This window comes from Vombatus ursinus, unplaced genomic scaffold, assembly GCF_900497805.2.
Source record: "Vombatus ursinus unplaced genomic scaffold, bare-nosed wombat genome assembly UNPS02014794.1, whole genome shotgun sequence".
NCBI lineage: Eukaryota > Metazoa > Chordata > Mammalia > Diprotodontia > Vombatidae > Vombatus > Vombatus ursinus.
This window is the reverse complement of record NW_020954572.1, coordinates 10,339,072-10,411,160: the sequence shown is the minus strand read 5'-3', so window position 1 is coordinate 10,411,160 and position 72,089 is coordinate 10,339,072.

Below are 72,089 nucleotides of genomic sequence, written 5' to 3'. Positions count from 1 at the left end.
TCCCTTCTTATCCTAGATATATTAATTTTATTTGTGCAAAAACCTCCCCACTTCCTGTAATCAAAAATATCTACTTATCTTTTGCAATTACTTATATCCCTTGTCTGGTTAAGAATTCATGTCCTTCCCTAAGCTATTAAAGGTACAGTTCCTTCCACATCATGGGGGTTAGTGGCATGGCAGCTCTGTGATCTGGAAAATCTGTGTAAATTTTTTGACCCTCCATTCGTACCAGAGAAGAAGTCTGAATTATCATGGTATTAAAAAATAAAATATGTTGATATTATACCATACTATACATATATGTTAAGCATTTCTGAGTTTCTAAACTTTTTCTGTGTTGTCTGCGGCTTCTGCAAAACTCCCCAAACGTTCCTATTTAATTTCTTATACCAATCTACAACATACTGAAATCATGATAGGGAAAGTCATGATATGGAAGGGGTAACTGTATATGATCTGCATCTTTTCACATATAGCTAGTTGATGTTAAAGTTAAGACCAGAACACCAAATTAAAATTAGTATAGAATTTTTGCCTATTACACTATATTTATCTAAGGGAATTTGTAGAAGTAGTCTGACTCAATATAACTCAAGATGATATGGTAGTGATTTCAGGATAGGGTTTTTGATTCACTACGGTTCATGCAATTGCCTAGAAAACAGTGGCCAAAATTGGTAGGTACAGGTTTCCTGCTCCCAAGTTGCTCCTTGGTAAAATGGATACCGGAGAGGCTGATCTCATTCTGTAGAAGACTGGACTCGGAGTTAAAGCCTGATTTTGACAGCCATGGGCTAGACTTAGCAGCTTTGTGCCCCTGAATGACCTTATTGAGTCTCAGCTTCCTTATCTGTAAAGTGGATGATTAATGTAGAACTTCTCTCACGGAGTTGTTTTGAGGCTCAAATGAGATAATGCATTGAAAGCACTTGATGAATACTATATAAATGTCAATTACTATTATCAAAATTTGCACTTGAAGGCAATATTTAAATTTACTTTCATTATGGACTATTCTCTATAATGATCTATTTTACTTTAAATTAGAGTATCTTAACCTTTTTTTGTGTGGCAAGGACTCCTTTGGTAGTCTGGAGAAGCTTATAGACCCCTTCTCAAAATAAACCATATAGAATTATAAAGGAAACTACTTACAATTAAAAAAATTTTTTTATAAACCTCATGTTGAGAATCTGTACCTAATAACCTTTGACCCAGCAATACCACTACTAGATCTGTATCCCAAACAGATTTCTAAAAAAGGAAAAGTACCTATATGTACAAAAACTTTTATAATAGCTCTTTTTGTGGTAACAAAGAATTTGAAATTGAGAGGATACCCATCAATTGGTAAATGGTTGAACAAATTGTGGTATATAATTGTGGTGGAATACTATTGTGCTATAAGAAATGTTATCAGGATGCTTTGAGAAAAACCTGTAAAGACTAATATGAACTGATACAGAGAGAATTAAGCAGAAACAGGAGAACATTGTACACAGTAACAGCAAAATTATATGATGATCAACTGTGAATGACTTAGCTATTCTCAGCAATACAATGATCTTCTAAGACAATTCTGAAGGATTTATGATGAAAATGCTACCCACTTCTAGAGAGAACTGATGAAGTCTGAATGAAGATGAAAGTATACTTTTTTAACTTTATTTTTCTTGAGCTGGTTTTTTTGTCTGTGTTTTCTTTTACAATATGACTAATATGGAAATGTTTTACATGATGGTGCATGTGTATAACCTATATCAAATTGCTTGCCTTCTCAATGAGTGGGTAGGGGAGGGAAAGGAGGGAGTTTGGAACTCAAAATTTTATTTTATTTTGTTTTTTATTTTTTTTTTTTGGCAATTGGGGTTAAGTGACTTGCCCAGGGTCACACAGCTAGTGAGTGTCAAGTGTTTGGTCTGAGGCCGCATTTGAACTGAGGTCCCCCTGACTTCAGGGTGGATGCTCTATCCACTGCACTACCTAGCTGCCCTGGAACTCAAAATTTTAAAAGAAGAATATTAAAAATTGTTTTTATGTGCAATTGTAAAAAAAATATTAAAAGAATACCTGCCTAAAACTTGTCCAAACATAGTAGTTGAAGGGATCAGTTTTAAAAAGAAACAATTACAGGTTTTAATGAGTAATGAGGAGTACTATAGTGTAATAGGATTTTAAGCATGAAGACACCTCAGAGTTCGTTTAGTCTAAGACCTCGTTTAAAAGATGAAATCAAGTACTAAAGAGACTAAGGAACTTGCCCATGATCATACAGCCTCATAAGGGGGCCAAGATTGATTTCTCTTCTCCTTGACAAGGCTAACACCTCTATGCAACCTTGATCCCATTCTCAACTCTCTTCACCAACAGATTGACTCTAATATTATCCCCATCTTCTCTTTTATATTTAATCTATACTAATCTAACGGTTCCTTTCATTATGCCTTTAAACACTCATATCTAATTCTTAAGAAAAACCGACCATCACTGCTAGCTATTATCTGATATTTTTTCTACCCTTTGTGGCTAATCGTCTTGAGAAAGTTATCTACACTCATTGCCTCCACTTCTTCTCCTGTAGCTCTCTTCTAAAACTTTTGTAATCTGTCTTCAGACATCATTATTAAAGTGAATTTGTCCTATCCAAAGTTAATAATGACCTCTTAGCTTCCAAATCTAATGGTCTTTGACACTGTGAATCTGCTCCTACGTACTTCCCTCTCTCTCTCTCTCTCTCTCTCTCTCTCTCTCTCTCTTTCTCTCTCTCTCTCTTTCTCCCCCTCCCCCTCTCCCTCTGTCTCTCTTCCCCTCTCCCTCCTTCCCTCAACATTCTCTCCTGGTTCTCCTTCCATCTGTCCAACTTCTCCTTCATGGACTCCTTTGCTGGCTCTTCATTGATGTCAAGCAAGGGAGTCTCCAGGTGTGTGCTGATAAATGTTAATAAGCAGCTCACTAGTACACTGGACATACTTAAAAGTTTAATCTGTGTTATTAAATTTTTTCCACTACTTTCCTAAGCCTAGACAATAAACAAAACAATAAATCAAGCCCTCATTTATAGGGTAAAAGTGCTCACACTGAAAATTTAACTGTCAGCTTTCATGTGCCTATTTGACTTGGCTCCAGCACACTCCTGGCAGGGCCCTGTCTTGGACCCTTTTCTCTTTTCTTTTCATAATATCTCACTTGGTGATCTCATCAACTCCCATGGGTTTAATTATCATCTCTGTGCAGATCATTCCCGGGTCTCTCTGTCTACATAGCCCAAGTTTCTCTCCTAAGCAACAGTCTTCGGTCATCTCGAACTAGATCTCCTGTAGGCATCTCTTACTCAACATGAAAACACATTACCTCATTACCCTCTCCCAAACTTCTCTGTTACTACTGAGAGTACCACCAGCCTTCTAGTCACCCAGGCTTATGAACCACAGTGTCATCATTGATCTCTCACTCTCAATCACTCCACATATCTTCTTGTTGTTCAGTTGTTGTTCTGTTGTGTCCAACTCTTTGTGACCACATTTGGGGTTTTCTTGGCAAAAATACTGGAGTTATTTCCCATTTCCTTCACAAAAGTGACTTACTTAGGGTCAAACAGCTAGTAAATATCTGAGGGCACATTTGAACTCAGGTCTTCCTGACTGTAGGTCCAGTGCTCTATCCATTGCACCACCCAGTTCCCTTCCATAATTCTAGTCCATTGCCAAATCTAGTCATTTCTAACTTCTCAACAACTCTCATGTATTTCCCTCTCTCTCCATTCATGCAGCTATCAGCCTTGTTCAGGTCCTCATTATCTCTTAACTCAACTATTTCGATAGCATACCAATTAATTACTCGCTCTGCTTCAAGTCTCTTTGCATTCTAATCTATCCTCCATTCTGCTGACAAAGTAATTATTCTGAACTTTAGGACTGACCATGTCACCTCCCTGCTCAATGTCAACCCTGCTCTGGTCACTGACTTTTACTTCTATGATCAAATATAAACTCCTACTTTTGGCGTTTAAAGCTCTTTATAACCTGTTTTCCCCCTTCATACCTTTCCAGACTTCTTACTTTTTATTTTCCTTATGCTCTATGATTCATCTTTCTGCTTCTCAAATATGATACTCCTGTACTTTTGCATTGGCTATCCCCTATTCTTGGAACTCTGTCTCTTAAGTTTCCTTGGCTTTCCTCAGGATTTAGCTCAAATCCTTCCTTCTGCAAGAGGTGTTTCCCAGTCTTCCTCTGCCCCATCCACTAACACTGCCCTCCCCTCTTAGATTATGTTCCATATACTCTCTGCCTCTATTTTGTATGTATTTTAAAGTTAATTGTTAGTTAATCCAAATAAATATTAGAAATTTATAGAATTGAGGAATTAGAATAAAGTTACAAAAAGTATAAGCAAGTGAAAGAAAAAAATATTTTTTAGATCCAAATACATTAAGGACAGGCAAATTGTGTCTGAGAATCTGAGCATCCCATCCATCCCCAGGGTCAACATCCCTAGCTTCTTATTTCTTCCACCTCTGTAACCATGAGTTCTCAAAAAAACTTAAAGGTTTATGGATACTTAAGAGGGCTTCAGGTTTACCTGCAATATGGTAATGCAAACCTTTGCAAACTTTAAAGAGTTCTATATAAAGGATACCTATTAATATTATGGTTTATAGAAGTTGAACATGCTCACAAAAATGATATCATTTGTTTTCAGATAACTGTCAAGTTAAAATGTTATTTTTACAATGAGGTTGCAATTCTTGATACCTATCTTCCATGTTTCTTCTCAAGAGGCAAGGTATTGTGGCAAATAGAAAACCTTGGAGTCAGAAAGACTGATATTCAACTTATGAATCTGATGCATACTAACTAGCTAACCACAGAAAAAAAAATCCCTTAACTTTTTGGTTCCCTAGGTAACTCTCTAAGAATGTAAATCACAGACAAGTTACCCATTTACATCAGTAGAGAGAATTTACATACTTGGGGTCTCCTAAATCAATGAAATTATAGGTTTGTTAATCAAACTTGTCCATCACTTAATCTTATTGATCCATATTATTCATATTAAGACCATTAGGCAGAGTAAGGAGAAATCAGTCAGGGGATAAAAGCGAAGGAAATTGGGGAAATTAATTTAAAATGGAATTTAAAAGACTTTTGCTCTAGATTCTTTAGAATGGTCCACCCCAACAGTCTTTAAGAGGCCTTATTAATTTAGCATTTATTAAGCACTTAATATGTGCTAGACACTATACTAAGCACTAGGCAAAAACAGTGTCTGCCTTCGAGTAGCTCACATTCTAATAGACATGGAAAGAACTATATACACACAATTGCGAAGATAATGGGTTATCATTCATTAACTCCATGGTATGAATTAGTTTGAGCAAATTGTTCCTGATAATATTTTGATCAGTTACACTGATCTAGGAGAGTTTTCTGATGGGAAAAAGGAAATAAGTAATTTTGGATCATGAAGTATTTTCAGGGGAGAGATAAGTAGACAAGGTAGGGCAGGTTTATTCTCTGCTGTTATAGAGATTAATGGAATGGGTCATCAGAAGTTGAAAAAGACATGTCGCAAAGGAATGGATGAAGAATTTCTACTATTTAGAAATTTTATTTGGGGTCAAGACAAATTGAAAGAGCGATCCAATAAATGTTGAACCTTTAGGAAATTCATGGGAGGTACTAAATGTACACTTGCTATAATTATTAAAACTATAGATGAGAAAATCACTGTCAAAGTGTGGTTTGGATTGCCTGATTATCACATTCTGAAGTATCCTTTTCATATCCTGTGGTTTGTTTATGGAAAAGCTCAGCTTTTCACGCATAAAATGCCTTTTACAAGTATTTTGTATAGTAAATCTGCCTGAATAGATACTATGAGTGTATAGATGATAGTCAAACATGTTATCATTCTACATTTGGTTAGATTCCATTGTCATTTGGTAATAGGAATTTGTTTCTAGATGTCAGAAATCAGGCATTAATGCTGGTTTATGAAATATCTTGCAATTATTGTGTGGGCTGTCATGTACTTCTGGTATCAGAAAGTCTATGCTAAGTTAAGACCTAGTGTTTTCCTATTACTAGCCACTGCAATTGCTTCAAATTTTAGGTGAAATTTTCATGATTCCATCTGTTTTCTTGGGTTGGTGCCCTAAATATGGTCCTGAGAGTATTTGAATGATTTTCTACTATTGGATTTAATTGGGAACTCTTATATTTTTCATTCCTCATCACTGCTGGCTATATTCCAACTTGTATTTCTGCATTCTCCATTATCTCCATCTTCTAGTTCATTATCAGTTGGGTTGTCTTCATGTTGAATCATATTTGTCTTTTAAAAAAAATACCCCTGATAATAACAACTTGTTTTAGGATGCAATCTCAATCTCAATCTCTCTCTCTCTCTCTCTCTCTCTCTCTCTCTCTCTCTCTCTCTCTCTCTCTCTCTCTCTCTCTCTCTCTCTCTCTTTCTCTCTCTCCCTCTCCCTTTCTCTTTCTCTCTCTCCATACACACACACACATGTCTACCTTCCTTTTCTACCCTCTCTCTTCTTTTTTTCCTTCCTACCATCAACAAGGGATGTTTAGCTATAAAATTATGGTTTATTGCTGAACTACCTACTTGCATCTCAGTATCCCCTTGGACAGTAGGGCAATAACAGTATATCAGCTTTTGCTCATATCTATTATCCATGTAATGTGCTGTCCAGGCAATTCTGTTCCAGTAGTTATTTAAATTCCATCAGCTCAGATGCTCAGAGTGGTTATAGCTCATTGATGTAAGGTGCTTCTTAAATTCTCAAGGTCCTAAAAAAGAGCGATGCTTCACTCAACTTTTCCCACAATGTGAGTAAAAGGAGTATTAGTCACCACTGTGAAATTTTCTTGGTGCAGAAGAATTAAAAACTCCATGAAGACTTTAGATAGGAATACTAGCTGGTAATCCTCTTCTGACATATTCCAAACTGCTGATGTCTTGAGTAAACCTGCATTATTTTCTGTTAGACTGCAGGCTTCTTGAGGGTGGAGGATGTCTTTTGTCTTTCTTTGTATCCTTCGCACTTAGCATAGTACCTGTCACATGGTAGGGACTTGATAAATGTTTACCAATTAGCTGACTTTTTTTAAGATAGTTTTTTTTTAAACTCCTCAGGACAATGAGATTCCTCATACTATGAGACGATTCATCCTTATTAATTTCAGTAACTTATTTTGAGAATAGAAATCTCCCGACTGATACATATCTAGAATTACTACCTTTTGAATTGATACCAAAGAGTGGTAGAATGGTAGATATTCAGTTCTGCATTTTGAAAACTATAAAGCCACATATAAATGCTACTTTATTCTAATTATTGAGGTTCCCAACTATAAGATGTAAAGCCACCTAATTACTGAGATAACTTTTATGTTCCTCCATCTTCATATCTGTTTAAGGTTCTCTACTGAACCTCTGTTGTACACTTATTTATCTGTTCTGCAATAGATTGTTGATCCCAACACCTTAACCAACTTAACTCTTAATAGTCAAATAGCTATGTAGGAAAACTTTTTTTAAAATCTCATTGTAATATCTTGCTAATTTTAATAAGTCAAAAAGAAAGATAATCAGAATGTGTTGATCTATTGTTGTGTACCAATAAATTTTTAATTTTGAGTATAATTTTGAGTTTTTATTATTCTAATCTTGAAAAACGCTAACAGACAACATTTCTATACACAAAGAAGAGAAAAAGAAGATTGTATAAGAAACCACAAATATGTTTACATGCAGCTTGTTTTTAAATACATGATAAATTAAACATGTTAATTTCAAAACTGCCCTGTTTGTGTCTCCATTGGAATGTCCTTCTGTTCACTTCTATGCATTTAAAATGCTTAAAAGATATATATTTTTTATTTTCTTCTTCTTTTTTTTGGGCATCAGTACTACCATCCATTTCCTCCACTCTTATCCTCCTTCCAACATCAAAAACCTCTCTTCCAACTAAGCCTAGATAATAATAAAATAACCCTAACTAAGCATAGTCAAGGAAAACAAATAAACACATTATGCATATTTCAAATTGTATGCCCTGCATCTTCAATTTATCAGTTCCCTCTCAGGAGGTGAATAGCATGCTTTTTTATTAATCCTTTAGACTTATGGTTGGTCATTGCATGGATAACAGTTCTTAAGCCTTTCAAAGTTGTTTTGCTTTACATTGTTACAGTCACATAAGTTATTCTTCTGGTTTTGCTTACTTTATTCGTCATAAGTTCATATAAGTCTTCCTGTGTTTTGCTAAATGCATCACTTTTGTCATTCATTACAGAGTATTAATATTCTATTATCATCATAGTTTATAATTCTTTGCTGAAATACAAAGTGCTATTATGAATATTTTGTGCATATGGGTTTCCCCCCTCTTTCTTTTATCTCTTTAAGGGTATATGTCATATAATCGTATTGTTTGGGTCAAAAAAGCATGCACATTTTAGTGTTTCTTTGGGTTTAATTCCAAATTGCATTCCATAATGGTTAAACTATTTGAGTTTCACCAACTGTGTACTAGTGTACTTAGACTATCAGATTTTTCTTTTCATTTTGTAGATATTTTCAGTGAAATTTCTCTTTCTGTCTTTTCTTGCTAGATTTTGAAAAGCTAATAGTTTGGGGAGGTTCATTATATATCAGTTTATTTTCACAAAATTATTATATCAAAAATTTAAATTAATTCTCTTTATGGTATTCTCAGAAGTAGACCATCTATCATTTGTTACTTCTTTGCATATGCTTATTCCTGCAATTTCTTTTTCTTGCTTATTGCTATAGTTAGCATTTTTAGAAATGTTTTAAGAAATGATGGTAGCAACAGTGTTCATAATATATTTTACATCTGATCTTATTAGAAAGGCTTAATAGGACCTTGATATAGTATTAGGGATATTATTTCTCATCCAGATACGATAGAAATTGCAACATTTATAGGCCAATACAAGTCTACATACTGTCTAAAGAATTCAGACATCCTTTATTTAACTCTTACAGTAGGCAAATAACTTTTTCTCATGTTTTGTGTCCCCCAGATCCCCTAAATAAATAACCAGATCTGTTTAACCACAACCAAGGTGGATGCTGGTCAATGAAGTATGGCGAAGGCTACTTTGTTTTATGTTTTTTCTATTACACATTATGCTGGCTTTAGATAGATAATATTTACCATATGAAGGAAAGGTCCATTTATTCCTGCTGGAGTTAAGTAGAAATAGGTGCTGAATTTTGTCACAAGCTTTTTTTGTATATATTAATTTATAATAATTTTGTTGCCTTTGTTATTAATGTGGTCTGTTATGTTTATTCCTTATATTGAGCCAACCTTGTATTCCTGATATAAATTCAACCTGATCATAGTATATAATATTTTAGTATGTTGCTGTAGTCTCTTTACTAATATTTATTCAATATTTATTAGGTTTGTTGATTTATAACTTTCCTCCTTTTTTTGCTCTCCAAAATTAGGTATCTAAATCATATTTGTATCATAGAAGCAATTTTGCAAGATCCCTTATTTACTTACTTTTCCAAACCATTTGTGTAGTACTGGAATTGTTATTTAAATGTTTGATAGGATTTATTTTTTTAAATCCGTTTGTCCCTGGGTTGTTTTTTTGGGGGAGAACTCTTCTATTATTTTCCTTTTCATTACAGTCTTTAAAATGTCTATTGCATATTTAATAAATTCTCCATATTAAGCCTTTTCCTTTTTTACTCTTTGTATCTTCTGATCATTGCCTGATAACACTGCATCTCTGGCCACTCTTTTCAGTAATTATTGTACTCATACCCCTGGATTTACAGGTAGTGGTAGAATAGTCACAATATCCCTACCTTCCCAGTGCCACTTGCAGACTTTCCTAGCATGATCCTTCAGCAGTGTCTACTCCTTTGAGAGTCATTCAAATTTATCACCCAATCCAGACTCTGTTAGCTGTTATCCATGGACCCCCAGGATATTTTCTTTCATTGCTCATAGACTTTCTCTCCACCAAACTCCTGTGCTTCCTAGGAAACCTCAACATACATATTGACATATTTTCAACCACTCTGTCAATCTACTCATTTCTCATTACCTACTTTTCCACTACCCACAGAGTTGATCACACTCTTTATTATGCCATCACCCACAATTGTTCCACTTCTACATTCATGAACTCTGAAATTCTTTTATCTCATCATAGTTTTTTATCATTCCAATTTCTCTTTCATCCTTACTATGACCACAAATCCCTCCTTCCTTCTTTCCTAGTTATTTCCCAGATGCCCTGACTACATTTACCTCCTTTCCTTATCTTGATTCTTTGGTAAATGGGTTACAGTTTATGCTGCCTTTTACCATTGAGTCCTTTGCCCTCTTGTCCGGTCAATAATTTTGCCTTTCCAAATTCTAACCTTGGATTATTCTAAAAATCAGCTTCTGTTCTTTCTATTATATGCTGAATTAACTTGGAATAAAAGCATGAAGCCATGGTGATTGGAAACACTATAAGTTTATGCTACATAATCTCAACTGGGCCTTCATTGCAACAAGGCTATCCTTTTATACCTCAGTAATTGGTTGGCTATTACCCTTGCCATTTTTTTTCCTTTTCATGGCTAAGAAAGCTATCAATAATCAGTGTCTTCACTTCTCCTTTTACTTGATTCTAAACCTTCTCTAATCTGGCTTCATCATTCAACTGAAACTGCTCTTACCAAAGTTATGAGTGATTAGTTAGCCGCCAAATTTGATAAATTTTTAAAAATCCTCATCCTTCTCAACCTCTTTGAAATTCAGTCCCTTCTTTTTGATACTTTCTCCTTTCTAGGTTACCACGATACTACTCTCTCCTGGTTCTTTTTATTTTTTTAACCTGTTTGACCACTCCTTCATTGGATCTTCCTTGAGTTCACACTTACTAATAGTGTGGATGTCCCTCAAGAGTCTAAAATGGGCCGTCTTCTCTTCTTCCCTTATATTGTCTTACTTGGTGTTCTCATTAGCTCCCAGGGGTTCAAGTATTATCTCTTTATCCAGTCTTAATTTCTCTCCTAAGATCCACCTCCAGACTCTGTGACTTTTCAGTAACTGTACCCCATGCTTGGAATGCTTTCCATCCCCAGTTCTACCTTGTGGTTTCCTTGGCTTCCTATAAGACTCAACTCACATGCCATCATTTTTTACAGGCATCATCAGGTAGCACCAAAGCCAGTGCCTTCCCTCTAAGATGGCGTTCCATTTACATTGCACATGTTTTCAATTAATCAATCATTAAGAATTTACTAAGTATCAATCATGTGCCAGACACTATAATAGGTGCTAGAGATACAAGTAAAAAGAATGAAATGATCCCTATTCAAAATGAGTATATGTTGAAATTGAGGAGACACTGAGTGCTTATAAAATATACCTAGCAAAATTATGTTAACAAATTCATATAAACATACACATACAAAGCAAGTATAAATTATTTGTGAGGAAAGTTACTAATAATTAGAGGGATAAAGAAAGACTTCATGCAGAAGGTGGTGTTTTAATTGCCTGTTAAAGGAGGTGAGAGATTCTATGAAGTTGTGATAAAGAAAGAATACATTTCAAACATGGTGGACAGTCAATACAAAGGCACAGGGACAGGAGACAGAATGTAGTGAGTAATAGAGGAAGTAACAGAGAGAAAGCCAGTTTGACTAGATCCAGAATGTAGGAAGAGAAGTAATGCCCAATGAATCTGGAAAGATAAGTTGAGAATAGGCTGTATAGGGCATTAAAAGATAAAGAGTTTATATTTTAAACTAGAGGCAAATGGAATCCACTGTGAGTTGGTGGCTCACATGGTCAGATCTGTACGTAAGTGGCACCATATAGGATGGACTAGAGACATGAGGCAGAAAGAGCAATTATGAGGTTGTTTTACTAATGTGAATTCCTGGAGGCAAAGCTCATGCTTTTGCCTTTCTTTATATCTCCAACACACGGTATAGTGCCTGGCGCATAGTAAATTCTTAATAAATGTTTGTTGACTGACTTACTTTTTTGTTCATTACTCTGGGTATTATATTTTTGTAAATATTTATCCATTTTCATTTATCTTTGTTGGCATATAATTAGGTAAAGTACTTCCTTTCTTTTCTCTTTATTTGTTGTAACTTCTTTTTTACTTTAGCCATTAGAAATTTGGTTTTCCTCTCTTTTCAAAATTAGATTCTAGTTTTATATCAGTTCAATATCAGTTTTTTTAAATTTTAGTTTTGTTAACCTTTTAATGTCAAAATATCTATTATTTGTTTAGTTTTTTTAATGGCATGTCTAATTCATTGATGCATTTTCTCTTTTGTTGATGAATAATAAGATATAAATGTCCCTTAAGAATGACCTTGGTTGCATTTCAAAAGTTTAATTATACTTATCTCATTGTTATGATTTTTTTAAAAATAAAATTAGCCTCTGTTGCTGCTATTTGATTTTTGATCCAGTCATTTTTAGGATTAAATTATTTGATCTTCATTTAAGTTTGAATTCTTTCTTCAAAGACTTTTTTATTTATAACAATTTGTGTTGCATTTTGTCAGTAAATGATATGTGTAATGTTCCTGCTTTTTGTATTTATGATGTTAGTATGTCCTAGTGTAAGATCTTTATTTATAGAGGGCCATTCACAGCTGAGCAGTATGTATACTCCTTTCTATTCCCATTCAGTAATCCCAAGAGATCTATAATTTCTAAATTTTCAAATGTCCTAGTCATGTTCTTTTTTTTAATCTTTTTATTAGATTTGTTTAGGTCTGAAAGGGATACAATGAAGTCACAGACTTTATAATTTTGCTATTTATTTGTCTCTGTAATGGAATTATCTTTTCTTTTAAGTCCTTATACACAATGCTATTCAATGTATTGAGACTATCTCATTGTTATATTTTTAAGCATATTATTATCAAAGCATTTCCAGCCTGTATCTTGATTCAGAACAGTAAGATCACTGCAGGTTCCTGACTCTCTTGGAGTTTCTCTGTTTGAGCACTTCAGGCTTTGATATGAAGGTATATGTAATTAATCATAAGAATAATTGATATTTAGGCAGTGCTTAAACATTTACAGAGAGCTTTTTATATATTATCTCTTTTGAGATCATTTCATCACCCAGTATAATTCTCTGCACCGGATTAACACTAAACAGTGAATAATAAAAGTGATGTTTGGTTTTGACCTTTTCTTCTCATGTTATAAAGTTTAAAAAAAACCACATGTATTTCATAAATACATGTTTTGAAAAAATGATTTTATTGATATTCTTTGTTTTTATATCAAAGTTATTTCCCATCCACCTATTCTAGATTGAACCCTTCCTTGTGACAGAGGAAAAAAAGAACAAATAAAAACCTTCCATACAGATACATTGTCTGAGTATGTTTACAATATTCTGTTCTTTTAGTCTTCACCTTTCTGCCATGAGGGATGAGGCATATTTTATTATTTTCTTCCCCAGAAATTTGATGTGTTTGTGGTGGCAGAGTGGATAGAGTTCTGGACTTAGGAAGATCTGAGTACAAATTTGGCCTCAGACACTTATAGATGTTTGACCCTGGGCAGCCTCAATTTACTTAACTATAAAGTGAGTTTAATAATAGCACCTACCTCATAGGTTTATTTGAGGATCAAATGAGATAATATTTGTGAAGCTCTTAGTATGGTTCCTGGCACATAATAGATGCTTAATAAATGCTTGTTCCCTCCCTTGTCCTTTTTCCCTTCCCCATTACTCAGTTCATCTTCTTCTTTTACATTGCTATTGTCACTGTGTATGTTATTCTCTTGGTTCTGCAAATTTCACTTTGTATCACTTTATGCAGATGCACATTTTCTCTGAATTTCCTGTTTATTAATTTATTAAGCACTAAACCAATATTTCCTGGACCATCAGACTCTATTATGTGAACTTTATATCACGTTCAAATGGTGCCAGTAAAGAGTTTATTACCTAATAAATCTATTAACATATGGAAATGTTTTAAGTATGTCCTACTAAGTTGGATACTTTCTGGCATAGTAACTTAGAAATTTAGGCACATTGTTCAATTATTGGTACATTATCACAGATAAAATTAGGCAAAACCTTCATTCACAAATTGGCTTTAAAAAAAGGAAACTTCTGTTCTATGGGCAACTGTGTGAATTTCTCTCCACCTTGAGCTCCCACTACCCTCTCCCCCACCCAGTCCTTCCTTTTTACTTCCTTTTCCATTAAGAAGAGGGGATTAGCTGACTTCTGAGGGTTGGGGGGGTGGGGGTGGGGGAATGGCTGAGTGAAAATCATAGTTCTTAAATTAAAACCTTGCATATGCCAAGTTATAAACCACAACACATTTTCATAACTGAGTGAGGGGTGGGAGAAAGACATACAAAAACTTCAACTACTACCTGAAAGACCAGGCTGGTAATGGAAATGCTGACAAAACCAGCTCCAGCATACAAACGGAGGCCCTATTACCAGGCCCTTAGGGTGGACTAGTTGATATCATTTGCACTTTAAGCAGTTTTAGGTGTTAAATTGCAGGCAATTGCACAGTGTGATAAAACACCCTTCAAAGATAGGAAATAATCCCTCCTTTTCCCTACACTATTTTCTTACAGGAAATCTTAACTCATAAATGGTAGTATTGGGTAATGTGTTTCTAGTAAAATGCAGTATAATCCATTTAGTTACAATGCTTATCCCGTTACAGTGACAGAAAGTAACAGGTTTAGGCTCTGCTCAAAAGACACCAAGCTTAATTTCCACTGGAGAGAGCTGAAGATGTGGATTTTCATCTTCATTATTCTCTCCCTGACTTTTTTTAATGGCAATTTAAGCCTATTTGGCAAAAAGTATGAAAATCAAAAAGGTTCCAGGGTTGAGAATTTTCATGCAAGAATTTCTTGATAGTTCCTTTTTGGCCAGTAGGTGGGAATGTCAGTGGTGGGGCCAATCCATTCAATTCTATAGCATAGTATGGTTGATTTTCACTATTTTTACTTCATGCCATTAATGTTGTCTAATTCTGGGATAATAATAATAGGATAGTTAATCTGTAACTGGGTTCATATGTATGAATGCCTTGAGGTCTTGAATAAAGAGGCTATGAGAATTATTGCCTGAGTAACAGGAGTGCCTGTTGTGCTTTTATGGAGACTGATTACTCTTGAATAGGTCAAGTATAGAAGCTCTGATCCTGTGTTCTAATACCTCCAGTTAGTTGTAGGAACTTGGGGTGAAGGAAATTTGGTCTCTTTTTTTTTCTGACTCTTTTAGCTTATAAAATACTCATCCTATGGTCACTGATGGACAAGGTGAACCAATCTTATTTGGTTAAGATCTAAGGTAAATGACAGATTCAAAGAAATCAATCACATTTTACATTGATTCAATTAAAATAAATGGATAGAAATCTGTCACATTTTTATATCAGATCAGTTCAATAAGTATTTATTAAGGTCTATGATATGAAAGGTAGTCTCCAGATTAAAAAGACAAAAGCAAAACAGTCCCTGTTCTCAAGGAGCTTGCATTCCATTGGTATATCATCTTCCATTAACTGTCTTGGAGAATATGAGATAACTAATTGATAGTTCACTCCATCACTCTTAATGGGGTTAAGTCTATGGCATTATGTATATATATATATATATATATCTTTCACAAAAATAAGAAGAATCAGCACAATATTCATTCACTCACATGTACAAGGTCAAGTGCCAGTCACTTCCAGAAGAGCCCTATATGAAGTCAAAGGAAAGTCAAATCTTTAGAGATTTGAATATGACATGCCTCTGAATTCTATGACATCTCAAACACTGATAACAAAGCAGAAAAAAAATAAGTAGGTTAGGCAAAGACTAAACGTACACATAAGGTGAACATATACATACAAACATACACATGTTTTATAATATGTATGTATATTATTGGACATGACTAAAAAATTTGGCTGTTAACTATATTCTAGGTCTATGGCCATGTGAGCAGCAGGAACCCAGAAATAATGGTCCTTCTACCCCCTGGGCCATCTTAACAAGCCACAGGGAACCAGATTTACTGAAATTGCTGATTGCACCATATGGCCCAAATGTGGCATCAACATGTCATTGAATACTGTAACAAGACAAAGAGTGACAAGTAATGTATCACAGAGTCTGCTGCATTAACACTTCAGTTAACCAGCAAGTTTAAGAGAAGGTGGTGTTCTGTTAAATTAATTGTGCAGCTATTTTCTGGTTACCTGTTTAGGCATAGAAACTTAGAGAGAACAATATAATTCTGGATCTGATTGGAGTTGGAAAACCTGGCTTCAAATGCCAACTCTGCCTCTTGTTGTCCATGTGACCTTGGGGAAGTCATTTAACTTCCCTGGGTCTCAGGTTTCTTATCTGGACTAAGTGGATTCTGAGATGCCTTTTGGCTCCAAATCTGTGACTCTAAGGATATTCTTGCTACAGTTAAGGACTTGTGTGTTACTTGAACTTTTAAGATGCTTATGATTGTTTCTAGATCTCTAAATTATGTATTTTTAAAGAGCATACCTTACAACCATAACTCTCCAAAGTGGTATCTAAACCACCAACTGTAGCATCAACATATTTCAAGGCCCTGAAAAGAGTGCAAAGAAAAATGGTCTCTGAGATTTCCCTTTAGCAGAATAGGCTGGAGGGAAAAATAGTCCTATCTCCAAAATTCACACAGATGGACAGTAGAAAGCTGCAGAAATCCATAAGTAGGAATATTGTTTTAGAGCAAGATTCACTGAAGTGGAAACCACATTTGAGACTCAGACAGACAGAAAATGAATAGTAATACAGTTCAACAAATTCAATTCAATACATATTTTTAATTGCCTGCTGGGTTCAGAGCACTATGCTATCAGTAGGAAAGGGAGCTGATGAACATTGAGCTAAATTGTCTCAGAAGAGGCATTCATCCATTCTCCCAAAGGCTAACTCCTCTACTTGTGCCTTAGATTTAATTATTTTCAGACTCCTGACAGACCTTGTTTCTATGTTTATCTTCGTCAATCTCTCAATTTCTACTGACTCTTTTCTGTCCTACTTTGCTCCTACCCCAAATATACACAAGTTTCTCCATCTGGGAAAAGTAGAGAAGCTTAGTGGAAATGGAAAAAAGAGCTGGTTCTGGAGTCAGGAGTCCCAGGTTTGAACTTAGCCTCAGACACTTAATAGCTTTGTGATCATAGGCAACTTCACTTTGGAAAACCTAAGTTTGCTAATTTGTAAAGCAGTGCTTATGATGAAGCAGCTAGGTGGCCCAGTGGATAGAGCGCTGGGCCTGGAGTCAGGAACTCATCTTCCTGAGTTCAAATCCAGCCTCAGACACTTATTAGCTGTGTGACCCTAGGCAAATCATTTAACCCTGTCTGGCTCAGTTTCCTCATCTATAAAATGAGCTGGAGAAGGAAATGGCAAACCATTTCTATATCTTTGCTAAGAAAACTCCAAATGGGGTATGAAGAGTAGGACGTGACCGAAAATGACTTAACAACAACAGTGTTAATATATATGTATGTATGTATGTATGTACGTACATCTATATCTATAGATAGATACACATACATACACACACACAATATATATAGTAAGGAAAAACTGCAAATTTTAGAACACCTCCCCTACACAATTTGTTTATTATTTGGTGGGGGAAAGACTGTTAGACACAACTGTAGGTTTATGTGTCCCAACTATAGGATACTACCGATCTACCACTTACTTATTTTTCTTCTCCATCTTAAAAACTTTTTTTTGTTTGTTTTGTTAATGTCTTTTTAAATATATCAGTACTCATTTCCCACTATAATCCTTCAAATGAACCCTCAACAACCACACACACAACAACCCTTGTAACACAGAAAAAACAGTTTAGTGAAATCAGTGAGTACCAAAAATATGTCTTATAGTGTATATAACATTCCATAGCTGTTGCCCCTCTCTCCCTCCTTGTTTCATCTCTCTATCCAAAAGAAGGGAAGTATGTTTCATCATATATTCTTTGCGGCTAAGATTAGTCATTACTATTAATCAGAATTTGGCTGACTTTCAGTGTTATTTTCATTTACCTTATTGTAGTCTTTGTATATATTGCTCTTCTGGCTTTTCTCACTGTACTTTGGATCAATTCATAAAGGACTTCTCATGTTTCTCTGAATTCTACGTAGTTATTGATTTTATATAATAAATGATTATTTAAATTATAATGGAGTATTACATAAATATATCACAATTTGTTTTTGCTATTTTCCAATCAACAAACACTATATTTTCAATATTTCGCTGCCACAAATAATGCAACTATTGACATTTTGATATATATGGGACCTTCAGATCCTTCTTTCTGTTTTTGACCTAGAAGTATATGCCCAGTGATGGGGACTGTTGGGTAAAAGTATATGAACAGTTTAGTAGTTTTTTTCTGGAATAATTCTAAATTATCTTCCAGAATAGTTAGACTAATTTAGAGTGATACTAACAGCATATTAGTTTTCCTTCTTCTTACCTCTGCTCTAACAGATAATTTCCATATTTTACTATTTTTGCCAATTTTACTTACTACCAAATTTTTAGGTCAAGTATTACATACTTACTGTCTCCATTCCCTCTTTATACTCCCTATGATGTGATATCTATCCCTACTACACCACTTAAACAGATTCAGAGTACCAATCACATTTTTCTTGACAAATGAAGGACTTTTTTCTCATTTCTTTTTATCCTTCACACTTTCGTGGCACATGAGATTATTGTCTGCCCCTTCATTCTTTTTTTCTTCCTTTAGCCCCTATTACACTGTAATGTCCTGTTTCCCTTTCTGCATCTCTGATAGGTTCCTTTCCTTCTTCTTTTCTGGTCTAAATGTTTCCCAAGACTCAAGACTCAACCCTCTAAACTTTTCTCTTTACATTTTTACTTCAGAAAAGTCAGTCATTCTTGTGAATTTAACAGATTACTCTTTAATCTATATCATTATTTCTATACCTTTTGGGAAGGTATAGAGTTGGAGAAAGAAAGGGAATAAGCTTTTATATAGCACTTACCATGTGCCAGGTAAGTGCTAAGCACTTTAGAAGTATTGTCTCATTTTATTATTTACTTGACCTATTAATGTAGAGTCATGGCATCCCTTCAAAAGTCAACATAACAAAAATACAATTCCTAATTTCTCTAATTCCATCACGGTAATCACCTAGGTTTAAAACACTTAAGTCTCTTTAACTTATTCCTTTTTTTTCATTCTTTGTAGCCAATCAAAATCTTTCCTTAAATTTATCTCAAGCATTTGTTTTTCCTTTTTCATTTCTACCAGTGGTATAGTTTAGCTTCTCATTATCTCATGCCTGAATCCCTTTACGTCTGATCTCTTCCGCTTCCAACTTATCATGCAACCTATCCCATTGTTATGTTCTGAAAACAGCTTTTTTAAAAAGACTTATAAAATCCTTCAGATGTCTCATTCTACACAGGATAAATCCCCAGTTTCTCAGTGTGGCACTGAAGATCCCCCTTAATCTGACTTCAAAATACCTTTCCAATTTTATTCCCCAATACTCTTCAACCTAACTTTTTGCTCAAAACCATTTTCCTTACTGTCCCTAAGATACTTGACTTACTCTTAGATATATATATTTCACCCATGCTATACTCCCTATCTGGAAAAGTTCTTACTTGGTCCCCTTCCTAGGCAAATTTTACCAAATGTTCTTTGTACCAAAGAGCCAGCTCAATGATACATATCTGGATCCCAGATCCAACATTTATTAGCTGTGTAACCCTAGAAAAGTCATGTGGTGTTTCCATGCCTTCATTTCAAAAGCACAGTAAAATTTAAAGGACAATATTCACAGTACTAAGAGTTTAAATGAACCTCATTAATATAAGAGATGTGACTTTCTTTATGAAGGATTTTTCTGTCTTTTCTCCTTTTGAGAGGCTCAACCACAATCACAAATGATGACACCCATACAAATGATTCTGGTGAGGAAGAAAGAGAACAGTTTGTGTAAAGAGACAGAAATGTCTGCACATGAACCTTATCAAACAACTATAATTTTTTAAAGATCTGTAGGGAAGTATTTGCTTCATACTACCTGATTACTAAGGAGTTCACATCTGTATATTCATGAATATTTTAGAAAGTAGAGTTATAAGGCACTAGATACGATGAATAGTGAACAACATCATGGAAAAATGAAATTGACTATATCTTCACAAAAACAAAATTATTGGTTACTGATACAGGTGTAATTTCTTTTTTTTCCTTTTTAATAGTATTTTATTTTTTCCTCAATTATATATCAAGACAATTATTAGTATTTATTTTTACAAGATTTTGAGTTCCAAATTTTTCTCTCCCCCTGATCTCCCCTCTTGTGAAAATGTTAGGCAATTTGATATAGGTTATGTGTGTAAAACATATTTTCATATTAGTCACAGTTGTGAAAGAAGAAACATCGAAAGAAAAAAACACAAAAAAGAATAAAGTAAGTGAAAAAAGTATGCTTCCATTTACATTCAGAGCCCATTAGTTCTTTATCTGGATGTGGATAGCATTTTCCTTCTTGAGTCCTTTGTACTTGTTTTGGATCATTGTGTTGCTGGGAAGAGCTGAGTGAGTCATAGTTGGTCATCACACAGTGTTGCTGATACTATGTACAATGTTCTCCTGTTTCTGCTCATTTCACTTTGCATCAGTTTCTACAAGTCTTTCCAAGTTTTTTTCTGAAATCTACCTGTTCATCATTTTTTATTGTACAATAGTATTCCTTTACAGTTATATATCACAGCTTGTTCAGTCTTTCCCCAATTGATAGGCATCCCCTAAATTTCCAATGTTTTGCCACCATGAAAAGAGCTGCTATTAATATTTTTGTACATGTGGGTCCTTTTCCCTTTTTAATTTCTTTGGGATATAGATTTGGTAGTGGTATTGTTGGATCATAGGGTATGCATAGTTTGATTGCCCTTTGGCATAGTTCCAAACTGCTCTCCAGAATGGTTGGATCAGTTCACAACTCCACCAAGAGTGTATTAGTGTCCCAATTTTCCCACATCCTCTCCAACATGAATATTTTCCTTTTTTTTGTCATGTTAGCCAATCTGATAGACATGAAGTGGTATCCCAGTGTTGTTTTTATTTGCATTTCCCTAATCAAAAATGATTTAGAGCAATTCTTCATATGCCTATAGAAAGCTTTGATTTTTTCATCTGAAAACTGCCTTGTTCATGTTTTGTCTATTTATCAGTTGAAGAATGGCTTGTATTCTTATAAATTTGACTCAGTTCTTTATATATTTGAGAAATGAGGCCATTATCAGAGACACTTGCTGTAAAGATTGTTTCCCAGATTTCTGCTTTCCTTCTAATCTTGGTTGCATTGGTTTTGTTTGTGCAAAAGTTTTTTAATATAATAAAAATTATACATTTTATATTTCATAATGCTCCCTATCTCTTGTTTGGTCATGAACCTGCAATTCACTTAACTTCTCCTTTAAGAATCTGGATACTATACAACTTGGTACATGTACATTTAGTATTGATATTACTTCATTGTCTATCATATCTTTTAGCAAGATGTAGTTTCTATATTCAACTGATTGTTTATATTATTCCCTCTTTGAGCCAATACTAATAAGAGTAAGGTTGAAGTGATGCCATCACCTACCTTCCCATCTTTCCCTCAACTGTAACAGGTTTTTTTGTGCCTCTTCATGTGAAATAATTTACCCCATTCTACCTCTCTTCCTTCTGCACCCAGTGTACTTCTCTTTCTCGTCCCTTATTTTTATTCTCTCAAATTCATCTTATACCCCTATCCTCTGTCTATGTATATTCCTTCCAGCTGTACTGTTAATATCACAATTTTTAGGAGTTACAAGTATCATCTTCCCATGTATGCATATAAGCAGTTCAACTCCATTGAATCCCTCATGTTTTTTCCCCTTTTTCCCCCCTTTTTAGGCTTCTCTTAGGTCTTGAAATTGGAGATCATTTTTTTTTGTTCAATTCTGGCTTTCTCCTTATGAAAGCTTGAAATCCTTCTATTTCTCTGAATGATCTTTTTTCCCTTGTAGTATTATGCTTAATTTCACTGGGTGGGTGATTCTTGATTATAGTACTAGCTCCCTTGCCTTCTGGAATATCATGTATCATGACCTCCAATACTTTAAGGTTGCTGCTACTAAGTCCTGTGTAATCCTGATTATGACTCCCCAATTTTTTAATTATTTCTTTCTGGCCACTCGCAGTATTTTTCCCTTGACCTGATAGTTCTGTAATTTGGCTATAATGTTCCTTGGAGTTTTTATTTTGGGATCTCTTTCCTGAGGTAATCAGTGAATTTTTTCAATGCCTTTATTACCCTCTGGTTCTAGGATATTAGGGCAGTTTTCCTTGATAGTTTCTTGAAAGATGCTGACCAGGTCCTCCTTTTCATTATGGCTTTAAGGTAGTCCAGTGATTCTGACATTATCTCTCCTGGATCTATTTTCTAGGTCAGTTGTTTTTTGAATGAGGTATTTTACATTTTCTTCTATTTTTTCATTCTTTTGAATTTGTTTGATTGATTCTTGATCCTTGTAGAGTTGTTAGTTGCTTTCCCCAGTTAATTTGTACTTCCTTTTCCATTTGGCTAGTTGTACTTTTTTAGGAAAATGTTTTCTTCAGTGGATTTTTGTTTCTCCTTTTCCATTTGGCCAATTCTACTTTTAAGCAGTTGTTTTCTTTTTCCAAATTGTTGATTCTTTTTTCATAATTCTCTTGCATCACTTTCATTTCTTTTCCTCATTTTTCTTCTCTCTCTCTTACATGATTTTCAAGATCCTTTATGAGCTTTTTCTTAATTCTTTCTGGACTTGAGACCACGTTCCATTTTACTTTGGGGTTTTGCCAATACTTGTTTTGACATTGTTGTCCTCTTCTAAGTTGGTGTCTTGGTCTTTCCTGTCACCATAATAACTTCCTATGGTCAGATTATTATCATTTTTTTTGCTCATCTTCTTTTGGCCTTTTTCCTTTCTTGTAAATTTGAGCTCTGGTCCTGTAATACAAGGGGAACCATCTCAGGCTACTTCTGCCAATGGCTGCAGGTCCTGGTTATTTATGTGGTGCTGCATTAATGTTGCCCTGAGGTCCATAGGAGACCCTCATGTCTGGTGCTGCACTGAGGGGGTAGGATGGGGGTGGCTGGCACTGCTGGAGGCTGTAGGGGTCTGACTTATCAGGTACTGAACAAGGGTCCTAGTGCTGGTATCTGACATGTGCTAAGTCCAGTGTTATGCTTATATGTTTCCCCAGGGTACCACAGAAACACATGGTGGTCTGGCCTCTGGAGGTTGCCTGTTTGCCTGGGGCTATGCTGAAACCAGCACTAGAGGCTTCCTGTTTGCTTAGGCACCAGTCAGGTTGGCATCTACTTGTTTGTCCAGGGCTGTGCTGAAGCATGGGGAGGTCTGGCCACTGGAGGATGTCTATTTGTCCCGGGCTATGCTAAAGCACATGGTGGTTCTCAGAGCTGGAGTCTGCTGATTCCTCTGGCTATGCTGAGACTCGTTGGGGATCCTGGTGTTGGCATTCCATAGCACTGGGGCTCAGGATCTCCCACTGGTTTGTGTTAACCAGTCTGGAACCAGCCTTTAATCTGTGGGTAGCCAAGGCTGCACAAAGCAGGCCAGAGGCAGGAGATCAGGACACAAATAGAAGTTTAATTTCAAAGTGAGAAAATGCTTGCTACAGGTGCAATTTCTGAATCATCTGTGTAGCCGGAAGTTTAGACAGAACAAAGGTTAATATGAAGCTAAATTAGTAGAAATGATAAACATGAGAAGGCATTGTATACAATGCCAATTGTATATAACAGCTTCAACATGATCTCTTCAAACAAATTGTTAACTCCAAAAAAAAGTGAAATGGATAACAGCTATTGAATCTAATCATCACTACCCTGTAGAGAAGTTTAACCACTATGAAGATGTCACCACAATAAGAAGGCCAAAAGAACCTCAAAATTGCTTCAACCAACATTTTTGCTTCTTGTCAAATGAAACAGTGAAGCGAAGGGCAACAGTGGCATAGGGTACAGATTTGTGAGCAAAGGAGAGGGATGAAAGATTCTGAATACTACCATCCCACAAAATAACAACCAAAATAGTGACAGGTGTTAAGGGCTGTTGCAGGGTCCCCTGAATTTGACACAGGGAAAACTAGCCTAGAGAAAGTGTGGCAAGACACTGTACTGATCCAGACCATCATTTCCTGATTGCCCTTGATTTTAGTGTTTACCCTCCGTTCCCTCTCTCTCTAATTTATCCTGTCCACATGTTGTTTGTATGTAGTTATTTTCATGTTGTATCCCCCATTGGACTGTGAGCTCCTTGAAAGCAGTTATTGTATTTTGCTTTTCTTTTAACTCTAGCCCTTAGCACAGTGTCTGACACATAATGGGCACTGAATAAATGTTTATTTACTCACTGACTGTTCTGAAACTATTTAAATATTAAGCTGGAAATATGTGCCAGGCACTATGCTAAGTGCTTTACAGATATGTAATTTGATTCTCACAACAATCCTATGAGGTAGGTGCTGTTATTACCCCTATTTTACAGTTGAGGAAACTGAGGCAGACAGAGGTTAAGTGACTTATTCAAATCTGAGATCACTTTTGAACTCTGGTCTTCCTGACTCTACTGTGCCACCTAGCTTCCTCACAATAATAGCTAGATATAGCACTTTAAGGAATGCAAAGCACTTTACAAATATAACCACTTTTGATCCTCACAAAAACTCTAGGAGGTAGATGATAGTGTTATCATCCCCATTTTTATGAATGAGGAAATTCAGGCAACAGAAGTTAAGTGACTTGCCCTAAGTAATGCAGATAAGAATTGGCTGAGTCCAGATTCCACCTTAGGTCTTCTGATTCTAGGTCCAATGCTCTGTCCAGTGTTTATGCAGTAAACATTTATGACAATAGAACCACCCCATTTGGACCATAAACCACTCAGCCCATTATGTGTTATATGAGAAAAAAATGACATTTAAGAAGATAGCTTGGAAAAGTGACTGACCCTGACCAAGTATTAACATAAGAAATTAGTGTTAGAGTTGACACCATTTAGAAGGCACCAAAGAATCAGTTTTTCAGATATGTCCAGAATAAAGCTATTCTATAATGTAAAAAAAGTCATAAATGATAATATCACCTTCCAAAAGTAATTGAGATTATATCAGCCCATATGCCAACTTTTATATTTCTATAAAATGTGTACAACAATGGGAAATGACAGTTTTGAGAGTATTCTTGGTGAAAATAAGGGAAGGGAACAGATAAGTTTTCACAAGTGATTTTCTATAGTAGGTCTCATCTTCACAGTTACACATTTGATAGTCAACAATCATTTTTTATTAAATATTTACTAAGTTTCAGGCTCAGTGCTAAGCACTGAGAAACAAAGAAAGGTAGAAACAATATTTGTCTTCAAGAAGCTTGCTTACATTCTAATGGGGGAAAGCTAATTGTAGGACAAATAGGCAAATCACTTATCTCCATCACTCAGAAACTTCTCCTCTGAGGTTCAGGTCATTTGGTATCTACCACAAAATCAAAATTTTGGTAACTTTTATCTGCTAACTTACAGGGCATGCTTTTCATTTCTTCAATGAGTTCTCTATTTGGTTCACAGTCTTTCTTTCCTCCTGCCCTCATCTCAGAGGATTTTGACATGTATATTGTTATTCTCTCAAATACTATAACCTCTCAGAAATTCCCAGGGTTGTTGTGTCACATATTTCATAAGCAAAAATTATTTGCAAACCTTAAAGTCCTACATAAATGCTTAGTATAGTAGTAGTAGTAGTAGTAGCAGCAGCAGCAGCAGCAGCAGCAGCAGCAGTAGCAGTAGTAGGAGTTGCAATAGTACTGGTATGATTTTTTCAACTTCAGTAGAATAGATATTTGGAAAATTGAAGGAGGAAATAAATTTAAAGGTAGACCAAATGAACATCATTTATTCATAACCGGCCAGTTATTCTTTGTTCCTAAAAAGCTTGGCCCCTAAAGATGGTAATCCTTCTGCAGAGAAAATCCTCATGCAGATGACTTTCTGAAATAGCTAAATGTCAACCCTATGTATTCTCAGCAAAAATAGACATAGGTTCACTAATTCTCCCATGGCAAATAAAAAACACCTTGTGATACTTATAGTCAAGTCAACAAGCATTTTTTAAGTGTCTACCATGTGCTAAGCACTATGTACAAACAAGATCCGTAGAAGATACATTGAGATAACCTCAGAGATAAGGCACTAGCATTAAAGGGGATCAGGAAAGGCTTATTATAGAAGATAGAATTTTAGCTGAGAATTGAGGAAGCCATAAGGTAGAGATGATGAATAAGAAAATTCCTGGCATTAGTGACAGCAGGTGAAAACGCAGTAAGTGGGGAGATACAGTATCTTGTGAGGCCATTGTCATTGAATTATATGTAGAGTTAAGAAGAGAGTAAAGAGATTAAGTGTATATAAAGACTGGGAAGGCAGTAGGAGGTTTTTAAATGCCAAGCATAGGATTTTATATTTGATATGGGAGATGATAAGGAACCAATGGGATTTTATCAAATAGGGAAATGATAAGAAAAGAGTGGGAGAAAAGGGAGGAGAGAAATAGGAAAATAGCTAGCATTGATGGACAAATCAGGTTAGAATTTTTAAAGGATGGAAAACACATGTCTGTAGGCAGTAGCAAAACAGCCAGTAGACAAGAAGAGATTTGAAATTGGAGTGACAATAGAGAGGGCAATCTTCTGGAATTGATAAGATTGAATGGAATCACCGGTGCCTATAGAGGGGTTGACCTTTCAAAGAGCAATGTCCATCTCTTCATGTCAGACAGTGGGGAGGGCGGAGAAAGTGAAAGAAGACATCTGAGTGATGTGAGATGAAGAGGGGATAAAAGGCAACTCTTGGTGAAGGGTCTCATTTTTTCTCCTGGACTCAAGGTGATGGTCAGAAGCCAATGGGGGAAAAGAATCTTTACAGTCACATGCCTAGTGGAGCATCTCCCTGTTTCCATTATGAGACAAGTAGAGTGTGACCCTTAAGCAACCAGAGTGGAAGCAGACACTAGTGCACACCACCTGTTGAAGGCCCAACAAGAAACAGTTTGATGACATCACTAGGCATTGGCAGCCCTCTAGCATGGGAGGTGAATTGCTTTACCATGCATGTGCCACATGTATTCCCTATGTGTGTGTGTGACTCTGCATTTGTTTGCCCTGGCTTACTCCTTAGGTAAGTACACTGCTCCCACTGATGATGTGTGTTGATAGGAAAATGCCCCCCAAAATTTTGTGTGGAATCCTGTTCCTACTTTTCTTGTCGTATCATGAAGTCAAATGCCTTTGCTTTGAACTATTTTCTCTGACTAATAGAAACAAACACATTTATAAGGGCTTGTGAGCCATAGTTTTGACTGGTTTTCACAAGAAACCCATACTAATTCCATGAGTTTTTGAAGTTCTTTTCTTTCCTTGCTTGAATTAATAGTTACAATTAACTTGGCCAGGATCTGGAAATATCAGAATAGAAAGTAAAAAGAGAGTGGTAATGCATTAGGAAAATGTTGTTTGTGCTTTTATTTTGTAGAAAAGACCTAGTAATTTAGTTAGACAATACTACCTTTTTTCAAAGGAAAATTCTAATTTCTAATGTAGGACATATTAAGCCATCCCCCTTTCTAGGTACCCCTTTCTTCAAAGTGGGGGAACTTGCGCTTTAAGAACTAGTAGCTTTGAAGGTTGATATTTTACTTGCTATACTCTTACCCTTTCTACAGTGTTGACAATAGATGGTTTTAATGGCATCCTGATTTTAAGGCTCTTAAAAATTCAGCCTAATTTCTAAATAGATATATGGTCAATGGATATGAGCAATCAGTTCTCAGAAGAATTGTCTTATATCAAAAATAACTGAGGTTTTACCTCACACACCGCAAACTGTCAAGATGACAAAAAATATGGAAACAGGTCAATGGGAGGGCTGTGGAAATACAGAATGATATACTTTTGGTGGAATTGTGAATTGGCCTGAAAAGCAATTTGGGATTATGCTAAGAAAATTAATAAATGTCTATATTTGACCAGAGTTCTCACTGCTAGACATGTGCCTCATGGAGGTAAAAGGTAGAAAGAAAGGTCCATGTACACCCAGGTTTTTATAGCGGCACTTTTTTTAAAGTGGCAAATATCTAGAAACGGAAGATGTATATCAATGGGGGATAGTTAAGCAAATATTTGTACACAAACACAATGGAATTTTATTGCACTGTAAGAAATGATGAATCTGAAGAATATAGAAAGCATGAAAAAACATAAACTGATGCAGAGTGAAGTAAAGTAGAACCAGGAAAATAATGCATATAACTGCAACAATGTAAATGGGAAGAACAAAAATAACAAAAACAAAACTGAACCCTGAACAATTATAATCAAGATTGTGCCCAAAGACAGGAGAAAATACATCTCCCTCCCTTCTTTGTATTGGTAAGAGACCATGAGATTGGAACATTGCATATTCTAACTCAGTTGATACGTGGTTAGTTTTGCTTTGTTTTTTTAACATTTTTTTCTTTTCGCTCTCTTATTTGTATTCTTTGTTATAAGGAATGGCTTTCTGGGAGGAGGGAATAGGGAAAGGATATAATGGGAAATTAAGGGAATATAAAATGAAAAACTCTTAATTTAAATTTAAAACCGTCCTCTCTGTTTTTGGATGATAACTAAGGTCCAAAGTTTTGGGAAGCACTTTGGGAGATTGCTGGTCTTCTGTTACCTTGGCTGGTGGGCAACGTTGAAATAGCTGCATTGGTAACTGCCAAGCCTTAGTCCTCAATCATTAGGCATTAGTGAAATAATCGCGGTACTATCCATAAACAAGAGTCTCCTTTTTAGAAGCATAAAACGAGGCCTGTTTAACTTCTGCCACTCCACAGTGTTTTGGGTGAACTAGACAAAGAGGACTTACTATTCCAAGTGAGAGGTAGATTAAAAAGCAAAATAAAGCTACTCCAACATATTCCCATGCTTCTACCCTGAGTATTTAAAAATCATTTTCACATCTGTTGCATCAAAATGCCTAACCTGATTTGTAGGGATAAATGGGTTAGATAACCAACGACGGTGGCCTGCTGGTAAATGATTACAGTAGTTGATTACTTCTGTAAAAGGCCAGAAATCACCTTTGCTTCTTAAATTACTTCTCCAAGCTCTTGCTAAAATTGTTTAATTGTTGTGAAGGCAGTACACGGGAATTAGGTCCTCACAGTTCTTGTCTAGACACTCTGGGGAATTTTGAAAGAAAAGAAAATGATTAAAACCAGAATGTTATCCATTTTTTTATACTCAGGCTAATGCGGATGTAAGAAACTCTAGTTGTTCTGAAAGGCCTATGTAATCTGGGGATTCACAAAGAAAATAGGAGAAAAGTAAAAGCTCTGGTTTGTAGATGTCTTGTAGGGTCACTTGATATCATTGTCTAACATGAATAGTCAATAATATTGATGTCAGAAAGAAATCAAGCTCAAATATAATTTTCCCCTCAGAAATCAGCATAGCATAGTGAAAAGAGTACTAGAATGGGGATTAGAAGGCCTTAGGTCAAGTCTTATTTCTGTCAGTTACTTGGAAATTTCACTTAGTTCGCTGAGCTTCAAAATCTTTATCTCTAAAGTAAAGATAATAGTATTTTTTCAAAAGGGGTTACCGTGAGGTGATGATAATGATAGCTAATACATTAAGGTATAAAAAGAGCTCTCTATATGTTATATCACTTTGTCATCACAAGAACTCTGTGAGGAAGGTACTATTATTATCCCCATTTTATATATGAAGAAGCTGAGGCACACAGAGGTTAAGTGACTTACCTAGGGTCACACAATAGGTGTCTGAAACAGAATTTAACTTTAGATCTCCTGACTCCAAGTTCAGCAGTTGATCTCCTGCACCCTCCAGCAAATGTATGTGAAAATGCTTTGTATAGTGCCATAATACCATGAGCTATTATTTTTACTATTTCTTTCATATCAGTGGACTCAACTAAGTTTAGGAAAGTTGTGGGGGTTCCTTTATAATACTATATAAAGAGTGAGGATTGATTACTATTTACAGATATTGACATAGCCTTAAATCTGACAGCAACAACAAAAAGTAGTAACTGATTTTAAAGCATTTAAAAACTTTGGTAACCAATAACTACTCCCCTCTTTTTACTTCGTCGATGTGTTACTGATGAAATAATGACCTCCAATGGACAATGGGGTTTACTAGAATTAATATGTTATTTTCATAAGAAGCATCAATTTGCTCAATAGGGCCTAAAGCTAGGATTATGTCATGCCTGGGCAGACTCAAAGTGGAGTTGTGTATTCCTGAAAGAGGGCATGTATAGATATACACCAACCATGTGTATGTATATATGTATAAATATATGTATGTATACATGTATGTATATATGTGTGTGTTTATATACATCATATATACACATACATGTAAAATCATTGGTTATTTAATTGTTACGGTTAGAGCTGGGCAATAGGTTAACTTGTACTAACCTTTGGCTACTGTGTCCATACTTTTCTCTCTCAAAGGTACAAAGGAACGAGACAGAACAGTACTTAGAAAGTAATTGTCCCATTGTCATTTCAGACTCAATATGTCCAAAGCTGAGCTCACCATCTCTTCCTCCGAGTTGTTTTCCCTCTCCAGTTTTCCCATTTCTGTTAATGGGTTTTTGATTCTTCCAGCCCCTCAGTTTTCAGGACACTGAATTAGCCTTTTGTGGATCTTTATCTCTCTATTGTCTTCCATATTCAACATCACCAAGTTCTGTTGTCTTCCCATGCTCTCTTGAACTAATCCATTTCTCTCCATCCACATGGCCATCCCTATAATAAAGGCCCTCATATCTTTAGTTTGTTTAATTGTGAGCAAAAAAAAAAAATCAGCCAAAGCTGGTATGAGAAACAACTATTTGCATTTATTTGACCAGAGTTCTGTGTTGTAATCAATTGAAACTTACAACAAAGTTAATGATACATTTGTTTAATGATATTCACAATAGTTTTTGTACTGCATTGTAATCAGGTATAAATGACAAGTTCACATAAATGACTATAATTAGTATTACTTTTATCCCCACATTCAAACTAAGTATTTCTAGAATCAGTATGAAAAAAGGCAGAAGGAGGGTAGAGAAGGAAGCATCTCTGAGACTTCTTTTCAGACCTCTGGATCTATAATTCTGGGGGAACCAAGGCAGCCACGGTCTCTTCTTTCCCTGCATGAGGTTCCTATCACATTTTTTTCCTAGAAAGAGAATCCATCCAGGGAAAGTGATCTTTGCTTTGATTTTCCTCTTACTTTTTTGGGGAACATTCGTATGCCTGAGTTTCTCTTTCCAATACTCTAGTGGGTCAATGATTTTATTGATCTAGGTACTACCCCTAGTGATATAGATGACAATCCATCCACACCACTTATTCCAAGTTCATATACACCTGTAAGTAATCCACAAGGATTTGCCCAAAGTGTTGGGGGCCTTCTTACAGCACTCAGATCCATCCTCCATATATCTAAAAAAGCTATTTTCCTAAAATTCAGGTCTGACTAGGTCACTCCTTTGGCTCAATCAACTTCTGTGATTTCCATGTCTCCTTCTTCTTTTGGGATCAGATATAAACTCTTCTGTTTGGCATTTAAGCCCTTCACATCCTGATCCTAATCTTTCTTTAACCAGTCCTCACCTTTATCCACTCTGTGGTCCAGCCAAACCTGCCTTCTAGCCACTCTTCACACACAACACACTGTCATCCATCTCCAGGCTTTTGCTCTGACTCTCCTCCATGCCCATAATGCACTCCCTTCTCTCCTCTGCCACTACAAATCCCTCATTTCCTTCAAAATTCAACTGAATTGCTACCTTTATAAGAAACTTTTTCAGATCCCCTCAATTTCTAGTGGTCTACTCCTACCCCTAATTTCCTTGTATTCATTTTGCATATACTTTGTATATACAAGCTATCTCCCTCAATAGACTGTAAGCTTCCTGAAGGCAGGGAATATTTCATCTTTGTAGCTCAGTGTATAGTATATAGTAAGCACCTCATAAAGACTCAATTATTGAATGATTTCTCTATATCTTGATGATTATTGTCGCTGTTTGTCCTTCATTTTTGAAGAACATGGCATCAGGAAGGTTATGCCATGACTTGCAAGTGAATTGGATTTAAGTGAGGGAGGGCTGCACAATATCACCAGCCTCACTTTCTCCTCCAGAGTCCTCAGAGTCCAAACATAGATAGGAGTGGAACACTGTAGGATACAGCATGGTTATGTCACATGACCTACCCACCTTCTATTCAGGTCATCTATACCTTTGCTTTGTTTTGTAGGCACAATTCTTCATTCTTACTGTGTTACAAACTACTCATGTCCAGCACATCTCTATTTACCTTTGTATGACCATAAACTTTATTGTAAAACCCTAATATTCCATGCCTTAAAATCATACATGATTTCTTGAAGCATTTTGTTTATTTAGTAGAACACAGATAGCACTTTGCACATCTTAAACTACCCTATAAAAGTACCCTATAAAATTTTTTAAAAAAATTATTATTGTTATTATTATTAAATATTGCAGTGGCTGTAAAAAGCTAGAGGGTAGTATAAAGATACTTCATATTCCTGGAAATTTGGGTGATATAAAATGAGAAGGGATCATAGAATTTAGAGCTGGAATGAACCTTAGCGATCACTTAGTCTAACCTGCTCATTTTATAGATGAGGAAACTGAGGTCTATAGAGTGGAAATGAATTGCTCCATGTTTCACACAGATGGTAAGGGGTAGAGCCAGGATTTCAGCTTTGATTCTCTGACTCCAGACCCACTGGAGTAGATCTCCTCTCTCTACTGTGCCAGGCTGCCCCCAGAAAGGGTGCAGGAGCATGGATGCAGAAAGAGAGCAGAACAGGGTGTCAGTCTTTCCCTGTTTGAAATTTTCCCTGTGATGGATGCCCTACAACAATTCTCTGTAGAATTGGATTATGTTGAACTTTTTCTTTCCCCCTGTACCCTCCTCTTCTTCATTCCTGTTGTGAATTAATGTCCCACCTACTCACCCTCATCTTCACCCCTGAGTTGATATGGGTGCCCTTGGTAAGCTTTGCAGGTACAGGTCAGGTTGTGGCTGTGAGAACAGAATGCCTATGAGTTCTGGAGTTTGAGGAGTAATGATTGTGATTGCTAGATAGAGCTAATACACATCCCTCATTTAATGGTAGTGATTCTTGCCCCTCCCCCTCCCATCTCCCAAATTACCTGAGCATTGACTTTGCACATATTTTTGGTTACTATCTTTGCTTTTCTACTTGTATTCCTAGTACCTGGCACACAATAAGTATATAATATTTTTTTCAATCATTCATTCATTCTGTGTGTATTATTTTCCCCTGATACAACATAACCTCCTTGAGATCAGAGACTGCTTGTTTTTGTTGTTGTACTAGGTGAGGAGCACAATAACTGACTGGACCCATGATGTCATCTGTATAGGAAATTCCCCACTAACCATTCGGGGTACCTGCTCTGCATTTTATAGTCTTAGAGATGCCTGGAGCATCAGGGCTCAGGACTGTACCACTAGCATGTGTCAGAGGGGGGACCTGAATCCAGATCTCCTTGGATTTGAGGCTAACCCTTTATCCATTGCACCACACCATCAGTGTTCCAAGTTCTCCTTCATCACCTGTCATTTGGATAATTGCAATAATACTCTAGATGGCTTTGGATCCCTTTCCATTCCAATCTATTTTGCACATCATTAAATTTCTAGCTTCACTACATCAAAAGACTTATGATTCATCAATGTCAGGACCTTGTCCACCAGCACAAATAACAACCTCTCCATAACTGTAGACTTTTTTCCTAAATTGTTTGACCAAAACACCCCCCCCTCCAAAAGAGTCCATCACCTCATGGCCAGTCTTCTGTTGATAAGCCTTTCAGAAACTGGCTAGGTTAATTCTCAAACTATGTACACACCCCAAAATTGGGGACCATGGCTGAAGCCTTCCCAGTTTTCCAGTACTTTCTAATGCTTAAGGATCACTAATATAGCTTTTAGAAAACCTAGAGTCTCTTCTACACTAGCAATGAATAGGACTTCAGTGGAAAAGATTGCTAAACTAAGATTACTAAATTGATCTCTATTACATCACTCATACTAAAACACTACCGTGACTATCTTCTGATAATGATAATGGTGGTGCAGTGGATAGAATCCTAGGCCTGGAAGTCAGGACGGTCTGAGTTTAACTCTGTGATCCTGGGCAAGTCACTTAAATCTCTATTTGCCTCAGTTTCCTCATCTGTAAAATAGGGATAATAATAATACCTACCTCCCAGGGTTGTTGTGAGGATCCAATGAGATAATAATATTAATGCACTTAAGTGCAAAGACTGGCACATCTAATAAGCACTACATAAATTTTAGCTATTGTTATTATTAGAATAAAAACATTTGGAGCTTCCAAAATGCTTTCACAAGCATTATCTTATTTTGTCCTTATAACAGTCTTCACAGATAGGCAAGCTCCATTTTCTGGATTAGAAAACAAAAGTTCAAGGAGTCCAAATTATCCAATGTCACCCCTTTAGTCAATGGCAGAGCGTGGAATTTTTGTTTTGTGCTCTTCCCAGTCTATTGTGCTTACTTTATTCAAAACAACTTCAATGGCTCCTTTTAACCTCTAAGATCAAATATGAACCCCTCTGTTTGTTTTAAAGTCCTTCATAAGCTAGGGTTCTCTCCCCTCCCCCAACCTTTCCGATCTCCTTCTGCCTCTCTCTCCCTCTACATATTCTGTGATCCAGTGACCCTGGCCTCCTCCCTGTTTCTCACACATGCTCTTTCTAGACTGAGCATTTTCACACTGAGCATTTCATCACTATGTTTGGAACCCTATCCTCCCACTTTCCTGGCTTCCTTCAGGTTCCAGCCAAACTCTCTCCTTCCTGAAGAGGCCTTTCCCAGTCTTTCTTCATCTTGGTGCCTTCCCTCATAGACTTCCACTAATTTATCCTGTATATATCTTGTTTGTACATAGTTGCATGTATGATCTCTCTGATTAGACTATGAGCTTCCTGAGAGGATGATTTCGTTTTTTGTTTGTTTTTTTGCCTTTCTTTGTTTCCTTCTCACTTATCACAGTGCCTGGAACATAGCAGATGCTTACTAAATGCTAGTTCCTTGACTTATTCATGATATTTGCATAAAGTCCAAGTTGCCAATTTAGCATTGAAGACTCTCCATAATCTGGTTTGACTTTACCTAGCTCATTTTATTTCTCACTAGTCGTTAATATTCTCTAGCTGAACCTGGCTCTTTAATATCTTGCATAGAGAGTCACAAGTAAGACTGGGATACCAGAAATTTGCTTAAGGGAACTAAAATTTAATCAGTCAATAAACATCTATACCTACTATGTTTCAGGCACTGCGCTAAGTTCTGAGGTTACAAAAAGAGGCAAAAGATAGTCCCTGCCTCCAAGGACTTTGTAATCTAAGGGGAGAGACAATAAGAAGACAAATATGTACAAACAAGTTATACATAACATAAATAAGAAACAATTAAAAGAGGGAAGGCACTAGGATTAAATGGAGTTGAGAAAGGCTTCCTGTTGAAGATGGAATTTAAATATAAATTTAAATTTTATTTTAATAAAATAAAATTTTATTTTAAAGGAGGCCAGTAAGCAAACATGAGGAGGGAGAGCATTCCAGGCATTGGGAACAGCTAGAGAAAATGCCTGGAGCCAAGAAAGATGGAGTGTCACCAAATAAAGTAATAGAGAGAAGAGAAGAGGGCCAAGACAGAATCCTGTGATTAGAGGGCATAATCTAAATGAGGGTCTAGCAAAGGAGTCTTAAAAGGAGTGGTCTAAGATGAAAGAGGAAAACCAGGAAAGAATGGTCTCCCAAAAACCTAGGAAAAAAAGAGAATATTAAGGAGAAAAATGTGATTAGCAGTGTCAAAGGCTACACAGAGGTAAAATAGAAGAAGATTGAGAAAAGGTCGTTGCGTTTAGCAAATAGTACAACACTAGTCACTTTGGAGAGAGCAGTTTTGGTGGAATAGTGAGGCTGGAAACTACATTGTAATGGGTTAAGAAGAGAATGATAGGAGAGAAAATGGAAGCACCTGTTGTAGATAGCTTTTTCAAGATTAGCCACAAAGGGCAGAAGAAATAAAGGATGATAGTTAGCAGGGATAGAAGGATGAAGTAAAGTTTTGTTGAGGATGGGGGAGACATGAACATGTTTTTTTTAGGTAGTAGGAAGGAACCAGAGAGAGGGAGAGATTGAAAATAAGTGAAAGAATGGGGATGACAGCAAGGGCAATCTGTTGGAGGAGACAGGATGAAATGGGATTGCTTTTGCTAGGGTGCTCATAGAACCTGGATCCTTTATCAGCTTAGGAGTATCTCAGTTTAGCACTTACTTGGCAAAACTAATTTAAAATGGGATGCTCTACAAGCTTCTTCCAACCTGGATCTGGGCCTCAGGTATGATCTTTCCCAGCATCACTCCCCCATAATGATCTCCTTTTCCTTCTTACACCACTCACCACTTCCCTGGCCCCAAGTGCTGTTTGCTCCAGGCACAAAAATTGCTACTTATAATTCTGCACATAAATTTTGCTCATTCCTCTCTCATTTCTTTTGCTTACATTCTCCCACCTGAAATAGTCTTCTCCTGTGTATATTACCTTGTCTCTAAGGCTCAGTTCAAATCCTGTCTCTTTTATGAAGCATTTCTTGATGACTAGAACCTATAGTAGTTACTCTATTCTCTGAACTTTTACATCTCTTATCTGTCCCAAACAATTTAGCAATTATCCTCTTGTATATTACCTTTTTTAATAGTTACTTTATTTCATTTAACTGCAAGTATACATGATCACAATTATATCTTTGATTTCATCCCACTAAAATATTTCAAATTAATGTTTTTAGCCACGTTATCCAAAAAAATCTATTTTCCTTCCAGAAAATCAAAGTGGTTTCAATGAAAGGTAAACATTTGTGCTAGAGTCTAAAGGATTTTTTACTCTGTCTACAAACAGCAGGAACATACTTGTTCCAATTCTCATGTAAATCACAGTCTATGGAAAATGGGGGCAGGTTGAAGGAGGGAAGTGTTGTCAGGTCATGGGCTATATAGAAATCACTTGTATATTATCTTATTATTTTATGTGACTAAATCATCTCCCCAACAATACTATAAGCTTCTTCAAGACAGTGACCTGGCCATGTACATTTCTTCGTTTCTCCCAGTGTCAATATAGGTTTAACAGGTACTCAAAAATACTGGTCAATTTAGTGATTGCTGAATTGTATTACTATTTTTTGCAATGTCCTTTGAAGACTGACATTCACAGAAAAAACACTCAGTACTGAGGGAAAATATATTTTTTCTCAGCCAAATAGGATTTGATGATTCAATGCTTTTGCGTGGTTTAAATGAATCATTTTTGAAGGTTACTGCTGCTGCCAATAAGGAAAAGTTAAAATGATTCCTGAAGAACTAGTTGTTAGAACTTGAAGAACTTTGCCTTGTATACAACAATTCTTTGATAAATATTAGTTGGTTGATCTTGCTGAAGTAATAAACAGATGGCCACAAGTAAAAAGTGGCCCAAGTTTCTTTACTGGGGATGGATTTGGTACTATTAAAAATGATCTTGGAATGATAATGATGTCTTACAGGCATCAACTGTGCCTACAAAAACAGATAGGAACAAAAGGCTGGCTTTCAATAAATGGACCTTTTTGTAATAGGACAAATAGTATCTATCTAAAACCAAGGGATAGCAATACCTATAGTGGAGAAACAATAAAGGTATTTCCAGTAAGATCAGGAGTAAAGCAAAAATATTCATTATCACTACTATTATTTCATATAATTCTAGAAATGCTCACAATAGCAATAAGAGAAGAGGAGGGCATAATCAGAGGCAATGAAGAAACAAAATTATCACCTGTTTGCATATAATATGGTTTACTTAGAGAACCCTCCAAAGCAGGGATGGGGAACTTGCAGCTTCGAGGCCACATGTGGCCTCCTAGGTCCTTGGGTGCAGCCTTTTGACTGAGGCCAAGTTTTACAGAACAAATCCTTTTATTAAGGGGATTTGTTCTGTGAAGTTTGGATTCAGTCAAAGGGCCACATTTGAGGACTTAGAGGACCACATGTGGCCTTGAGGCACAGGTTCCCCACCCCTGCTCTAAAGTAAACTAGGTATCAATTGAAATAATAACTTTAATAAAGTAATATATATAAACCCCACAGAATCATTGGCATTTCTGTATATTACCAACATAACCTAGCGGGAAGATAGAGAAAAAAATTCTGTTCAAAATACCTGTAGAATATATAAAACAGCTAGAAGTCTAGCTTCTTAGACACACATACTAATTGTATGAAGAGAATTATAAAACACTCTTTATATGAATAAAGTCAGACCTAAATATTTGGAAATATATTAACTATTCATGGTTGCAAAATGCCAATATAATGAAAATGGCAATATTACCTAGTTTTTAAATCCAGTCCCATAATATTCAGACTACTCAAGGATTGCCTTGTAGAACAAGAAAAATACAAAATTAATCTGGAGGACCAAGAGGTCAAGAATCTCAAGGGAAATAATGAAAAAAGTGGGAAGAAAAGGCGCTTAGAAGTACCAATTCCCAAAGTATGCTACAAAGCAGTAATCATCAAAACTATTAGATAGTAGTTTAAAAATAGAAAAGTTAATCAGTAGAACACATTAGGTACACAAGTCACCCAAGGTAAGAGGTAAAGACTCACTTCTTCGCAAAAACTTTTGTGAAAGCTGCATAGAAGTCTAGCAAAAACTAGGTTTAGGCTAATATCTCACACCATACACCACAGTAAACTCCAGATGAATACAAGACCAAGATATAAAAGGTCATAAAAACCACATTAGAGAAGCATGGAAGGAGATACCTTGGTATTGGTAGGAGAAAAACACTTGACCAATCAGGGGATGCAGAAATCACAGGATGAATAATTTTGGTTACATAAAATTAGAAAATTTTTGCACAAACAAAATTAATGCAGTTAGAATTAAAAGGAAAACAGCTAACAGGGAACCAGGAAAACACTATGACTACAGTATTTTAACACAAAACATTTGTGAAAGAGTTAAGAACTACAATCAACACAGTCATGACCCCAGACAACTGAGGATGAATTCATGCTGCCCATCTTTTTTAAGAGAAAAGTTATGAATAAAAGGTACAGAATAAGACATATAATTTTAGAAAACCATTGTGTGCATTTGTTTTGTATGGCTATTACTGTTTTTTTTTTTAAGAGAGGGTTTTCTTTTTTTTTTTTTTCAGAAGGGACTGTTGGAAGAAATAGTGGCAATGAAAAAGACAATGTTGGCCCATAATGACAATTATGATTAGGATGTACTTGTCAGAAGACTACTTTGTGAGTTTCCTGGAAGGCCTTCCAAGGCAGTGATTCTCATTTCAACCCTAAAAGAGTCAAAAAAAATAATTAAAAACCTCTTTTGACTACCTCATAGCTAGGCCAATTGTGTATGAAGACACCACCTAAGTCTTTGAAATGTAAGCATATACTTGATATTCATTAGTGTTTATGTGTTGATAAGCAATTTGAACTCAATTACCTATCTCACATTTCTCAGTATTCTGTTGTAAGTTTTAGTTCCCAGTTGACAGCTGGGTAGATGGAGTAGATGGTCAGATTTCCTGCATTTCCGTCACAGTATTTTCCTCACCACTTGTATGATGTGGTCTTATACAGTAGGTGTCCTTGCAATTTTTGTAAGGATGTGGGTCATTTTCAAACATAACTTCATTCATAGTCATAGCAGAGTAGTATTTTGTAGAGAAGAGAGGTAAACTTGGAATCAACTGAACTGGATTTGAATCTTAAACTCTACTACTTACTACTAATGTGACTGTACCTTTCTGGGCCTTGCTTCAGTGACAGGTTCAGTTGAGATTCATTTATTCATTCAACATTCAACAAGCAATTTATTAGGTATCTGCTATGTATGAGGAACTATGCTAAGTGCAAGGGCTACAAAGACAAAATGAAAACAAGGCATTGGGGCACAGTGGAAAGGGCAACAACTCTGATGTCAAAGTGAGTTCAAATCCTGCCTCGGCTCCTCTGCCTCACCTTGATCCTCTCAGTGTCTCAGTTTCAGCAAACTGATGGGTTGGAACTCGTATCTTACAAGATCAGTTCCAATTTGAGATCTATGATCCTATTTCCTTAAGGAGCTTATGTTGTATTATAGGTCACTAAAGTACCTTCTAATAGGGATCTTAATTATTTAAAGTCCTCTCTAGCATTAAATCCTATGATTCTGCTTCTTGAATTTAGATGATACAGTGGTCTTTCCTCCTCCCTTACATCTCAGCTAGTCTTTCCAAAGTGTGTCGTTCTGCAGCTTTGCCAGACCTCCTTTGGGAACCTAGGTGACACAATGGATAACCTGTTGGGAGTAAAGTCAGAAACTCTTGAGTTCAAATCCTGCCTTGGACAATTACTAGCTGTATGACTGTGGGCAAGTCATTTAATCTTTCTCAGCCTCAGTTTCTTCTGTACATTGAGGGAGTTAGACTCAATAGCTTCTAAGGTCCTTTCCAGCTCTAAGTTTATGATTATTTTAAAATACTGGAAACCTAGGCTGATCTTGATTTATATCAAGACCCAAAGATTCAGGTACAGAACTAGACCAACCTAGGACTGACCAGAGGGAATGAATGGTGTTTTGTTTTGTTTTGCTTCATTTTTCAAAATCAATTTCAAAATCAAATGTTTTCTTAGAGCTAGCCCAGCCCTTTCGTTTTTACCTTTATATTCCCAAAATCTATCACAGTGCCTGAAACACAGTAGGCGCTCCAAAAAGATTTGCGAAATTGAATTTTACAGATTTGGGATATTTAGGCCTACTGAAGTTAAAGAGCATGTTCAGATTCATGTAACTAATGGCAGAGCTGGGGTGCAAGGTTAGGTCATCTGACTCCCAGTGAAGCATACGTTCTACCAAAAAAAGGTGGCTCCTCCATTTAATTTCATCCCAGAGCACTGGTCTCCAAAGTGAGATTGCAAATCCATAACGTAAAATGTTTCTTTGGCAGTATGGGAAGAAAATAATAGAACAACTATTAAAGCTACTCATAAAAATAAGCTGAACTTAGAACCAGACCTTTAAATTCTTGCATTAAAATGATTAAAACAAGATTTTTAAAAATAATAAAGCATAGTCAATCATGTTGCTCTCGCTAAAATGTCATTAATATAATTATATTAGAGAAATACTTTATATAAAGTGTTATTAATATTATTTATTGAGAGTGAAGCATTTTTGTATTGCTAATCAGCAAAATTTTAAAACACTACATATTTTCTCTATCTTCTTTTCAAATATCTATTTTGTTTGTTTTATAGTGCAAATAATATATTAGTACAGTAGAGTGGGGGTACCTATTGGCTTTTAATTTAATTGGCTTAGGAGATTCTTGATGAGAAAAACCTCTCTACCAATGTAGGCTGTACTTGTCCTACAATTTATCATTTCAGAGAGTTATACAGTTGGGAAGTGCAGGGGTGGGGAGAAGAAGAGTTGGACTCAGAGGCTAAGTGACTTACCGGGGCTAACATAGCCAGCGTGTGAGAGGCAGAAGTCAGGAGGTAGTATTTCTTGTTTTTTTTGTTTAGTCCTTTGCAGTAGTGTTTGACTCTTTGTGATCCCATTTGTGGTTTTCTTGGCAAAGACACTAGAGGGGTTTGCAATTTCCTTCACCAGCTCATTTTCCAGATGAGGAAACTGAGGCAAACAGGGTTAAGTGACTTGTTAGTGTCTGAGGCCAAATTTGAACTTGAGTTTTCCTGACTCAAGGCCTGGAATTCTGTCTACCACATACCTAGCTAGTATTATATATGTATGTATATATGTATGTATGTACATGTATGTGTATGTATATATGTATATGTATGTGTATATATACACAAACACATATACACACATATTATCACGTGGGTTATATATGGTATCAATATAATTCATAAATAAGCAAATGAATGAATGAAAATTCATATATTGGGAGTGTGCACTTTTTATCATAGCTATGCATGATCAGAATAGTTTGGTTCTAGAGACAGAATGGCATTAATTATTACACTTGGAGTTGGGAAGAACTGGATTTAAATCCCACCTCAAATACTTACTAGCTGTGTGACCATGGGCAAGTCACTTAACTTCTCTGAATTTGTGTCTTCATCTGTAAAGTGGGAATATTACCACCCCTAATACCAAAACTTCATGGGACAGTGCATAGGCCGCAGGACTTGGAATCAAGAAGACCTAGGCCTCAGATATATATTAGCTGTGTGACCCTGGGCAAGTCACTTACCTGTAAAAGTGGGAGGTCAAAATAGGTGGCCTCTAAGATCTCTTCAAGACCTACATCTATGACCTGATGATTCTTTAACCTCCCAGTTGTAGTTTTGAGGCCCCAAAGAAATGCTTTGCAAACTTTAAAGTGCTGCATCGATATCCCTTATTAGTATCTTGGAAAACCGTGTTAGTATTTCTATATTGGGTTGGCTGCTCATGTTGAGACTCTTACAGCCACCTTGTCTCCCTTCCTTCCTTTGTATGGCGCCTTGTCAGTGTGAGAATGTCATTCCTCCCACACTGAGAGAAGTGAGATCTCTGGTATACTCCATCTGCTTACAAACCTCTGTGAGCTGAAATTCCCTACCCCCAAAAGGTTTACACAAACCCCCTGTGAACCCAAACCACTATGTTTTGCTCAGCTCTAATAAACAACAGAAAAAGTATCCGAGCATTTGAACTTTTAATAACATATTTATCCCAACACATGAGGCTACTCATCACTCGTGTATGTGTAATTCATAATTGCAGCCAGCAGAAAACAAACAGCTCTCGATCAGAGAAGGCTCTGGATCCCACGGGGCACTAATCATCTACCAAAAATAGAGATGGTTGGGGAAAAAATAACTTATAATTGCACTGGCAATCCACTATTAAAGTGTAATTTCATGTTGTTTTCATTTTCAGCAAATAAATAATAAAAAACTGATTTGAAAAATTGCTCATAACATGCACTCAGTCAACAGCAGCCTCAACATAAAACCTAGCAAGTAAGAATACGTACATCTTTTCCTAGGTGTGTCTAAAGGAACTCCTAGAACCTTTTCTCTATGAATTCTTTGGTGCAGTGAGTGGAGTGATGGACCTGAGGCTGGGGACACCTGATTCTGAATCCTGCCTCAGTCACTTATTAGCTGTGTGACACTGGGTAACCTTGACTTCTCTCAACCTGTTTCCTCATGTATAAAATGATGCAAATAATAGCAACTACCTCATTGAGTTCTTGGGAGGATTCAATGAAAAACAGGTATAAAGTGCTTTGTAAGCCTCAAAATATTCTATAAATGTTCATCTTCATCATGTTATTATTATTATGATTATTTTTAGAAATAGCATGGCACAGTAGAGAGAGACCTGACCTTAGATCCATTAAGAATTGGTCTGATGTGCCTTTCCTGACACATGTTGGTTCTGTGACCCTGGGAACATCACAACATCCTGGTGACTCCAGGCAGCAATATAAGTTGCCTGACTTTAAGTTTCATTGGTAGAGAGAATTTTGTCATTCTGGAAGTTCTATTGATGAAACCATTGGTTTAGTCTTTAACTCTATTCTAATTTAACATTTGTCCCAAGTGGGAAGCACTCAACACTCTTTCTCCCCTATGTCCTAGCATCTGTATTCATATGGAAAAAATAATTGAAGTAAATGTCCAGAAACTAACTAGAGAATAAAGAGCATAAAAATTGAATTTAGTATCAACAGAGTCAAATTAGACTCCATGGCAGGTGGCAGATATACCTAACAAAAGAACCACAGCAATCAGCCAAATTAGGAACATGAGTAACAGAAAGGTGATTTGGCTTTGATCAAGGAAAAATGACAAAAAGACACTAAAAAATGAGGGAAAGAAATTTAAGCTGGAGGTATTGGATCATTGGTTCCCATTTAATGTTTTGGATTTCGAGGAGATGTTCTCAGGAGTTTTGCTTTAAAACTTCTTAGTGGTAACACACATAGTTGTAAAAATATGATAAGTAGCATATCAAATCACCATGATTCACCAGTCCTAAAACATTTTTTGCTGTTGTTGAAAGGGGTTCATGAAACAAAAAAAAAAGTTGGGAACCTCTGTAATGGAAGATCCAAGTTTCGTCAGTGGATATTAATTATTTTATTTGGAATTTCAAAATATGGCTAACAAGAGTGTCCCAATATTCCGGTGGATCAGTGATCCACTCTAGGTATGGGTACAGCATCTACCTCACAATCCCTCCCTACATTCTTGTCTCATGTGCACTTTTTCCTAGCTTTTCCATACTTCATCAAGGATTTACTTACCATGCTAGAGCCTTTTCTCTTGTTCTTTAAAAACTGAAGGGATTACAGTGTAGCACTTGAGTTGTCCACTAGTTGGTTCCCATTTTTGCCACACAAATTAGTACCTAACTGCTTCTCTGGGTTTAGTGTCTGATGATATTCTTTATGCCACTTCTCAGGTGGTACTCAGGTCATTGTTTGTAATGTGCCATAGAATACATCGACCAACCATGGATAATTCTATTTTTCTTGTAATTACTTATAATTTTAAATCTTCGGAAATCACAGGGTTTCATAGTTCAGAATTATAGATTTAAAAATTGAATCTGGGCAGTGGATAGAACTCCAGCCTTGGAGTCAGGAGGACTTGAGTTCAAATGTGGCCTCAGACACTTGACACTTACTAGCTGTATGACCCTGGGCAAGTCACTTAACCCCAATTGCCTCACTAAAGAAAAAAATGAATCCTTAATGACCTTCCTCAAACAAGGTCTCTCAGAACACACGTGTAAGATTTTATAACAGAGAAAATGATGGATATAACTTTGTTTAATATTCTGTTAAATATTAACATCAAGTGAGGTATAAAGTAGATACATTCTCAACTAAAGTGTTCAATGAAATGGAAGATATCTAGTAATGGAAGAATGTTTTCCCTCAAGTGTCTTCAAACAATGTATTGTATATGAGAAAATGAAATGGGAGAATTAAATTTAACAGTATTAATGTATTATAGGGGCAACTAAGTGGTACAGTGGATAGGGTACCAGGCCTGAATTCAGGAAGATTCATTTTCCTGAGTTCAAATATGGCCTCAGACACTTACTAGTTGTGGGACCCTGGGCAAGTCACTTAACCCTGATTGCCTTGCCCCCCCCAAAAAAAATTATAATGATTAAACTTTGATGCTGAGAATGCTTCTTCCTCTCTTCGCTGCAGAGGTGGAGGACAATAGGTATAGCATTACATATCAAACGACTTTTTGCTTATCTTTTTTTTCTTCTTTGTTATAACAGACAACTCTCATTGTCAATTAAAAGTTGTAAAAACAAAAGATATCAATAAAAAGTCTCACAGTAGAAGAATATGTTGCTCTTTGTATACAACTAAAGTCTTTGGAAAGTAGTAAATTATCACAGACACCCAAATATACCGTACCAAAACACACCCTAGTTGCTGATTTTTAGCAGGGGGTAAGCAGTTTGGACTTTTGAAGAGTCATACCAATTTGATTCAGTCCAGTAAACATTTTTAAGTATATATTATGTACCAAGCATTCTAGGAGACATGGTAAATACAAAAATGTAGAAGACACCATTTCTTTATAATGGGAGAGAGAAAGACAGGAGAGAACTATTGTCCTTTTCCAGGATAAACCTTCATCCAGGAAAACTTCCTAACTAATGGCATTTCCATAGAAATGGGGAATGCTTATGTATGTTTTAGGGGAGACTGTGGTATAAAATTAAACTAATCAGGCAAATAAAGTCCTATTGCTATGCCATCAAGTAGAAGATAGCATAACAGAATGGAAGGAACACTCAACCAGAAGTCAGAAGACTTGGGTTCTACCATTCATCAGCCATGAAATGTGGGGCAAGTCTCAATCACTCTGAGACTCAGTTTCCTCATCAGTAAAATGGGGATGATAATAAACCTCCTGTCCCATTCCAATGAACCAGTTTCATACTTTTGAGTCGTGTTAGGATTTTCCCTCATCTTTGCCCTTCATACCCATCTGTTGTCCAGTCCTTTCAATTCTACCTCCAAAATATGTGTCACATTTGTCCCCTTCTCTCCACTAGAATGACCTCCATTCAGGTTCTCCAAACATTTGCCTGAAATAGGTTCCTTAATTGGTTTTTGCTTTCAGTCTCTCTCATTTCCTATCCATCTTTTACCTGGTTTTGATAATAAATTTCCCAAGGAATTATGTTATTCCCCTTCTCACAAACCTTTTAGCCTGGCGTTTAAGGTCCTTTACAATCAGCCTTCAACCTCCCTTTCTAGGCTGATATTCCTCTCATTCACAAAGACTGTTTTAGCTCCTTAAAACTGACATGCAATCTCTTGTCTCCTAAGCATTCACTTAAGCCACTGCCATTAGTGAATAGCATTTCCTTCTCAACTGTCTCTGAATATTTATCTTCCTTCAAGGTTGAAGGTGAGTAACTAAGAATTTTGGACCATGAGGCAAGTTGAGAAAGTTATAGAGGGGGGCGCTGGGAGGAGTTCTTCTCTTGAGTATTACTGGAAATGCATGGGGGATTCTACATTTGTTTAAGCATTGGCTACTGCTGGGGTGGGGGTGGGGAGCAGGGGTCAGGGGCCAGAGATATGACTACCAGGGAGGAAGTGTATACTAGGATTGTATTATTGGTGCCTTCTAAATTTTGGCACCTAGTGCCAACTCCCCTATCACCTCAGCCTAATTATGGCTCTATTCAAGGCTGAGCTCAGGTGGCATTTATCCCCTAAAAATCTTTCCTGTTTCCCAACTCCTCCCCTACCCCACCAGTGGTTAATGCTTTCTCACTTCTCTTAATTCTCATTACTTTTTATGTACTTATCTGTATACATGTTATATCCTCCAATAGAATCTCCTGATCCTTGTACAGAGGGAATGTTTCCTTTGTCTTTGATTCATCAGCAACTAGCATAAGGCCTTGGACATAGTAGGTGTTTAATAAATATTTGTTGAATTGAAATGTTCTCCTCCTGCTACTACTCACTATGATAACTCACATTTTTTGTTGCTTTGAAGGTTTACCAAACACTTTTCTCACAACACCCCTATGAGGTAGCTAGTGCAAGTATTATAATTCCCATTTTACAGGTGAGAAAAATGAGACTCAATAGACTTTCCTGGAGCAAAGTTTCACAAGCTAATAAATAACAAAGCAGGAATTTCAGCTCACCTCTCCAGACTCCAAATCCAGGGTTTTCTCCACTACAAATTTTCTATACCCCATGCATTTTAAGAACAGATTCTTGCCAAATGTGATGGCATACATCTATAATTCCTGCTTCAGGGGTAGGTTGAGGCTGGTAAATCACTCTAGCTCAGGAGTTATGAGCCACAATAGGACATCAGAGGTAGCTGTTGGTGCAGTGGATAGACATCTAGATGTGGGCTCAAGAACACCTGAGTTCAAAACCAGCCTCACACACTAGCTTTATGACTCTTGGAAAGTCACTTAACTTCTGTTTGCCTCATTTTCTTAACTGTAAAATGTGTATAATAATAGCACCTACCTCATAGAGTTGTTCTGAAGATCAAATAAGTTAATTTTTTTGTTTGTTTTTTGCTAGGCAATGGGGTTAAGTGACTTGCCCAGGGTCACACAGGTAGTAAGTATCAAGTGATGGAGGTCAAATTTGAACTCAGGTCCTCCTGACTCCAGGGCTGGTGCTCTGTCCACTGTGCCACCTAGTTACCCCAAGATAATATTTGCTAAAAAAAAAAAAAGGCACTTAGCATGGTACTTGGTGTATAGTAGGTGCCACATAAATGCTAATTCCTCTTCCTCCCTAAATAAAGCCCACTGAGTGTCTCCACTAAGTCTGGCACCAATATGGCGAGAACTCAGGAACAGGATACCTATTGGAGGGGTGGACTAGCCCAGGTCAGAGAAATGAAGCAGGTCATAGCTTTTGTGCTTATCAACATTGGTATTGGGCCTGTGAGTAACTACTATATTTTCAGCAAGGGTGACATAGGAAGAGCCACTCTCAAAAAAAAAGAAGAAGAAGAAGAAGAAAAAAGAAAAGAAAAGAAAAAAGCAGAGAAGAGAAAGGAAAATAAAGGAAAAACAAATTAAAAAGAAACTTCAATAAAATGAACTGGTGTAGGGCCGGGTCCTTGACCTTTCAGGTCTTTAGAGAATGGCCCCAATGTAAATCTATGGTCCACTGACATAGGATTTTATTCGAAAAGTAAGAGACAAAAAAAAAAAAAAGGCTAGCAATTGGCATACAGGTGTCTTGTGCTCCTAGAAACTTACCCTTCCCTCTCCAAAGAAGGTGAACAGCTGCGTTCTACACCTGCAGGAGTCTCTGGGTGGTCTTGCTGGGTAACATTTTGTGTAGAGCTTTACATCAAATTAGCCTGGAGGTAAGTAAGATTTTGAATGGATAGGAATTTCACCAATCAGTAGTCCAATACTGACAGCCCCACACCTGCTGCTGCTTATGGTGTGTAATGTTTCTAGTTTACTTTTTTTTTTTTAATCTTTGGGGGTTTTATGGTTTTTAGCTTTGTAATTTCTTTTCCCTTAAGCATACGCTAATGGATTTTAAAGAGGGCAAATAAATAAATAAACAAAGCCTTCCCTCCCTAGCCACACCCTCCTCTCCTACTAGAAGGCAGAGAACTCCTTTAGCAACCTGGAAAACTCTGTTTTGGTGGAGCAGGTTTTAGTCTGTAAGAATTTCTGGGATTTCTTTTTTTAACTCTTTGGTTTATGTCGCCCTGTGGCTGCCAAGGCTTTCTGCTTCCTACATGCTCCCAAACCCAGAATAAACTTGGATGAAAGTTGCAAGTTTCATATCGGGTTTATCAAATCCATTGCTAGACTGCCAAGTGTTCAAACCTTGAGAATTTGATGATTTGCAGTTAACATTTCCTTGACATGCCATTTTTAGGTTACTGCACTCTAATCTAGTAAAAAAGAGTGAAGAGGGATCTCTTATTTTTGCTTGGGGAAAGATTTACATTTACATTGCTTCTTCTAATAAATGGAGAGGCAGCTTGGCATGCTGGGTAGAGAGCAGGCCTTGGAGTCTGAAAGACCTGGCTTTAAGTCCTGTCTCTGACAGTTACTAGTTGTGTGACTCTGGCCAAGTCAGTTAGCTTCTCCATGCTATAAGCAACTCTTTAAGACTTTATAATTTGCATCAGAGGAGGGAATTTCCATACCAGTGAGTCCCCCAAACGTTTTAAATAACAGACCCAGAACAACAAATATAGCAAAGATATAATAAATACCCTTTGACCACATTATACCACTACTAGGCTTATGCCCCAAAGAGGTCAAATAAAAAGAGATTTTGACATAACAAAAGTATTTATAGAAGCTTTTCTTTGTGGTAACCAAAAATTGGAAACTAAGGGACTGTCCTCTATGGAGGAATGGTTAAATCAATTATGGTAAGTTAATTTAATGGAATATTAGTGTGCCATATGAAACGACAAAATAAAATGACAGTTTCCGAGGAACCTGGGAAGACTCCTATAAACTGATGCATAGTGAAGTGAGCAGAACTAGGAAAATGATTTATACATTATGGAGAAAAACAGCTTTGAAAGACTTTAGAACTTGCTCTAAATGCAATGATAAACCAACATTCCAGAAGACTGAAGATGAAAAATTTGCTACTCACCTCCTGCCAGAAGTGATAAACTTAAAATATCCAGAAAAACATACATTTTCAGACATGGCCAATAGAGGAGTTTGCTTTGATGCACTATTCATATTTATGATTAGAGTTTCTTTTTTTAGGTTTTTGTTTTTGTTGTTGTTCAATTGGTGGGGAAGGGACAGTGGGAAGGAGAGATTATAAATACATGTAAAATAAAGAGCAGGGAAAGTGACAAATGTTGAAGGGGATGTGGAAAAATTGGGACATTAATTCATTGTTGGTAGAATTATTACCAATCCAACTCTTTGGGGGAAGCAATCTGGAATTATGCCCAAAGAGTTATTAAACTACCTATACCCTTTAACCCAGCAATACCACTGCTTGGTCTATTTCCAAAGATAATTAGGGAAAAAAAGAAAAGAACCTACATGTTCTAAAATGTTTATTGGCACTCTCTTTGTGATGGCAAAGAACTGGAAATTACAGGGATGCCTATCAAGTGGGGAATGGTTGAATATGTTGTGGCATATGATTGTGATGGAATACTACTGTGCTATAAGAAATGATGACCTCAATGATTTTAGAAAGACATGGAAAGACCTGCATGAAATAGTGAAGAGAGAAATGAGCAGAACCAAGAGAACATTTTATGTAGTAACAGCAATATTGTTTTAAGAATGACTTTGAGCAAATAAGTTATTTTGACGATTATAAATATTCAAATTAGCTATAAAGGACATATGAAGAAAGATGCTATCTGCAACCAGAGAAAGAACTGATAAATGGAAGTATGTATAGAATAATTTTACGTAAACACACACACACACACCCCTATTTGTGTCTAATGGGAGCCATCTCTAGGGCAGGAGGTGGGGAGGGAAGAAAAAAAAGAAATTTATATAATTTTGTTGTATATTTGAAAGGAATAGCAAGTTGTACATAGTAGATTTACAGTTTCATATGCAATCATCTTTTTTTGTACTATGTTATGGAAATGCTTGTTTTAGTCCATAAATCAAAAATAAAAATTTTAAGAAGAAAAATAAGATTTTGAAAAATATCTAAATACAATATAATATTATGAGAGGAAGACCTGATTCAAGTCTTTCCCTTGATATATTCTGGCAAATCACTTAAAGTTTCAGTGCTTTAGGCAATTCTCTAAGGTTCAATATCTCTTTATGTTTATATGTAGGCTCACAACCCAAGCAGCATCTTGGACTTCTCACTCTCTGTAACTCCTCCCTCCTTGCCACATTAAATTAATTGCCAAGTCCTGTCAATTTTACCTACATAACTTCTCTAGGATAATAGGCGCTCATCACCTCATGCCTGGACTATAATAGCCTTCTGGTTGGTCTTCTTTCTCAAGTCTCTCCCCATTCTAATCTGTCTTCCATTTCCCTGTCAAATTGATCTTCCTAAAGTGCCTGTCTGGCCATGTCACTACCCCCAGATTTCCCCCCACCCTTCAATAAACTCCAGTGGCTCCCTATCACCTCCAGGATCAAATGTAAAATCCTCTGTCTTTTAATAACTTTCATAGTTTGGTCTTTATATCATCCCAGTCTTCTTCCACCATATTCCCTTCCACATGTACTGTGATCTAGTGGCAGTGCCCTCTATGTTCCTTGTACAAGACACTCCTCTCTTCCAATTCCAGGCATTTTCAAGGGCTTTCCCCAATGCTATTTTCCTCCTTACTACTGCTTCCTGGATTCCTCAACTTCCATCAAGTCTCAGCTAAAGTCCTAGCTTCTGCAAAAAGCCTTTCCTGGTCCTTTATCTTACTGCCTTCTATCTGAGATTATCTCCAATTTATCCACTATATACCTTCTTTGTACGTAGTTGTTGGCACATTGTTTCTCCTGCTATATTGTGAGTTCCTTGAAACTTAGGACTTTTTTTTTTCTTTTTTCATTGTCTCTAGAGTTTAGCATTGTGCCTGGGGTATAGTAGGTGCTTAATAAATGCCTGTTGATAACTAGAGGTTGAAGAAAAGATACTGACCTATATTGGTAAAGAGAATCTCCTCATGGGAGAGTTCTTTAAATGAAAACACAGGTCTAGTCCCTATTCCTATTATATTATGTCATGAGAAATTGATAGTATAACCTTTTCTAGCTTGTAGAATCTAGGATTTTTGCATCTTTAGAAGTATCATACCCTTTACTTTCTGTATGAAGTACCAAGGCTGTTGCCAAATTATTCTGGGAATTTGTAAAGTTGATTTTCTCAAGTCACCCCCCCCCAAATAAAACAATATTCTGGAGTGAAACATTTTTAATCATACCCATTGTGCTAACACTTGATTCCTACTCCATCCTGCCTACCCACCTGGCACAGATCTTAAGGAAGTTTCCTTAACAGGTGTTCTCTTTATCAATAAAATCACCAGACTAGTCCAAAACTAACAAACAAAGAAAATTGCAAGGCCTCAAGTTGGGTATTAGGATAAGAAAAGAAAATGAGCAAAGGAAAACAGTTCCTTTCTTTAAGGAGTTATTTATGGGAGTTAGCGCATCTAAAAAAATATATCAAATGAGATGATATTTGTAAAGCATTTAGAAAAGTGTCTGGCATATAGTAGTCACTTAATAAATGTTCCACACCCCTAAAAGACACATAAGGACAAAGTAAGAAGCACTATGAATTGCTGGGATCAAGAAGGGATTTCTGGAGGAGATGGCACATAGAGTGAGACTTGAAGGAAACTGAGAATACCATAATCTAGAGAGAGGTAAAGAGGGAGGAGTACATTAGGTGATGGGGGCCAGCCTGCACAAAACCAAGGATGTAGGACATGAAATTCTGAGTTTGGGAAGCAATAAATAGGCAGTTTGGGCTGAAATACCTGAAATGCAGAAAGGAGAAGAATGGCGTCTACCTAAGTAAGCTGGAGCCATAATGGACTTTAGATGCAGAGTTTAGCAATTATTATTTTATTCTAGAGATCATAGTAGCTGTGTCATTTCAGTCATGTCTGACTCTTTGTGACCCCATTTGGGGTTTTCTTGGCAAAAATATTGGAGTGGTTTGCCATTTCCTTCTCCAGCTCATTTTACAGATGAGTAACTGAGGCAAACAGGGTTAAATGATTTGCCCAGGGTCACACAGCTAGTCTGAAGCCACATTTAAACTCAGGAAGATGAGTCTTCCTGATTCCAAGCCCAGTGCTCCAACCACTGCACCACCTAGCTGCCCCCTAGAGATCCTAGCAGCCCATTAAATAGTTTTGATGAGAGGAATGACATGGTCAGACATGAGTCTCTTGTGACTATAGGGGTGGCTTGACCTAAGGAAATTCTAAGCCTTAGGGCATCCTTCTGCTACTAGCTAACTCCTCCACCTCCCCTTCAATTCACACAGGAGAACATAGTCACACTTTCCCTTTTTATCTCTTGTAGCCAAGAATCTTTTTCTTGGTCTGGAGGTGAGGGTGTTTTAAGCTTCTTATGAAGGAACCACAGAGGTATCTTTCAAGACAGAATTTAGCTTTGAACTCTGACCAAAAGAGAGATAATTTAATTTAGCAGATTATAATGATAGGACATTTCTGAAAATGGCTGTACCTTCTTTAAATTATATGCATTTTAACTTTAAATTTTGGACAGTATTAGGTAAATTTGTTTTTTCTTCAGGTAAAATCCAGTGCCTTAAGCCTGATACATGGTCCAAATAAACAGTTTGTTAATTCTTTTGAAAATACCCTTATCCAAAAGGGACATTTTCTCTACCTGATGGAAAAGGTTCTCTTTGCTAGCTAATTGCAAAGACTGGCATAATTATAGTTTGGGGGTTAACTTTTATTTTTAGTTGAGTTTTTTTAAAGACTGATCACCTTTTGCAGTATATCTCATCTCTATCCATAATTGCATAATTTACACTCCTGCTAAAGGTTGACTTTCGGACTGAGCATGACTCAGGTCACAGAGAATGGCTGCTTAACATCTTAAAGAATTGGAAATCAGATTCCCCTTCAGGAAGAAGGAAACTTTTATTCTTCACAAAACAGTGAACCAATTGCCTTCTCTGCCTTCAAATCTCCTTCTCAGCAGGGGGCTAGCCTGATGAACCATCAGCAAAATGTCAGCTCCTACTGAGAAAGACTCCAGCCTGATTCACGGCTGCAGTCACAGATATGTTGAGACAGCAACAGGTATTTCTAAAGTCATCCTGTGATAAGTAAATATTTATTTAACTCTCAGGAACATCATAAAGTGATCATTATAGTTCAGTGGTACTGGAGCATCTCAAATTATTACTAGTTTCTGTTTATCAACAGTTTTGTTAATATAGCTTTATTAGGTTACTAGAGTTGGATTTTGCTTGAAAAAAGAGTTTATTAACATTATTAGCAACATAAAACCATATTGTATGGAGTGAGATTTGAGAGTGAGAAAGACCTGAGCTCAAGCCCTGCCTCTGACACATAATGGCCATTTCCGAACTGTGCACTTTGATCATCCTCACCCCCTCCTCTCTCACTGAAGATCAGATATTATCCTTGGAATCCTGGCCCTTTTGCTTTATCTTGCATGGAAACAGGCCACTGTTCTACTTCTCAGCTACTTCCAAACTGAGCTAGGTGCCTGTATAATCCTTCCCCTGCTTAATTGCAACCCTAATTCCCCTTTATATGTAATCTCCCCTTATTCGAACATCAGCTCCTAGAGGGAAGCAAGTGTCTTGTTTGTTTGTATTTTTATCCTCTGAATCTAGAATAAGGTCTAGCACATACTGAATAAATGGTTTTCCATTTATTCGTTTATTTATTATGTGACCCTGGGTATCATTTAACTTTTATATGCCTCACGCAGCTCTTTAGGTAGTAAATGAGTTATAGGAACTGCCTTGCTGAGAGGAAGTTGTCAATTGTGGAAGATGAATGAAATGAAATGAAAATACCCACTCTTATAAAAGAAAAGAAGTTCTTTAGTGTGAGTGGCCCTTCTTTTGTTGTATTGGTGATGAGCCTGGTAATGAACCCATATTTAGCTTTGGTTTTTGTAGAAGAATGTACCACTGGGCCTATAACGGAAGCTATTCCATCTGGGTAGGCCCTGCCAAAACTTGTACCTCAATGGTATAACCTTTAAAAATTCAGCATCACTTCCATTTCATGACGAGCCATCATAGTATGAGTTTAGTGGAAACTGCTATTTAATATTATAATTGCTCTATGATTATATTTTGATGTTAATCCATAACTTTAAAGCCAAAAATTATCCTGTGAAAGTGTTAGGTAATATGTTAAACAAATTAATGATTGCAGATTTGTTTATTTTATTACCAAGAGTGAAGATTCCATACCTCCCTGACTAATCTCTGAATCCTCTAACTAAAAAATAGTACTGTCCCATCCCAAACTAACCAGAGGGAGGGAAAAAAGAGTCACATTAACATTTTTTTATGCCAACTGAAAACTCAGCCCAGTACTTCTCCTTATTTTTTACTTCTAGTTCATATTTTCAAATATGTACTTTTAACTTTCTTCATGTACATAATCATTTCTTGAAATGTAAAGATTTCATTATTTTCATATACCTACATAAATGTGTATATTCCTGTTATACTTTTTTTTCCAGATACCTCAAATTCTAATATTTTTAGCACCTCTGCCTTGTTTCTGAAATGATGGCTCTCTTCACATTTAAATTGTATCTCTTCTATCCCAAATGTGCCTAACTTGTTATTGTCACGAGCCATTTTTCACTGAGATTTCAACACATTTGTAAGAAGGAACTAAAGATTCAAAGAACTTAACTAATCAATTCATTAATCAAGCCTGTCCACTTCACATTTTATGGAGATGAATTAGCATGCTCCTCTGGGGATGAAAAATCATCTGTTTTTTAAAAAGCTAATATTAATATGAAAAAATAAAAATTTCTTTTGTGGCTGATTTTTTTTTATCTAACTGTACCCCAGCTTTAAAGGAGTTTTCAGAGAGCTAAACATTAGTTACTAATTTATACAATTTTTGAAATGAATCCCTTAAGCTTTTTTGATGTCTTCCTGACAATTTTCTAATATCTTCAATTTTTTGGTTAAAATAAGCATCCTTCCCATCAGTTCTATCCTCTACTACAGTGACTCAATGGGTTGTAACCACTACAGTCATTTAAAGAAAACACAATTTTTTATGGTTTTATTGGGGAAGGGAAAAGAGCACCTTTTATAGAAATGAATGATATACAGCAGTGCTATTTCAAATAGAAATGGAGACCACTAATCTGTACATAAAGATCTCTGTGAGCTACATATTGAGTTAGTTTTAAAATATATTGTAATCTACGTTTTTATTTATTTTATTAAATACTTCCTAATTACATTTTAATCTACCTCAGGGCACACTTGGCAGTGCTGAGAGCTGCATGTACAACATCAGCCCATATGAATGTAGGTCTGGCTATCCCTAGCGATGTCTTCTCCACACTAACTACTTGGGATTTATTTATTTGCATTTATTCTCTTTATATGTTTATTTCATACTTTATATCCTCCTATATGTACTGCTTGTCTCTATTAACATCAAAGCTCATTAACGGTAAGAATTGTCACTTTTTATGTGTTTATATGCCTAACACCTAACATGATCTGGAACAAGGCAGTCACTTAATGAATACTTTTGATTGCTAGGCTATACTAACTATTTTCCGCAGGACTCTATGTGCCATGTCATAGATAAACCTCTCCACCCTGAAAGCTCATTACTCCACTGTGCTATTTCTTAAATTGGTAATGCCTTCATGCTCTCTGATTAGCTGATTTCTCCCAGAAGCTTCATTTTAAGTAGGAAGCCCAGGCTAGCCACGCCTCCATTTCTCTCCAGGCTGCATTGTTGTCTTATTTCTGTGGGACTTTGTCTGCCATGCCACAGATACCTTCTTCACCCTACTTCCATAATGTTTTGAAAACCTAGAAATATAGGAAGTGCCAGATTTTAAAGAGCTTTAAATGGCAATTTCTATTTGATGCTAGAGATAAGGAATCATTGGAGTTAATTGGGTAGGGAAACGCATATGATATTATCAGACCTGACTTTAAGAAAATGTTGATGTTAAGTAATGTTGAAGATGGATTACCAAGCTATTGCAATAGTGTAGGCAACAAGTGCTGAGGGTCTGAGCTAGAATAGTGACTATGTGAGTGGAAAGAAGAGCAAGTGGGAGAAATGTTGTACTAAAAGAAGAAATCATGTGATTTGGTGACTGATATGCTATGCGAGCAAGAATGGGAAATTAAGGATAGTATCGAGATTGTAAACCTGGGTGACTAGAAGCATGGTGGTGCTTTAGACAAGGAGGTTCAGAGGAGAGGGGGCTTTGGAGGGAAAGATAGTGACAATTTGAATTTGAAATATCTAATGGGACATTTGTGAGTTTGAAATGCCCAGTAGACATTTATTTGGTGATTCAGCAATCAGTTAATTTTCACATATTGGTCCTAGTTCTGCCTTCTGAAACAAGATGGAACAATATTGCTCTTTTGTTTGTTTGTTTTGTTTTAAAGTAATAGCTAACATCTTCTCTTAGTTTTCTTCTTTAGGATAAATTTATGTTCTTTTCTTCCTATATGATTCTACTTCCAATCAACAATCAATGCTTATTTATTAAGCACTTACTTTATAGTAGGAACTGTGTTAGGTGCTAGGATACAAGTACAAAGAAACAATTTGCCCCTTCGTTATCCTAGTCACCACCTAGATCAGGGGTGGGGAACCTGTAGCCTCAAGGTCACATATGGTCCTTTAGGTCCTCAAGTGTGGCCCTTTGACTAAATCCAAATTTCATAAAACACATCCTCTTAATAAAATCCCCTTCTCTAAAACTTGGACTCAGTCAAAAGGCTGCACACAACGACCTAAAAGGTCACATGTGGCTTTGAGGCCACAGGTTCCCCACACCAATCTAGATAGTCTTAATTTCCTTAAAAAGTAACTTGGGGGGATGGGGCAGGGAATAGAAGGAAGCTGCAATTAGGTCATATGGCTGCCTAGTTAAAAGCAGTTATTCACATCAAAGAGAACAAATAATCACACTCCTCTAGAAATTTCAGGGTGGGACACAAGGACAGAAGATTCAGGATATAATCTGGGGTATCTGAGAAAGTAACTCTGCTGCCACAATAGCCAGAGTGTTCAGACATTGAAAACTGCCTTGGGGCCTTTGGACTTAGTTCTTTGCTGGAGGTGGTAGTGATCTTACAATACAGAATGTCAGGGTTGGGAGAGGTCTTAGAACACAGAATGTCAGAGCTGGAAAACAGAATGTAATATGTCAGAGCCCAAACAGACTTTGCAACATGGAATGTTAGCCCTAATAAGAACTTGAGAGTATAAATTATTAAAGTTAGAAATAGCCTTAAAGTGTAGAATATTAGGACTGGAAAAGAATCTGAAGATCACCTAGTCCAAGGTGTGAAATATTACATATATTGTCAGACTCAGTTGATATGTTGGCTAGTTAACTATAAATAGATGATAGATGTAGATGTAGACATATATTCATATATAAGATGTATATACATATATACATAGTTCATACACATATTATATACATATATACATATATATACATATATTATATACATAGTTCATAAAACTGAAAAAAATCACTCCAAATATTATTTGACCAGCATAGATTACAATGGGACTCTTAACATGCCACGATCTCCAATGTAGTTTAAGTCCATAAAGTACAAAATTGTCAGGCTAAGAACTTGATCCATGAGTGGCTATATGTTGTTGTTACCTATCAACCATGTTGATTATTTGCCTATTGCATTATTTATTTCAATTAACTCACTATGAAGGGATATAATTGATCCTTTGTTTCTAATCTTTTATGTTAAAAATGGATACATCATTAACTATTATTTCTACTATTTTAAGTAGAGTTTTGAAAATGATTGTATTTTATACTTCTGGGATACAAGGGTTCTTTTTTGCCATATATCAAATATATGTCTGTGTCTTTGTACACATGTACAAGTATGTATAATTCATTTAATTATCTTTGCTTATCTATACACATATAAATTATAGATAGATAAAGTGATTGTTGATTCATTAATACAACAAAACAACATTGACAGCTTATCTTATACTAGCTGCTCTTCTTACTCTGGTCAGATAAAACTTCATATTTTCCAAAACTCTTAGTTAGGATTAATAATGAGCATGCAAACATAAAACTAAATTCAACTCCAGGAGGAAAATAGGCTACATTTGTAAATATCTGAGGATAGAACCTAATGATGTGTTTGCAATGCTAAGGACTAGCAGAAGTATGGATGCTTGACCTAGAAGTTGAATTCATTTCATCAGAAAACAATAACACAAGGAATTAGTTCACTGAAAGAAAAAAAAAAGGCATATTTGACATTGTCCAGGACATAAACACATACTTAAGATCTTTTCTACATAACTCAATAAAATTCCTTAATGACCCCCTAAAAATATCCTTTCCCTCTGTTCTGCACTTATCAGGTTTGCATTCCTTACCTCTTTTTCCATATGGATGTGTATTCATAAACATATACAACCTATACCTCAAATCAGAATTATCTTCTTATTTTAGATATGTTGTTCATTCTGTCCATTGGATTCTGATACTCTTTATACCCACTAGGTAGAGATATGAGGGGATAGAAAGTTTTATTTATTTTCTTTTTTTCTTTTTAACAAGCCACTACACAAGTCAGTGGCCAGACTTGGGACAATCAAATATTTGATTTGATTAATTCCAGTAATTCCTAAAGATCAATAGGCATAACATAATGCTTGAATATAGGGGAACAGCTCTGCTACTATGAAATCAGAATAATTTTAATTAGCTTGACTATATAGCAGTAGCTATTAACCATGGAAAACCACAAAAATCAGAAAGAATATTTCCTAAGCTCTAACCTATCTATGCTATAGAGAAATCCAGGATAATACTAAAATCTATTTAAAACACAAGAAGAATGAAATGTACTTATGTCATTGTAAGTACCAGGGTAATAAAAATTTTTGTTATTTCTAATCTGAGTCTTTAGAATTTCTTAACCACTGAAATTTAGAGTTCAAAAAAAGCACTCAAGCAGAAAGAGAAATATACTGCTTAGAGCTTGGGAGAGGAACTAAATGAAGGGGAAATATGACTGAATTACAATAATGGATGATATTTCTGGTTGAGCAAAAGTAATAAGGGTCAAGTCTATCAATTACATTAATTCTGATGACATTAATAGTACTAATAAAGTAAATAGAATCTCACAACTGCCATGAAAACTCCTCTTTGGTGTGATATTGGACTTATTTTTAAGGACTCTATCAACACCCCAAAAAAGAGACTACATTTTTTAGTTCTTTATTTTTAGTCTTAATGGATAGAGATAAACCTTCTCAATAAAGAAACTAGGTAGGTAAAGCCTTTTAAAGGACTTTCTGGAGCAGATCTCAGACACCATGCTCCTAGTTCCTGGAAGAATTAGTATACTCTGCTTTAGATTCTGTTCTGTGAGTAGATAAGTATAAAGTCATTTAGCCCCATGTGTCTGGCTGGTTCAGACCAAAATCATGCCTTAATACTCATCCAGCTATCTCCCTTAAGCCATTTTGCCATCTGCCCTGATGCCACAGGCACACATATTGCCCTGCCTCACCTTCGATTTCTTGCTCTGGTCACAGTTAGGAAATCAACGCTACCATTCCTTCTAGAAAGTGTGTGCCAATCAAATTTGCCTAATTGGACTCCCTCTATGAGCCTTAAAGATGATAGGGATAAGAGAATACACATTGTCTCCCCATATTTAAATATCAGCACACTAACCTTGGTTTATCCTTTATAACTATTCATTCATATTTACCTTTTAATGTTTCTCTTACTGTTCCCAAGAACAAGCCCCAAAATCTGAAATACTTTTAGAAAGAAATGTATTAGGTAGTTTGGCAGAGGAAAGTGAGCTAGAAATGAGGTATGACTCCCTCTCCCATCCAGGCTCTGGAAGATTTACATTAAAGAGGACTTAGACAAGGGTACCCACACATCAACCCCACATTCACAGATAAGCAATTTGCCCTCTAGGCAAAAACACAAGGGAACCCCAAACACAAGTTGGATGGACCCATCAAGTCCTGGGTTTGCTGTAACCCGAAATAAGAATGATTTGGGTGGATCCAGGACTTGGGGAAATCCAAAATACTTTGTAGCCACCATCAGAATTCCTCAAAAGTTACTGGGGTCAGGCGACATTCTGGGTATAGACAACCTTTAATCACGTAAGGTTGGGTTTAAGCAGTATAATAATTTTCTGAACAATATAATAAATTCTTTTCCTTACACTCTTCATTCCTATATCTATACTTCAACATTTCCATGTAGTTCTGGTCTTTTCATCATGAATGTTTAGAAGTCATCTATTTATTAATAATCTACTTTCCCCCCTTACAAAATATCCAGTTTTGCAGGGTAAGTTATTCTTGGTCATAAACTCATCTTTTAAATCCTTCTGGAATATAGTATGCCAAGTTCTCTGCTCCTGTTAAGTGCTTGCTGCTAAATCATGTGTAATCCTAACTGCTGTTCCTTGGTGCTTGAATTCTTTCTTTCTACCTGTTTGTAGTATTTTTAATTTGATCTGAAAGCTCTGGATTTTGCCTATGATATTCCTGGGAGTTTTCATTTTGAGATTTCTTTCAGGAGGTGATCAGTGGATTCTATTTCCACTTTGCCCTATGGTCCTTTTCATTGAAATATGATGTCTAGGCTTGTTTTTTGGTCATGATGTTCAGATAGTTCACCTATTCTTAAATATTTTCTCCTTGATCTCTTTTACATGTCAGCTGTTTTTGCTGTGAGATATGTTACATTTTCTTATTTTTTTTTAGCCTTTTTACTTTGTTTATAATACTTCTTGTTGCCTCATGGAGTCATTGGTTTCTCTTGGTTCCACTCAAGTTTTGGGGGAGGTTGTTGTTTAGACAAGGTTTTGTATCTCTTGTGCCAAGCTGTTAATTCCCTTTCCAAGCAAGTCTTTCTTCTATAACACTAATTTCTTTTCCATCTTTTTCAAGTAGTTTCATTCCATTTATTAAAAATTTTTTAAACTATTTTTGAAACTATTGCTTTACCTTTTCCAAGAATCTTAGTTGAGTTCGTGCCCAAGCTGTGTTTTTCTCTGCTTGCAAATGTTTTGGAGTCATTCTTTTCTGCTGTTTGTATCTTGTGTGTCCCTTGTAACAGAATAGCTCTTTCGCCTGCTGTCCTTTCAGCCTACCTCCTGAGTTTGGACTTGATGTTGGGGCTAGGCTTTGCAGCTCTTCTGAGGGGAGGTTGGTTCTGTTGCTGCTTCCTTGCTGTAGTTATTCCGGTATTTCAGGGACAAGCTGGGTACCTGAAAACTTTCAGTGCACTCAAAGTGATCTGATCCAGGGCAAAGTCTGATTGCTTCTCTCCTGGTTTGAGTGCCGCAAGTTCTTGACTGAGGTTTGAGTCTGAGCAAGAGCAGACTGTTGCTGGACTGTGCCCCTACTATACAAATGGAAAGCTCTGTTGGTTCAGATTAACAGAATTGTTGGCTCACCTTTGGTCTGGGATTCTAATCCTGTTTATCCTTCTTCTGCAGGCTGGGCTAGTGTTAGAAGAAGGACTGCTTTATGCCTGAGGTCAGAGCCACCTAACTGCTGCTAGACAGATAACTCACTGTACCTTTTTCTGGATCCAGGATTCTAGCTCTGTTAGGAAAAGTTTGTGAAGAGCTCACTGCATTGCTTCCTATTATTCTGCCATTGTGGCTCTCAGATTCTCTTTGGATCTACCGTTTAGGCTAAAAGTCCAGTCTTTGCTTTCCATTCCCCTATAATTTTATTCTCCTACTAGAATATAAGTTCCTTAAGGGCAGAAATTACTTTATTTTGTATTTGTGTTCCCAGAAATCAGCACCATTCCTGGCAAGGAAGTTCTTTAAAAGTGTTTTTTTCATTTATTCATTTACTTATCCATTTATTAGATTTATCAAATTTGAAGACTGTAAGAGATTGACAGAAATCATTGAGAATATTCCATTATTTTGTTGTAGGGCTATACTTAAAATTATTTGCAGAATGATGGGTATTAAGATAGATACAATTTCTAGGAGGAATTAATTAGGTGATAGTGCCACCATATTATCTTCTATTCAGACAATATCTGGAACGTTGTGTTCAGTGCTGGGCAACTTAATTAGGAAAGACATTAATAAGCTGGAGATTATATAGAGCAAAGGTATTAAACATGGGCCATATGTGGCCTACAACACTTCCAAGTAAGCTTAATCAGATTAAAATGTATTTGGGAAATATTTAATTAAATAAAAATACAATAAAACATAGATAATATTACATTTTAAAACTAACATGTGGCCTGTGGGGATACTTACATATGGATTAGTGGCATCTCCCTTCTATTTGAGTTTGACACTGCTGATCTAGAAGTGGGCAATTGGAATGATATGGGGCATGGTTTCTGTACAGTATGGGCATTTATTGAAGGAATTGATCATGTTTAACCTGGGAAACAGAAGATTCAGGATAAAAATGATAGCTGATTTCAAGTATTTGAAAGGCTGTCAGGTGAAAGGGAGATTAGACTTGTTTGACCCTTCTACTCCCAAATCTCCTCCCACCAGAATAAGAGAATAATATAACAAATAATGTATAACATTATAATGTATCCATTATAATATAATATATTATTGTGTTATTACATATATAGAAGAAATAATAATAGAATAGGGTAATGAGTAGACATCGCAAAAAGGCAAATTCAGGTTTTATGGAAGGAAGAACATTTAGGAAAAGGTGGAATGGACCCTGGAGTGATAGTGGGTTCCCTCTCAGAAGAATCTTCAAGCAAAGCTTGCATGTCCACTTGTTGGGTATGCAGTACAAAGTTGTTTTTTTTTTTTTGTTCTGGGTATAGAGTAGATGGCCATGGAAGTCCCTTCCACCTCTGAAATGCCATAATTCAGTAAAACAAGGTAACTTGAATTTGTCCTGAGGAAAATTGGTATAACAGTCTCTGCACATTGCACATCCTCCCCTGGACACCAGCTTTACTCTGCAAAGGATTCCAACAACCATTACCAACCCCCCGCCCTTCTCCACAGAACCAACTGTCCAAGAGAAGCACGGGAGCTAACACTAATTAAACAACAGGTGGCATCACTGGGGCCCACTGAATATCATAGAAAGTGATCCCCCTGGAGCCACCATCTGTGACACCCACCTATAATGACCAGCATGAGGACAGAGGAGTGATGTTTCTACTAATAATAGCAGCTTATTATCTTTCTGTTGCATGCAACTGACAATTTTGTCTCATCTTCCCACTGGAACCTGTCCTTCGCCACCAAATCTGTTTTCTGCCACAGAGTAATCTGAAAAATCCCAATTCTGAGCACCTGGTACACACAGTCGCTGAGTATGCTCCACTACTAAGTAATGATATATTGGATACATTTTTTTCCTAGTAGCATTGTTGTGCTTTGAGAAAATACTGAGGACATAGAATAAATGAACATATATCGTTTATCTACTTTTATTCTTTGCTTTGAATTGCCTTTTTACTTCAATGTGGGAGTCATTGGGGATTTAGTGGATAGAGTGAGACCTGGTGTCAGAAGAAGCAGAGTTCACATCCTACCTCAGTCACTTGCTAGTTGTGAGTTCCTGGGCAAATCCTGCAATCATTCAGGAGAAATAATGTCTGTAGTACTTACTTTTATAAGGTTGCTGTGAGAATCAGATAAGATAATATAAGGAAAATACTTTGCAAAATTTAAAGTATGCTATAATTGGGGAGCTAGGTGGCATAGTGGATAGAGCACCTGACCTGGAGTCAGGAGGACCCAAGTTCAAATGTAGCCTCAGACACTTACTAGCTGTGTCACCCTGGACATGTCATTTAACCCTGTTTGCCTTAGGTCCTCATCTGCAAAACGAGCTGGAGAAGGAAGTGGCAAACCACTCTAGTATCTTTGCCAAGAAAACCCCAACTGGAGTCACAAAGATTTGGACAAGACTGAAATAACTGAACAACAACAGCAATAATGTAATTGTCAGTTATTATTTTACTATGATTTTTTAATATAATAATAATATGATGTGGTAAAGAGGAAATAATACTGGTGAGAGGATCTGGGTCAATCTATAAAATGAGGACTGGAGATAGATTAGATAGACTTTCAGGTCCCTTCCAGCTCTAGGCCTAAGGCCTAAGATTCAGTGATCCAAATGACTGGCTATGTTGTCAGTTTGTTCATTCATTAAATATATATTAAATAATATATATTATATATATATATATAAATATATATTAAATATATATATAAATATATATAAAGTTTATTCATTCATTAAATATGTATTAGGTTCCCTGCCTTCAAGGTACTTAATATTTGACTGGGGATGAAGGGAGGGAGGCATATGACCATAGACAGATGTAAAAACAAGACAATCTGAGGAGGGAAAGAATGCTAAATCGTAGAAAGTTACAAACTTGTCTCCCATGTGAGATGATATTTCCTGAATAAATTATGAATGATGATAGACAAATCTAATAATTTTGATCCATTTACCTAATATTTTACCATAAATAATCAATCATTAAATGGACGAGCATAGGATTTTTTGGGACAATAAACATAACTCATCTATAACATGCTTAAATGTTTATGAAATGTTTGCCACATGAAAATCCTTGGAGACTGGTAATGAAAATATTACTTAGACTCATTTTACAGAGAAGGAAACCAAACCTAAAAGAGGCAAAGAAACTTGCTGATGATCACATAGTAGTAAACGTCAGAATCAGGATGCAAACTCAGGTCTCATGACTCCAACTTCAACCATAACACACATATAACATAACATAGGGAGTCAGTTATCGAATTAGGGCAAAAGTCTGCTTATTATTCAAATGTATCTACCAAACTGTTGTCTGCTTAACTACACATAAAATCTTAATGGCTTGATGGTAATATGATTCTTTTTAGTAGAATGAATTTTGTTTATGTTTAGGGATTTTCATTAATTTGTACATTAAACTAAGGCTATGCATATGCAAGACCAAACCTAGAGAACAAAGATGAAAACTTCCATTGCTGGGGAGTGATAAATGGCTTATCTCAATGGCTACACCAAACTGGATAAATTCAGAATTGATCCAATTTAAATGAAGTATTTCCTCCATCTCCTTATTTTCTTGCCATTCATTCAGATTCTACTGATTTTCATCTACTTTAAGGTTCTATTGTACCATCTAATGAGCTTGAAGTTTCTGATGGACATAACTTAGAAGTCCTGTTTTGTGAATTTTGTTTCTAAATTTATACCTCCTAATGCCTCAATCCACCATTAGTCAGTCATTCAAACCAATAATAATAATAATACTTTTTATCTGAACCTGTGATTTCATAAGTGTAGGGAGTTTTTAGTGAGAAGACTTTCTACCAGTGGAAGTCAACAATTTCTGCAATTTTTTTAGTGGTAGAAAGTTAACAGGGGCATTGAAGTGGTTACACAGGGTCACAAAGACAATATGTATCAGAGGTAAATGTAGAACCCAGGTATTCCTGATACCAAAGCCAGCTTTCTATCCACAATCAATCTGCTTCTTACAATGGTTGCTATGTAATCAGAAACTTAAGAATCATTATTTTTACTTGGATTAATGTATGCCCTTAAAAAAATTAAACTCAAAGGAAGTATATGACTCCTTATTCCCAAACTCAAATGTCGATAAAATTTAATTTTGATAGAAATACTGTATTTAATTCACATTTTGGTACTTTGATGGATCTGTTATCTCATTGATTTTGGTTCTTAGGTCAACAGTGCATATTAGAGTCCCTTTATACATGTACAATTCTTGTCCATGTAAGTCTATAAGCATTCTTAAGCATTTACAATGTCCCATACATTATGCTTCAATAAATCCTCCATGATTGTCCATCTAAACTGATTGGACATTTCTTTTGATCTCTTGACAGTATATGGCCACCAAGGGATATGGAAGGTATCCAATAATTGTTGGAAATTATTTTTTTTAAATCACAATTTTAGAGTTGTAAGGGACTTTGAAAAATTCAACTCTTAGTTAAAGCATATGAATCCCATCTGCAATGACCCTGACAAATGGTTACTATCTGCTTCTCTGGATGTGATAATGACTCAGGCTATTGGTAGAAAAATATGCAAATAAGCATCTTGGTAGATATGTATATGTGTATATGCATATGATAGATATGTGTGCATATATAGTTATACACACACACACACATATATATATATATATATTATATTCTCAATAAAATAGGAGCCTCTTTCCCTGTGGCCATGAGAAATATAAAAATTTGGAGGCACTGGCCACAACTTTAAAAAGTTTAATCAAGCTATCTTATGATATTTCCCATTACAGTGGATTATTTGAATCTTTTATTTCTTCTTCACCATTTGACTGACCATGTTTGGGATATTTCATTGTTACTCAGCACTTCTACCAAAGCACAGGAGAAAAAATTTATGTGTATATATTATATATGTCGTTGTTGCTTAATCGATATTGATCAATAAGGATTGAAACCTGCAATTTGGTAGATGTATGTAGCCATGGTCAAAAACTGACTGCTTAAAAGGGTTCAAAATATGGAAAGTTTAAAAGAAATATCCCATTAATTTATTATAAGCAAATATCTAACATAAAGTTATTGTGAAGGATGTGCTTTATAAACCTTAAAGTAATATGTAACGGTGAGTTATGATAACAAACATGGAATAAAATACTTTAAAAAACACGCTCAAACCTATTGAAGGAATAATTTACTAATCATAATCCATCTACATATCTCTATCCATTTAGGATGAAGCCAGTGTGTGCATAGGAAGTAAAGAGCAGTGTCAATGCTTTCTTTCTTTTTGTCTTACATGGCATCAAATTCATAGTTAGCTCATAGACTCACAGAACTTAATCTGTTTCGTTTCTGTCATTCTTCTCTTTTATAATTTGTTTTACCATGAAGAGGCCTAAGAAGCCTGTTAAAATACAATGCCAGGAGAAAAGACGATTGGAGAAGAAATCCAATAATTAACCACTTTGCCTGGCAAGTGTCCCGTTAGAAGGTAATAGCCCTGGAACATAAGTTGTTTGGGGGCATTTAATTATTATAAACTTAAATTTAATAGAAGCTGCCTGAACACCCTCAGTTGATCAGTACATGATAACCCAGTAAAAATATTGTTGTTTTTTTTACAAAGATCAAAATGGTGTTTTCATATTAGTCTTTCATTATGTTAGAGATAATATTTGCACTTATGTTTAAAAGAAACAAGTTGCTGTTGTCCTTACAGTGTTCAGCATTAATTTTGAAATCTACTTATTCGTATGCTTTTATTTTTCTATTGCTATCTATGCACAAGTAATTACATATAAGCTTGCTGATGGCGAATAATGGAATGATAATGGAATTACAAACCTTGTTAGCCTATCGGTTGTTCCTCTGTCCCATCTCTCCTCCCCACCACCACCCACACATGATGACTAGCTTGGGCAGACAGTTACATTGCTCATTTTCTAATCAAGTCGCCTTTTACAAATGATAGAAATTTTAACCCTGCTTTTGGGGGGAGATGCCATTGATATGTCTTCAGACTTTCCCTTACCTCCCACAGAACAGTTTGCTCTTCAAAAGTTTGTTTGGAAATGAAACCAAATTCTATGTTTCCTCTACAGATGGCTGACCTCTTTCAGTTGGTGGCTGCATTACTCATTTAAACAATTATACAGGTCAGAATAGTGTAATCTAAATTATTTAGTCTCTGGGTGTTTTTCAGACACCAGTGACAGTTCGAGATGTTCCAGCTGCTGCTTGTACCTGGATTTGAACTCCACACATGATAACAGAGCTTTAGGTCAAATTTCAGAGCCCTTCAATTGATTCTGCCTACTAGCTTGCCTTCCATAGTACTATGCCAGGATCCTGAGAGAACTCTAAAGGAACTATGAAAAATCAGAAACCTGAAGACTCAGTCTTTTCAGAGCTAATGTTGAAAATGTTTGTAATTTAAAATAATGATAATTATAATACTAAAATTCACCCAGATATTCCTTTCTTGTAAAAAATAACTTAAAAACACCTCTCTTTTTTTTGTTTGTCCCCCACAGGGTGCAATTCAAGTCTACCAAATAGACTAGCAAAATATTATGATAACCTTTTCCATCCTAATTTGTACTGGAGGCTGAGTGTGTGCTAGGATCAACATTAATTACTGTATAACATTTCAGCTGTGTGGTTCATGGAAATGTCAGGGAGTTAGCAAAAGGGGACCCAAGGTCTTAGAGACAACAGGGGGGCAAGGGCTATGGCACACGTGCTCCGTGTGGGCGATAGGAATTTACAAAAAATTCAACCCTGGAGTGAGGTTGCAAAATCAAGCAACTCCAGTCAAAGTTGGGTTGTTTCAACAATATCCCATGGACAGTGCCACATCTTCCCGCTCTATGCTACCATTTTCAGATACTTTATTTTTTTAATTAATAAAGTCTAAGTTCCAACAGTTAGCATAACATCTTATAATAACACTTCTCCATAATGAGGGATCTAGTTTGTTAAAGTTAATATATCAGTTTGAATTAATGAATTTTAAATTTAGATTCCCTTTGCAGCTTGAATCCAAACTAATTACAGGTTTTAAATTGTCACTAGTAGGAGCTCAGCCAGGGCATATTTCCTCTCTTCTTAAGTTGCACTCTGAGAATTCATGAATCAATTTTTTTCTGGGTCATGACTTTGCCCCACTAGGAGTAGAGAAAACCCTTCAGTGTGAATAAAAATGCAATGGCAGGGATCCCAGGTTGGGCAGAATTTGTACGTAAAAGCAAGGGGAAGTAAATGACAGGGGGAATTTCTAGTGCTATGAGAAAGAAAACCTTTTCTGTTAAAAAAAAAAAAACAACAAAAACCTCACCACGGATATAATCCAAACGGTAATGAATTTAGGAAATACTTTTAAGCCCAGCAGTATCCACTTCTGTTCCTGTAATTTTGAAGTGCTGAATGGTTTAGGAAAGGGACTGCTTTTTGCAAGCCTTTTTTTTAAACAGCAGAGGTCACCTTAGTACAATCCTCTTCAAGAGGAAAAAAAAGGCATTCTTCTCAGTGGTGATAAATTAAGTACTTTTAAACTATCAGCAACCCTTCTCTTATTTCATTGAAATTCAAAAAATCAGACAAATTGTTACTTGGCCTTTTATTAAAAAAAAAGTTTGATGAAATAAATTTGTTTCTAATTCAAATGACAATTTCCAAATCACATGACTTTTTAAAAGATAAGCATGAGAATAGGGTTAGTTATATTGCCATTTGCAATTTGCTTGACAATATTTTGTTAACACTTAATGTTGGAGAAACATCCAGTAAATAAACTCAACCAGTTTGGGTCACTGAGACCCATTTTCAAAAGCTAATTATGTGTAAGAAAATATACATTGCTAAAGAAAAATAACTGGTAACATGTCTGATCAAATATAAAACCTTATAAAAAAAAGCAAATAAATAAAATATACCTTGCTACTTTGGCCAATTAACCTAAAATATATCAAGTTGTAGAAGCTAATGGTATGCCTGCATTTTCACATTTTTAACATTGCTACCTTTTCTCCCTATTGCAACTAAAGTCACCTTGGAAACCACTACCAAGAAAAACTTCATTAGACACCTAAAGAGCAAAAGTCAGAAATCAGTAAATTGATTTAATAAACTGTATCACTTTGAAATTTTACTGTAGAATGATTCTTTTGATTCAAGATGCATTAGAGAAAAATATAAATGAAATATTAGCATTTGGTAATATTGCCAAGTCTTTTAATACGGTATCCCTTTCACTTTCTACACTCATTATATATGATGAATCAATCAAGAAGCATTTATTAGATACTTACTATAGGCCATAATTGTGCACAAATCATATCTGCATTGCATATGACAATTTGCCATTTAAATATGCAAGAGAATAGAAACTATTTTTTGAGTACAATAAAATACGTTTATACATATCTGTCCTACCTTCCCAGTGAAGTTGTTGGCACTCCCCAAACAGGAATATTTGTAGTCATTTAGGAGGTTTTGGGGGAAATTATTAGAAATAAAAGTGCCCAGGGCATTGTTAAATGCTATTTTAGTTTTTAATCACTTTATTAGATTTCTTGCTTGAGTGACTTGCACAGAAAACATTTTATCTGTTTTGTTTTCCTCTGATTACCAACTGTGTTAGACACAAAAGTCAACTTGAAACTAGCTTACAGTTTAAAGACAGGTTTAATAACAGGTGAACACTGAAAAATATGCAAACAAAATGGCAGACATGAATGACTTCATTTAAGGCATAATTGCTTCTCATCAACCCAAGAAATCATGCAGAAACAGTCCCTGTTTTACCCAGCCAGGAAGAGCCTGGAAGAATCACTCAGGCAGAGACACTAAATGGAAGGTCCATTCCTGGGTCTCAGCCAGACAGCCTCTCCATACACAGATCCAAGCTTAAAGACAATAGCTCTTAGAATCACAGTTCATCATAACAGATAATTACATAGCAAGTAAGACAATAAGATTTTTGGCCTCTGAATATATAGCCTAATTGTGGGCTATAACGTTCTGCCTGGAAGGCATACAGCACAACCCTCTGTAAAAGTCTTATTGTGGAGGGAATGGTGCAGTGGTGGTGGACAAGACTTTTACTCTCTGGTGAGTTCCATATGTTGGATTTTTGTCTTTTCATGAGGTTTTGTCATTGGGATTTTTATTAACTACAAAGACCTGACATGTTTCCAAATGGCTATTGACATATCCACCTGGAAGGTGTTTTAAGAGGAAATGCCCTTTCTAACCTGCCAAATAACTTTTTAGTTCATTGACAGATAACACATATTAAAAAAAAATCCAAAAACATACATTCAAATTTGGCCAACCAAATACTCAATAAGCTACATATCATAACTTGATTTCCCAATTTTGAAAAGTGAGCAAGATTCTAATAGGTTCAGAGAGTGTATTTATTTATGAATCAGGGTTAACATAGACCC